We start from the raw sequence: 72,089 nt of genomic DNA, 5'->3' as shown, positions 1-72,089 counted from the left end.
CAGTCATCTGGCCGCAGCCATCCAGTGGCCCAGTCTCATAATTTTTGGGCAAAGGCCCTTAGTAGCATCTCCTCTGACCACCATGCCATTCGAAACCTCTGCATGACCTTTCTGTAGGCAGCCCAATTCGATCTAGGATGCCTGCTTTTATGATATAATCAGCTGTGTTTGCCTCACTCAATGCCATATATGCGGTTTGGTCTTCTCCCAAGAGGTGGGGAGCCAAGCAGAGGGCCAAAGCCTCTTCTCCCAGCCAGCTCCTGATGCTACCCTCTCAAATGTTAATCAAAAGGCACCAGGGTCATCCATCAGGCTGATTTTGCACTGTTCTATGCCCACTACCCAGTTATCATCCCCTCCCAGGGGACTTACCAGCTTCTCCATGGGCTTTTTGCTGTCCCTGTTCCTAGCCTGTACTAAATTTCTGGATTCTGTTCTGCCTGCCAGGATAACAGGATCTGTTTCCTCTTGTCACTGGGTCTGCTGAAACTCTTGGAGGGTTTTCTTTAATTCCCGCTGCTCCACTATCCAGCACATGAGTTCCTCTGTGCTGCCCAGCCCACTGGACCTTCTTGTCAGTGCCACTCTCCGGTCTTTCTCCTACACTTGGACACGTCCCCACTTTGTCACAGAGCAGGGTTCTCTCACGCTGCATTCCTCTCTGCAAACAGTCCTCATGCACACACGTTCAACACCAAGTGCTCTATTTACAGCATGCTACGCAAGTCCGTGTCCACCCACAACATAAGGCTTTTACCTTCTCTGTGGGCACAGGATGAGAGAGCTCTCACCTGCCTGAGATTTTGGGCTTCTCCTTCCTTCCTCCCTCCCTCTTCCTGTGTCTCTTTTAACTGACCTCAGCTGATGAGCTGAATTACCTTGTTAATAGGTTAATCATCCAGTCCTTAACCAAATATCTACTCAGTTTGGCCCATGTGGGGATGCTTGTCAAGTGCACTGAAGAATGAATCCATTCACACTCTGTCAGACCTCCGCAGTCCTATCTATCCACTGGGATCTGGAAAGCACAGCATATCACACATTATTCTCCAGATTTGGTCCAGAAACAATACTTTTCTTCTCCCATCCCACTGTCCCACAACGAGGAAGAAAACCCACTGGTCCCAAACCACCCTTTCTATGTGGACAGGAAATCCCATTATCTTATTCTTATTTCCCAGTGTGGATGTAAGCAGGAAGCAGACAATGGATCTTACACTTTACCAATCCTCCAGTCTGTTCACTCACCCCAACCCATGGAATTGGGGAATTAGACCCATCATGTATTTTGTAATTATTTATAGGTCAGACTTTGAAGATGTTATTTAGAATGCAAGTAGAGAGAGAGAGAGAGAGAGAGAATGGGACTGTGGAAAAGGCACTGGGCTTGGACGCGGAGCTCTGTCTTCAGCTCTGCCACAGACTCCCTGTATAATCTTGGACAAGTCACCTACTCTCTGTGCTTTAATCCCCCGACTATAAATCGGGGATAATAGCACTTTTGTACAGTGCATTGCAGGATGGGGCCATGATCTTGGCTGGGAGCTCTAGATGCTACCATAATACAACCCCCACCCCAAAACAATATTTATCCCTCTTTGACAGTCTCCACACTAAATAATTATTTTTAAGACTTGTTTGCAGTACAAGTGACAAAGTGATTACATGCTCTGAAAAAGTGATTGTGGAAATAGCACGTCCTTACCCATCAGATTTGCTCCCTGTTTGTATTTCAGCCACATCTGCCGGCTTTATTGACAAAAACACTTTTTTCCTGCTTTTTATACCTGGCAGGGACAACACAGGTATGGTAAAAGTGAGCTGGAATCTGTTCCTTTGGTGCATCCAGAGAATTGTTTACCAAGTTCCAATCAGTTACATTGCTGAAGATCCATTGAAGGAGGACACATTTGCTGGTGCTCTTGAGGGAAGGAGAACTCCAGCCAAGAAAGAGTCAAAGGAGGATGAAGGGGACAGCCTGTATTCAGGAATAGACAAGGGCTCAGCGTTAATGTTCAGTGTACAGAGAAAGTTGTGGTCTCCCTCTAGAATGGAGCCACAGAAAGACTTGGGGTTGCCAGTGTAGGCACAAGAGGGCCCAAATGACCTCAGGGTCATGGTCTCTCTCTCTCTTGCTTCTTTTTCTTATTCTCTCTCTTTCATTGCATCAGTCCTCTTCCCACAATACCATTCTCTACATTAGGCTTCCTCCTCTCTCTGTAAAGCTCCTTTCGTCTCCTTATTCCCTAGTATGAGCTTTTCACTGCTCCCCTTCCCTAGATCACCCCCATATGGAAACCTTCATTGCAGTCTCTGATGGTTTTAGGAATCTGTCAATCTACAATTTATGAATTCTGTCTGAGATTATGAGCTCTCTGTATGTTTAAGCCTTTATGGTTATCTGCACTAGGTTCTTGCCTCATACTCCCTGTGCCAAGGACACAGGGGAGCGGCGCCTGCATTTGTGTCTATGAATAGGTTAGTTGTTGAAGACTATCAGCACCTGAATAGATCTGGCCAGGGGAGAACAAAGGAGTAACTGCCTCCTAGATAAAACCAGTTTTCTCCAACTCCTGTACACGGGGCTCGGGTTTAAAGGAATGGAATTTCCCCAGGAAAGGGAACAAAGAGATGAAGTGTTAGGGCATGTTGGTGGGAGAAGACAAGGTTACTCATCTTGTGCAATAACTAAGGTGGAGCACCCACAGGGACAGCACTCAGAGAAGAAGTTCAATTTCAGATTTTGCCCCAGGTCCCCAAAAAATCCTGTGGGCACTAACAAAGTTGCTTAAGCAACTGGGGAGTCTGAGAGAGCTGGCATTAGACTCGGGGCTAGGCAGTTTGACTATGGGGGTTTCAGCTCTCAGAAGGGGGTGCCAGAAAGAAAAACTGCACCTCAAGACCATGCCTAGAAACCCAGAGTCAGAGGCTGTACCTGGCCTCTGTGCAGACTCAATAAGCCAAAAGCACATGCGGCCAGTGTGTGGAATCCAAACACAGCAGCTTGACTAGGGTTTTGATACAGCCATTCCTGTTGGTTCTCACTGCTGCCTGTTTCCATAGACTGCTGAGAGCTATTGTCTGGAGCTGTCATCTCTGCTCTGCACAGATACGGAGTATGGTACCCAACACAATGAGGCCTCAATATTGACTGAGGCTTCAGGGCATGACAGCAATACAAATTATAAATAATAATAATGATTACCCATGCTGCGTGCATCGTTGATGGGCTAGCATCCCTTCAGTAACCTCTGCTTTTGTCTACTCACGTCTTCTACTAACCCTTTTTTATCTGTGGAAAGCAGATAAGGTTGTTAACATTCAGTCAGAGCCCAGAGGTGTGAGGCTGAGGCGAAGAGAAAGAAATCACGATGGCTCGGCTGTGGTGGGCCAGAGCTGACAATGACACTGAAATCAAAAAGAAAAGGAGTACTTGTGGCACCTTAGAGACTAACCAATTTAGTCTCTAAGGTGCCACAAGTACTCCTTTTCTATTTGCGAATACAGACTAACAAGGCTGCTACTCTGAAAACTGAAATCAAAGGGCAGCTGCTGTTTTCGCTCTCTCATCCTCAGAAGCACCCAAACTAACAGTTTTATCTCTTAATTAGCCACTGGTTTTTTTGTTGCATTGGGGTGAATAAACCCAGAAAAAGTGTTTTTTTTACTGGAGCTGGAATTAGCAGGCACCTTAATCTCTCAGTACTCCCCATGCTCTGTGAACAGCACCAGACACTTTCAGAGTTTTCTCTTAGTGTTCAATTCCTTGAGTAATGTTGGACCAGGCCAGCCAAGCCAAGAAGGCTTCTCACCCCATCTCATCATATCAGCTGATGCTGGTGGGACTGGACTCCCTGGCCATGCCATGACATAATCTCCAGGAGACAGGAATCTTCTGATTCTGGATTTTCTCCATCTTGCATGAGTCTGGGCTTCCTTCCCCTTCCAAATTTGCCTCATTCTCTGGGGCATCCTGCAGAGTTTGTATGTGGATCTCGTTGGTGTGTGCACTTCCAGGTCCAGTGCGGTCTATATTTTTCCAAGGAGCACCAGCCTGCTCTTGTATGCTGTGCATCCACAAGACTCTGTATAGTAGGCTATCCCATTTTTTTCAGTCCCCTCCAGTATGCTGTATGTCCTGAGATAGACAATGAAGGAGCTAACGGACTCCAGTACATTACAGAAAAGCTTAGATGGTGGCTAATGATGGAACACTTTGGTGCTGTTGATGAGCAAGGCAAGTCGATGTTGCTGATCATTTTGTTAGACTAGAAATGGAGATCACTTGCTTTTATGTACCTGAGATCAGGAAGTACATGGGGTGTAAGATTTCCCCTTATTCCTTTGTGTGAGCTACATCCACTTTACTGTCCATGTACAAGAGGGAGAGGGCTTTGTAGGGCACAAATGGACAAAGAGGAGGAGAGATGGGTGGGGGAGCCTTGGCTATGCCCTTCAGTGCACTCTCCAACAGAGCTGAGCTGGTGCAGAAAAGGAAATAATCTGCTACTTGGATAGGCCAGAAGGATCTTACTTCTCTCCTGGAGCAAGGAGAGAAGCAGGGAGAGAACTGTGTATTTCTGACTTGGAATCCCTTCTCTCGACTCTTCCTGAGTGGCGCAGCTATGCAATATCCCTTACTAGAAGGTAAGTGACAAGCTGGCCGGGAGTGAGCATTTAACAGGTTTTTGAGTGGCAAGTAGAGAAGTTCTGGAAATGATGTGTTGTCTCTGGAGAGGACCCTGACAGCGAAGAGCACAGTACTTTGGTATGTACAGCAGGTAAGCAGCATGAGCCCTTGGAAAGCTCTCTTCACAGGTGGCACATGAGAACTAACAGCAACACTCGGGCCAGATGCTTCAGTGCAGCTCGCAGGAGACTTTATGCTTGGCTTCAGAGGCTTCATGTGCTTATGGTTTTCTGGGTGGGAGACAGAATGCTCAGCACTCTGCAGGATCAAACTTTTCTTCCCCTATTGAAATGGCACCTAATTTCTCTGGGAGGATTCAAGGTCTACCTGAGTAAACCAATTTTGTGTTACTCCTAAGAACTGCATTAAGATTTTGTACTAAGATATTTCTCCATTGATTAGAGTCAGACATGAGCCAAAACTCCAGGTTGGAACCCTGAATCCTGACACAGGTTTGGATCAGAGTTTGTAGTTTGAACCTCTCTCTAAAATGAGTCCAACCCAATCATCAGGTCCAAACTCACTAGTATCTGGGAAAGTTCAAATTCGCATCTGGAATTTGAACCCCTAGGTTCAGGAATGTTTGCCTCTGATGTTCTGTTTTGGCCCATTACACAGATATGAAGTATGGCTCTGGAATTTGGACTTGGGGTTTTGGTTCCGGTCAATATCTAGTCTAAATTCCCTCAAGGTCAGACAGAATAAATATTTGAATGCGAGTTCACCTGGGCAATTCCCTTGACAGTGGCATGGAAATTAATTGAACTGTTTATCCTATAAATGAGTTGATGTGGCCATTAGACAGAAATATCTCAGTGAATGACCTTGTGAAAGGACTGTGGAATAACACACAATAATTCTGGCACCAGCTTTGCCCATGAAAAACTAGACTTCAACCCCCTTGTAGAGAAATATAATAATTTACCTACTTACTACTCTCCGTTTTTTATGGACATATATAAGCAGTTTCAGAATTCTAGTCAGTGCACACCCGAACAGAGGTGTCTGTTGATCCATTGCTGTCAATGGGAGTTCTGCTAGTGACTTCAGCAGATGCTGGGTCATGAACAACCTAGATAATTCCTCTGAAAAGAGTAAAACTAGGAATAAGGAACAGTCAATAATGCTACAAAATGGACTACTCAAAGATCAGACATGGGGGAGGGGATGGCTTTAAAAAAACATACAGTAGTGTAAATAAGGAAAGTGACCACATATGAACACAGCTCCTAATGCTGATAAAGAGAAAAGGAGTGCTAGGGAAAATTGGCCATGACTGATTGAGAAAGGGGTTGAAATCAGTATTGTTTTAAAATGTGTATTTCTGGAAAACAAAATGATTAAATATTGTATATTCATGTATTATTATTCATTTATTATTATTATTATTATTTTATTTTATTTATTATGTGTGCCCAAAAATGTGTCTAAGATGGTGCATTTTAAGAAAAGAAGATGCAAAATGATTACAATCATTAATATAAAAAAGGATAATTTTCTTCTTTAAGTGTCTCCTTCATATTCCCGCCCGTGGGTCTGGCATCTCCTGGCAATGAGGTGTAGTTTACTCTATGCGAAGAGGTATCATATCCCCCAAGTGTGAATGCACAGAGGCAACTTTCAAAGATCTATAGTTACCAGCAAGGAGCTTTTCTTTCCTCTTCCTTGAGGGTCTCCCTACTGTCTCACTTATACTATACACATAAAAGGAGGTGTCTAAATTAGCTGTTACCACTCAAGAAAGAGATCTTGGAGTCATTGTGGATAGTTCTCTGAAAACATCCACTCAATGTGCAGCGGCAGCCAAAAAAACTAACAGAATGTTGGGAATCATTAAGAAACGGGTAAATAATAAGACAGAAAATATCATACTGCCTCTGTATAAATCCATGGTACGCCCACATCTTGAATACTGCATGCAGAGGTGGTTGGCCCATCTCAAAAAAATATATTGGAATTGGAAAAGGTTCAGAAAAGGGCAGCAAAAATGATTAGGGGTATGGAACAGCTTTTGTATGAGGAGAGATTAATAAGACTGGGACTTTTCAGCTTGGAAAAGAGATGACTAAGAGGGGATATGATAGATGTCTATAAAATCATGACTGGTGTGAAGAAAGTAAATAAGGAAGTGTTATTTACTCCTTCTCATAACACAAGAACTAGGGGCCACCACATGAAATTAATAGGCAGCAGGTTTAAAAGAAAGGATGTATTTCTTCACATAATTCACAGTCAACCTGTGGAACTCTGCCAGAGGATGTTGCGAAGGCCAAGACTATAACAGGGTTCTAAAAAGAAGTAGATAAGTTCATGGAGGATAGGTCCATCAGTGGCAATTAGCCAGGATGGGCAGGGATGGTGTCCCTAGCCTCTGTTTGCCAGAAGCTGGGAATGGGTGACAGGGGATGGATCACTTGATGATTCCCTGTTCTGTTCATTCCCTCTGGGGCACCTGGCACTGGTCACTGTCGGAAGACAGGATACTGAGCTAAATGGACTTTGATCTGACCCAGTATGGCCATTCTGATGTTCTTTTGTGGGGTATGGCACCCCATAGCATTGAGTCACCCTCAGTCCATTGTCAGAAGGCACCAATTCCACAAGTGTAAATATTTAGAGGCGACATATTTAAAGAACAAAATTACTGGTCAGTAACCGCTCTTTGCTTTACGTTAGTCCTGCTATCCACTGAGCTGGAAAGAGCTTAGGTACTCAACTGATTTGAAAAACTGTTTTGGAAATCTCCATGGAATGGCTAACAACCCTAAATATCACCAAGGGTACTGAGCTGTGATGTCCCCCAGGCCAAAGGCTTGTCCATCATTAAGTGTTTTTCGTCCCCACCAGTTAAGAAATGGCATGGATCACCATTCATATTGCACTCCCCATCAGTACCTCGCCCAAGCCGGGGAAGCTAATGATCCAGCCAGTGGACCAAATTTGGTGATGAATCCTGGTCACGTGCCACCTGAGGTATGTTGTGCATATGCTAAGAAGAAACCAGCCATTGGATAGGGGCCAGACAGGATCTGTCTGAAGACCTGTATTTAGTCAGAGACAGGAAGTGTATACTGTGGTCTAATATCATCAACACATCCATACAATTCACCAGTTGTCTTGACATATTCTCCTCCAACAGTACATCACTGGTGTAGAGTGCTGAGCTAATCTAAGGGCTTCTTTACACGGCAAGTTAATAAACAGCAAGCCAAGTTGTGAATCTACAGTGCACCAGCTTTCTGTGCAGTAACATGTGGTGTGGACACTACTACAGGACACTGAAACTCCCAGGGCTTGCTGTAACTTGCCATGTAATGTCAACTTTGTTGGTCTAATCTGTGACTTTCCTTATTTTCATTATTTACAAAGCATTATGTAATTATGGATGTAGGGTGTGTGTAAATAAGGATAGATAAGTGTGTGAGCACACACACAGATGTTGCATTCTCATTTCTGTTCCAGCAGCCATGTAACCTGGGGAATTCTTTGGAAGTCTGAAAGGAAACTAACAGAAATGTTCATCTTTATGGGGCAGATCAATTGTAGTGAATGAGTCTGGGAGAAGTCCGGTAGAGTACACAAAAGCAATTCTGGCACCATAATTAGCTGGGTGGGCATGAACTAGAGCCCTGTGCAGGACTATTTTTTTAATCCTGTTCCCATCTCACCATGCAATATCCACTCCTACCTGCTCCCATATAGTTTCTTGCATTTTTATCCCACTCCTACCTGAAAAAACTTAGATCCCACAAATCCCACAAGAGAGACAGATTCCCCCATGCTAAAAACACCAAAACAAAACAAAAATGAAAATGGTTGGTTTATATATATATATAAATGGAGTTAATACATAAATTTTTACAACTAAAAAAACCAAATCTTACTTAAGCCATATAAAAAAAATACTTCAACTCCTGTTAATAGACATCAAATCTCTTTCTATCCCTCACTTAAATTAAGCATTAAAATCTTTATTAAAAAAAAAAAGAAAAACTTGCTTTACATTGCTGAAATTCTATTGATGACAAACAAGAGATTTTGTGTTTTCCTGCAAATTACTGCAGTCTGGTTTTTTGCCCACTCAATCTCACCTGCAACAAAGTACATTTTACCTGCTCCTGCTATTATGACAGTGGGTCCAGCAGGACCTGCGGGATCCCTGTCCTGCTGCAGGCTCCAGCATGAACAATCCTGTCCAGAAAAACACAAACATATTCCATTTCTTCTCCTTCTGCCAAGCAGCCTCAGATATACAGCCACTCTCAAGTTGTGACAGAGCTATTTGCAGAATCTACCTTACTTAATTAGCGACAACAGAACCAAGCAATTATTCAACAGAATTTTCTGTGGCCTTTGGTGTCTCTCCTATATATATATATATAATCACATTGTTTGTATTCTTTACAGCATCTGATTAAGCTGTAAACGTAAATACAATAGACAGAAAACAAACTTGTAATTATAGAGAACCACCCACCTCTATAAAGGGAAATTCACAGCTCATATTACAGACATATTTTGCAGTAACTATAGTTTTATATTATGAAGGAAACAAATGAAAGGCAAAACAAAGGACAGAGAGGAAAAAAGGACAGATCTGGAAAAGAAACACCAGAGTAAAGAGGACAAAGAAATGGAAAATATGGGCTAGATCCTCAGATATACCAGAGGCTGGAAAAGATCAGCGAACCTGTACTAAAGGAGATGGGCTGAAACCCTGTGGAATCTAGGATGACCTCTAAGAAAGTTAAAATTTAAGTGGGATCCAAGGGTGAATTATTTTCTTGCTCACTCTCTGACTAAGGAACTTGAAGAGAGACCACATCTCCCAGAGGGAATGAACCACCCCATTGTAAGATGGTGCTCTTAGGAGCCAGTCATCTAGGTGCATTTAAACCTGCAGGCCCTGACGACACAAGTGAGCTGTAACCTGTAACCAAGGCCAACCACTTGGCCAATGTCCTGGGATATGTTGCTGGGCTGGAGGGAAGCACCTTAGTGACTGCAAGGTCTATCAGTTAAACCCTCAAATTATTAACTCCATAATCGCAATTGCAGCTAATCAAATACTATGTCTTTCAGGTAGAAATCATAGAATATCAGGGTTGGAAGGGACCTCAGGAAGTCATCTAGTCCAACCCCCTGCTCGAAGCAGGATCAATTCCCAATTTTTGCCCCAGATCCCTAAAAGGCCCCTTCAAGGATTGAGCTCACAACCCTGGGTTTAGCAGGCCAATGCTCAAACTACTGAGCTATCCCTCCCCCCAGGAAATCATGTAGTCCAACCCCTCTGATACTGAGAGAGGTTAATAACCAAAAGAAAGAAAGCTTCTAGAGTGATGGGGGTGTGATTAAGTGTCTAAATGTGGATTGTAAGTACCCAAGTTAGCTACATTTTTCCTTTGTTTTAAAATTAGTTCTGCAGGGTTTATCTCCCCTCGTCTTGTGTATTTTTACATTACTGTGCTATTTTGTATAATCTGAAACAAAGTTATTTACTAAATGGGAGTAACGGACTAACAAGATTTTAGTAAGGTTACAAGTCCTCCATCAGCAGAGATTGTGACAGATTGCTTTAGTGCAATGCCACCGAACTGTGATAAGATCATTTACTGAACTATTGCTGCATAAATGTCATGACGAGACACAAGATAAATATTCAAGTTAAAAATTGTTATATCAGCTGCCAGCTCACCTGGGCAGTTCCCAAAGATATTGCAAAAAAAAAAAAAGAAATGTTTATCCTCCCTATACCGTCCTTCAATGCAACAGGGGAGTTCTGCAATCTCCGACTGGCGTTTTGCCAGTGTCACTCATGAATTGCTGCAAGTTGTGTTTGGCATGGTATCTGCTAGCAGCTCCTGAGAGGGGCCACTTGGTGCCAACAATGGAGGGCCAGGGCCCATCACGTTTTGCTGTCTGTGAGTCCGTATGTAGATACCAGTTGCTGAGAGCAGAACCCCAACTTTAGTCCAGTATCATAGGTGTATGCAGTGACGTAGTGCTACATTTCATAGTGTAGAAGCCCTGCAGTAGTGATCTCAAGTTGATAATTTTGTCTGGCAGGAGATAGATTTTGGAGACTATCTTGTGTGTGAAGTCACCATAAGATAAAGCACCCATGCTCAAAATCTAGCTAACATTTTATCAGCATATTTTATCTTATTGAAAATCTGTGCAACAGCAATTATGAGACTTCTCACACTAGTAATAAATACACATTGTATCAACAGAAATCATGCATAACTCAGCTTTTACATGCCAAACTTTAAACTAAGCAGCAAGGCACAGCCAAAATGCATAGATAGTTAGGCAAAAAGCCCACTGGCAGAACGTGAAAATAAAGTTCTTAAAACATTAATGTTCTCTGCAAACTTCAAAGAAGGGCAAGCTTCACGGTTATGCTCCAGCTACATTTGGGCCACTCCATACACACAGTTTAAGTGGCTGATCAGACCAGGGTGACAATGGTTTTTCCACCAGCCGCCACTTATCCCCACAGCCCCCACAGATATCCCAACAGCCCTGGTATACTTCTGTCACTGCAGCCCGCAATGCCCCGCACTGACCCCCAGCATTCTGGCCCCCACCCAACAACCCCCAAATCCTTATTCCCCCCAGCACCACCCTCACTCACCCCCAATGGCTCACCCTGCAGCCCCCCCACAATAAGCCCCACAGCTCACCAACAGCCTCTCACTGGTGTCCCCTCATCTCAGTGCTCTGTTCCTGTCCTGGGCTAGGGCTGCTCCTCCCGATCTCAGCCATCCAGCTCTGCTCGCTCTCATTGGCCGTGCCGCACTCCCATGGCAAAGGCCACATTTGAGTGGTGTTGCAATGGTGTGCAGCAGATCACAATGCTACTTGCTCACATTTGGCTCAGCCACCCCCTTCTCATGAATAGGCAGGCTATCTGTCCAGTGTTAAGCTGGGCAGTGCTGTTTTTATGTCGTTTGTTCCCTGACCAGTACTCATATAAAACCCGACATGGTTTTGTCTGGTGTCACACACTGAAGATGCCATTTTGAAAAGCGTGCTGCTCCGCCCTCACCAGTGTGACCTTGCACGCACTGTGTGTGCAAGGTCACACTCATGGGGACAGGGCAGCGTGTGCTTCAAAGTGCATCCTCTGTGCTACATGATCTTGCACACACTGTGCATGCAAGTTCATACTGGCAGGGGTGGGGTGGGGTGCTTGAATGGCACCCTCCGTGTGGCGTGACCTCACACATACCATGCATGTGGGGTCATGCTGGCGGAGGCAGGGTCCTGCAGGCATGATTGGGCCCATGCTATTCTTGGAAGTACTGGAACATCCATTATTCTGGGGATGTCTCAATGGCCACCCTAAGTCATGATAGAGGGGGTGGCTGGGCCAAATTGACGTCTCAAACCTGTGTGCCAGGTGAAGTGCTGGGGCACTGCTCCATTCTGGATTTCAGGTGCCAGAGTGGTGCTTCAGACCATTCCAGCTACACCACACCTCTGGGAATATGTTCGTGACCCACACAGAGCCCCAAATTTGGCTCTCTTGTGTCCCTCTCTTCTCAGATTTGCAAAAGAGTGGGACATGCTTTCTCTGATGGTTCAGGCTGGCACACCACTCAGCTGGGGACAACTGTTAGGACAATGAGACTAATCCCCTTGATACTCTTGGGGTGCTGGATAGGACTCTGAGCAGAACTGTGCCAGAACAGTGCCCTGATAAGCCAGCGTCTCTCATTCCCCCACTGATCTGAGGCACATGACCTTTGAAACCATCACAGCTTTATGCAGACTGACTCACATAAACAGTACCTATGCCTTTGGAAGTTTTCAAACAGGGGTGGATGAGAGCAAGATGCAATGATAGGATAATTATTGGGATTGTTATTCCGTAAGGATGTGTCTTTCCATTTACTGGGACCCTAAAATAGGCTTGTCCTAACCCTAAGCATCATGTCACTGAAGAACTGCAAGAACTCTAATTCATATCCTGTGAGCACCTCTGGAAGGTCAGGACCTGGACACAGCTGTCAGTTTACACGTTGCTTTGACAAAGTTTGTTGCAGCTGCCACAGCTATGGTAGGACATTTTGTATAATGGAGACAAGTTGTAACAACCTGAGCCTTCACACAGCCATGCTAAAATCAAAGTCCTGGGATTTATTGGTCCCCATTTGTACAAACCACACTTTGCTAATTGGGGGTAATAATTTATTGCCCTATTGATATGTCACCTGCTTTCATCTGGGAAGAATCTAGCCCTATATGGGCAGAGATGATACCAGATCAACTTTATGGTATTTCTTATAACTCTGACAAGATTATCTATGGAGATATTTTTCTGTGGGTTACAGATAGGCCCAGGCCAGTGTTCCAGATCAGAACCCCAAATTCGGACTTGAGATCTAAACTCAAACCCTTAAACAAGGCCCATCCCACTACATACAAGTACCTATCCTCATCCTTTCTCAACTTAGCAGGCTTTGGAACCCATGCCTAGCGAGTGTCATTCAGTTGAGGGTGAGTCCCTCCATAGGGGTATACCAGGTACAGTTCTGCTGCCCTCTGTTCACACAACAAGGATAACAACCTTTTATTACTCCTGCCCCAGTAACAAGGAGACTGGGGATCCAACACCAGCCACAAGTGATCATTTGGGCAAGCAATCCCATCATGCTGAGCACCTAGGCAGAGTGGGTGTGTCCATGTAAACCAGATCAGCTTCTGAAGTCTTTTTCCATAGCTCACCACTAGATGTCAGGGGAGAGCTCATTCAGACTCTGCTTACACATATATAAACAGGCTCAGGCTCATAGGCTCAGTCTCCAACAAAAGCTTTTGAAAAATCCCCTACAACTTTAGTGGTGCAAACAGAATCAAGCTGAATGACAAGTTGGTGTGCAGACCTTTCACTCGGTAGGTTGGTTTCTTTTTGAAAAATTATGTTATTTATATCTTTTGTAATCATGAGTTCCCGACCGGAAGATGTTTCAGTTAAAGCCAATCGTCTCTTGAGATAAAAAATGCAAACACTGGGGAGGGAGACTTAATACAGAGACCTGTTTCTGGGACTCTTCCTTCCACCCAAGTGCAATCAGCCCATGAAGATGTTGAAGACAATGGAAAAACGGTGAGCTTTGGATCATGTCCTAAGCTCCCTGGCTGCTGATAGCAGGGAGCAGCTCATATAGATTAGCAGCCATCCAAATATAGTTTGATTATATTATAACATGATTGTTCTAATTACTTGATGCAGAAAGCTTTCGGTTATCATGGTATCTGAAACAGGGGAGTAGGCTACTTGTTTTAATAGCACTTGCTCAGCCCCAATGGTTGAGGTTTTGCAGATCTCAGTGAATTTGGAAGAACAACAGTTTTGGACCAGTTCATCTTACATCATGAGATATGGCTGAAATAGGATAAAATATCCAGATTTTCTGGCAGTGTTGTGGCGATTGTATAGGTTGTTTTCTCCAAGCAACAGAATATCCTCCTACTAACAGCTAAGGACAGGTAGATGTAGGGTTGGTGGCTGGGAGGTCTACTTTGTTCCAATCATTTTGTGAATGATTGAGCCAAATCCTCCCCTCACATAGAATAACCTTGGGGGAAATGATCCTGAAACTCTGCATATTTCAAATGGCAGAAATCTCCTGTATTTTTTCTTTGGGAACAGGGATTTGCAGCCACAGAGATAGGGGAGAAGTGTGGTTTTCTAACCAGCCAGATGGAGAAATATGGTTACGTCTATGTAGGCAATCAACCTCTTCCTGCCCCTGTTGTAGGAGTGTGAATCAGTCAGAAATGATGGTGCCATTGACTTCCTCCTGAACTCTGTGCTTTAACCCCCTTCTTTGACGGCTCAAGGAGCAGCACTAACTTCCCTGTTAGTTTCCACTTTTTGAGGCAAGGTGGTGGCCATATAGGACAGCTGTTTCCTGGCTAAAGCCTCTCACTCCTCTTCTTGGAGACCATGTTTACACCAAGCTTAAATTCTATTTATATTTGTTCTCCAGGTACAGAAGAGCCTTTAGCTTTAACTCGTTCCCATGCTGCTGCTGATGCTGCTGTTCCAGCTTTCTATGCTGGGGAACAGTGAGGTGGTGACATCTTTTGAAAACACATGCCCTCAGTTTTTCTTCCGGGAAACCCCCCCAAATGATGCCATCAAACCTGCCAATCCAGCCCAGATTTGCCAACTTTACAAGAATCAGTATCGCTTTGCTACTTTGTACGACAGGGACCACCGCATTCCAATATACTCTGCGTATGTGTACCAACCTGGTTATGGTAAGCGACCTAATAGCTGGATGGTAGAACCCCAGGTAAGATGCTCTCCTGACTGCCTCTCCATTACAATAGGGTACAATCTTGGACATAAAAAATTGAAATATTGAATAAATCCCAATATATGTACAGACACACACACCTCACCACAGCTGGGCATTCCCTGCCCCATGCTGTAGTGCAGGGTCACATCATTGTGACAAAGATGTGCAGTCACAGAAGGACACTGGGAGCTAGAATTCCTGAGTCCTATTCCTCACTTCTACTGACTTGCTGTGCAACCTAGGGCAGGTTACACCTTGTCCGGGCCCTGCCATCACCCGGTTTAGAATGGAGATATTAATGCTTATCTACTTCATAAGGTTATTGTGAGAGTTAATTGACCTTTGTCAAGTGCTTTGGACTCTTCAGGGAACAGGTGCTGTGGTCATGCAAAGCATTTTTATGATTTACTTTTATTGGAACTCAAGAAAACAGTGGTCAAAAATGTACTTAGTTATTGTACTAATGCAATCTCCACGCTGAAATGGAATTATATACTAACCTGGGTGTTTCTGGCTCACAAGGACAGGGTTGAGTCAACTGGCAAATTTGTGGCTTCCCTAGGGGCATTTTTGCAGAGACCTTGGGAGTTGTCAACTCCCTGTAGAGCACTGAGGTGGGATCATCTATTGCTCATCTCAGAATTCCCTCCCATTTTTTTGCATTTTTCTATGAATGAGTTGCCCCAAACTGAACGCAGACTTCTGTGCTCCTCCAGGTCAGGCTAGCTCTGAGCCACATTACTGTGGGCACCATCCAACCCTCAGGAAGAAAGGAAGTTACTCCAAGTGGGGCTCCTCTTTCACACTAGTCATAACTGTGAATGAGGCTGCTAGTGAACTTCCTTCCAGTTCACACACTGGCCACAGGGTACCGAGAAGCAAGAACACAGAGCCCTAGGGAGATCTCTTGTCTAGTGCTACCAATTCCTTTAGACCTCCAAAGGCACCTGCCCTGAGACACTGGCTCTGTTTCTGCTGCACACATGACTGACCCCTTTATTTGTTTTTTGACTTTCAAGCTGATGGGTTCAAATTACCAAAAGGAAATGGCAACTGAATGGATCCTCTTAAATGATATTGGTGTTGACCAGGGACTGCTTAATGAGAGCCAGGCTGTCCTTCGAGATTACAAGAATCTGACTAATTTCAACAGGGGCCACTTGAACCCCAATGGGCACCAACCTGACCCTGACTATAAGGCTGCTACCTTCACCCTGACCAACATTGTGCCACAGTTTATGAACCTCAATAGTGGGAAATGGAACAACTACGAACAAGAAGTAATGATGAGTAGGACTGAAGGGTGTGCTACCACATATGTCGTTGTGGGAGTGGTCCCTGGCAACAATTACATAGCTGGAGGCAGAGTCAATAAGCCCAGCCACATGTGGTCTGCTGCCTGCTGTGAGATTGATAACAATCACAGGAAGTCCTGGGCAGTCATTGCTCTAAATGATCAGAATGCAGTCGAGCTGCTCACTCTGGGTGAGTTAGAGGAGAAGCTGGTTGAACTGTACAGAAAGGAGGAGATCCTTCTGTTTGACAGTGACTGTCCCCGACAATAAACTCCTGACCCCACTCGCACACCTCTCCATATCCCCCTGGAGAAAGGGGTTGGGAGCCTTCACCAATAGCTGCAGTCTCATGACCATTCTACAAACCGCATTTAACCCATCTTGTTTGTTTATTAAATGCTTTTACAGACCTCTCTTCCCAAACGAGTCTAAACACTTCTCTACAATCTTCTCCTGTTATGAGAGGAAGCGGTCTGGAAAGGCTGGGGCCATTTTGTTCCTGTCCCATGTTACAAGTCATGGGTGGCAGGCTCTTCAGTTGGAAATGTCTATGAGAGATCTCACAGAGATTCCTCTTTATGGTGCTCTCAGGCAAGTGGGCTTTGCGCATGCCCCTGGGGCAAAGCATGAAGGAAGGGTCTGTCTCCCGGTCTGCATTCTTGCCACCCCTGAAGGCAGTGCTATGGGGGAAATGTAATACAGCCTGGGGGAAATGTAATACTCCCCAGCCCACCCACTCCTCCCCCTCACCAAACCAGGGTCCACCCCTTTTCCTAGCATTGGCTTGGACACGCTCAGGCTAGAGCTGGCTGTATTTTTTCAGTGAATAGTCTGCGACTACTTATGCTCAAATAAATTGGTTAGTCTCTAAGGTGCCACAAGTACTCCTTTTCTTTTTGCAAATACAGACTAACACGGCTGTTACTGTGAAGTCTGCGACTGACAGTGAATAATCATTGGGCCAGGGAACCTGAGTGAGACTGATTCTATAGTCTAGTAATCAGAGCACTTACCTAGGATGTGGGAGTTCAAGACTTTGCTTCAATGACTACTCAATTATTTATCAAAAGTGTAATAGCTTCAACAGAGAGAAGCCTATACCAGCATAGCCTCATGTGCTCTTCTGTACTGTGGGAGACCCAAGTGCAATGCCCTTCTTCACATCAGTCAGAACTGAACCTGCATCTCTCCCATTCCGAGCGAGTACCCTGGGCAAAAGGACCTGCAGCTTCCCCCACCCTGCATTTTGAGGTCCGCCCTTGCTTTTGTCAAGATACCCAAAATCAAGATAAAAAATTTTGTTAGTCAGGTCAAAATAAGCCATTTTGTTTTGACCTGACTTGAAACTTTTTCAATTCTCCAAAAATTTTGAAGAAAAAAAGTCATTGTCACTTTGACTCTTTGTTTCGGAATTGGCAGCAAATCGAAAAATCCATTATTCACCCATCTCCAACGGTGGCAGGTGTAGGTGAGGCAGGGCTGGTGGTGCTGTAACAGCTCATGCCTTCTGCTTATAGACTGTTTATAGTCCTCTCTATCCTCCGCTGCTGCATCTGCATCAGCCACAACCTGCTTCTAGGCTTAGCTCTCAGCTTTCCAGGATCATTACTTTCTCAGGCTGCCCACTGCCTGGCTCTCCCTCCGCAGCTAGTTCCCAGATTGCTGTCTCTGGCCTGCAGCTCACACAGTCCTTTGGCTTTTTCCCTCTGTTCTCCACACCCAGATGGTAGTTCTTTTCTCTGGCCATTGGGCATTGCAGATGGCTAGATGCTGAACTGAGTCCCTGCCCCTTCCAGAATGACCTGCAGCTCTGTTCTTTCCCTCTAGCTCATGCAGGGCCGGGGAGTGGTGTCTGGTAAAGAGGAAGCAGGTTCGTTGCAAGTCCATAATCACTCCATGTAAAAGAAGAATGGAGTTAGAAGCAGCCCAGGTGATGACATGACAGGTTAAAAAAAAACCTAAGTGGAGATGGAAATGGGAGAGATCACTCAACACAGAAAACACCCAGGTTCAGTTAAGGCTCCCAGATGGATGAATGCGGAGGAGAAAGGTGCGAGGCCCAGATTCTCAAACATATTTAGGGGTCTGTCATGGGCAGTGGATGAAGCTTCCCTTGGGGGATGCTCGCTCCCTGTCCTGTCTCTTCTGCCCATGGCCCACCCACACTGCATCCCTCCTCTGCCCCAGGCCCCGCCCCTGCTCTGCCCCCCTGCCGCTGCTTGCCGCATCCCTCCTCTCCTCCACACCCCGCTTCCCCTGAAGCCCCCACCATTTGTGCTCGCCACATCCCTCTCCTCCACCCCCCACCCCTGCAAGGTCCCCACCACCCGCAGCGTTCCTCCTCTCCTCCCCACCACGAAGCCCTCACTGCCCGCCACTCACTGTGTCCCTCCTCTTCTGCATCCCTCCCCCGCGAGGCCCCCACCATCCCAGGGACGCGGTGAGCAGCGGGTGGAGGGAGCCACCTGGGGGAGGGGAGTGGAAGAGAGGAGGGACTCAGCCAGTCTGCGGCGGGCGGTGGGGACCTCAGGGAAGGGGCGGAGCAGGGACAGGAAGAGGCGGAGCACAGGCGGGGCCACCACAGCTCAGGCAGCTGACAGCAGGTGATTGGCAGCTGCGCCAAGGGAGGCTTACCGTCCCCTGGCCTATTATCCCCACCACCTATGGTGTCTATCTCCCATTGATTTCAGTGGGAGTTAGGATCTAAATACCTTTGAGTATCTGGGCCTGAGTGGTGGCCAAAGTGGTTAAAGGGAATAGGAAGGTTGCTTCTCTAGGGAGGAAAAAAAGGCACTGAAGAGAAAACAGATACATCAGTAAATGGGGTGGGGGTTGAAATCAATGAAATTTGAAATGTTTCTTTCCAAAATACAGTTCGAATAAATGTTGTTTATAATGGGTGGTGGCATTCAGAAGCCTGAACAGAACCACACAAGACCAAAATAAATGGAGGACACTGGCGGATGCCCTGTGCAGTGAGTTACATGAGGAGCAATTGCAACATCACTGCAATAAGGAGATAGTAACCGTTAATTTCCAAATAGGATGCCAGTCAAATAATTTCCAAATAGGATGCCATGTCATGATGCATACAGAACACTGCCAACTGATAGCTAGGTAAATAAATGCAGAATACAGCAGACTATGGAAAACCAGGCTTGTCTTACTGTTAGCTTTTATGTCCCACACCTTTTCTCTTTCACCCACCTGCCTGATCTCATGATAAACCCAGATTGTAAACTCTCTAGGGTGAGACTGTATTTTTACTTGATGGTTGTCCAATGCCTAGCACCAGCAGGCCCTGATCCTCGGTTGTCTCTGTGCTGTTGTAATACAAAGAATAATAATGATAATAGTTTCTTTAATTAGTCCTGCTGCTCACTCAGGTGGAAGGAGTCTGATGCTCACAGGGCTGAACTACTGAACTGCTTTTTAAAAGCTATACAAACTACTTAGAAAACCCCACTGAACGGTAACTACCCCTGGAGGAATGCACACTAGGGTACTGAACTGTAGCATCTCCCAGGCCAAGGCCTGTTCCTTGTTGCTCACCACCACAAATTTAAAAAGTTATCAAAGGCCAAGCACTGAAACCTGGACTAAAGAACAGATGAAACCCAGTGATACTGTTTCAGAGAAATGGGGACATCCAAGGGCATCAGCAATAGGAGATGAATGGTTTCACCAGCCACCTCTCTGGTTACTCATGGGCCTTTCCCGTCACACACTCTGTTCTTCCATCCACCTTCTAGAGTGCTCAGAAACCTGCCCCCTCACCTTTGAGAGGCTAGAAACCACAGTCACACTCACAATCCCCCCTCTTCTCTTTACAATGGAAACACCCTCCCTCTTTTTCCAGTGCCACTTGGAATCCCCCACCTATTGGGCTAGTAACCTCTCCTTCCACCGCCTGACACACTCCTCAGAGCCTCAGCCCTGGGAAAGTTCAGACACTCCTCTGATTATACCTAGAAATGCCCTACTCCCTTTGGTAACGGCATGAAATGCCTGCGACTCCAAAGGAGTGAATGAACCAGTTGTGCCCAGCTCAGGGCATGAACCCCAGCAGTTGCCAGGAGACGTCACATTCCACTGATGCAGGCAGCCCAGCGGCGGGATGCCCCAGTCACAGAGTGCCCTGTGACTGGGCTAATCCCAGTCGATAAAGTGATGCAGCCCTAATGTCCAGTGCGGTGGTGACCCAAATGCCTCTTCGGGGAGCCATGTACGAAGTACCCTGTGTTGCTCAGCGTGGAGTCTGAAAACTCCTGCAGGGAAAGAGCTCCTCCTGCCAAGCGTACACTGGGAACTGCGTTGGAGAAGGAAGGTAATTCCTAGGGGTGTTTCTAAGCCTCCAGTGGGTGACAGGCTGGGCTGGGCAATGGTAGGCAGAGGGCTGTTGCTATTTATTTATACTGAAGGAAAAAATGTTTTAAAAGACTGGGCGCCATGAAGTTATGCCTGTATCTAACCACGTGGTCTCAGTGTGGGTCTACATTGCAGTGGGAGGGGTGGTGGCAGGGAGGGTGGGCTAGCTTGAATTTATCTGGCTCAGCTAAAAATAGCAATGTAGAGGTGGTGGCACCGACTGCAGTACAGGCTAGACAAGTTTGCCCAGAGCCCTGGGACGGACGGATGTTGCTAGCCCACTCTGCCACCCCTTCGCTGCTATTTTTAGCTGCACTAGCTAGATTAAAGGTATGCCTACGCAAGCTGCAATCACACTGCGGATTGCAGCTTAGACATACCCTCCGTCCTGATACCCTCCCCCATTCCCTCCCCCCCCCCATTGTTGGTTTCCCTCACTCATTGTGTCTTGTCTTTACGGAGGTCGTCAGCTCTCTGGGACAGGGACTGTTATGTCTGTAAAGCGCTATCACCATGGGACCCTGGTTCTGTTTGGGGCCCTTGGGTGCTAACATAATACAAACCATAGGTAATAACAATGTCAGCCAACCTGCTCCATCTCTGTTCACACTGGAAGCCTCATTACAATGTCTTTTGTGCTCACTCTCATGCTGTGAAACAGAGGCAACACCTTCCAGATACAGCCCACAAATAGATCTTTACCTAATCCACTTACTCCTTCACAGATGCCTGCCTCCTCTGTTTGTGTGTGTGGACAAGTAAGAGGTTGTCATTGAGAGGGTTGGTCTTGGGGAGGAGGGGTACGGGAGTTGGAGTCAGATAGAAGTCAGATCTCCTATTTATTTGGTCCCTATCTAAAATGTCTCCAAAGTATTTAAAACTATATGTTTCTGTTCTATTCCTGGTTCTGCCATAGACTTCCAATGTGAGCTAGAGCAAGCCATTTCATCTCTCTGTGCCTCAGTTTCCCATCTATAAAATAGGGATAGCAATTCTTCCTTACTTCAAGGGGCTGCCATGGGGATAAATCTGTGAATGTCTCTGAGGTGCTCAGATACTGCTGTCACGAGTACTGCAGAAAAGCCTGTAACTGGAACAGGAAAATGTTACTCATTGCAGTGTGTACTTCTCCATTGCCTTCACTGATGGTGACACATGGGTTAGTTGGGAGCCCAGGAGAAGCCTGTCTCCAACCCCAGCAGACCCCGTCCAAACCAGAAAGTCCTTCCTCTCAGGAGAAGCAACCTGAGCCACCGGAGACTCCAGGAGGGCATTACCCAACCTTCTGCAAACTGGACAAGGGCCTCCTTCCCCTTGGGGAAGAAAAAGAGACTTTAGGAGTGGGGCAAGACCCAGCACACCCCATACTAGAAACCCTCCCGACTCTGCAGGGATGCAGCGGGAGCCAGCAAAACTTTCCGGGGAGGTTGTAGGAAAGCTGACAAAGGTTCTGTCCGTTGCCCAGCACACCCTGCAACTGACCAGATAGCCCTTCCCAGTCTGCAGTGCAAGTGGTTGGGGCAGTCAAGGGACTCTGAGGAGGGGCCGGAGAAGCAATGAGGGAGTGAATCATTTTGCTTGTACATTGTAACCCTTTCAGCCAGTGCTTTTCTGGTTTGCCCATTGTGATTGTAAGCTCTTGGGTGCAGTGACCTGTCCTATCCTGTGTCTGTGTGGTACGAAGATCACATATGGATGCCTTATTATCGTGATTTTACTGTGTTAATATTTAATCATACCCTTGAAATGATTAGATGCACCAGTGCTTATGGGTACTATATCAAGCAACATCACAGAGTATCTTATATTTAGTCTCTATGTTCTAATTCATTCATTCAAAGTAGATCAGAGAAGGGGAAAAGGGAGCTTTCTTCTCAGCTACCCCAAAGGTTAACCTGGCTAACCTGTGCTAAGTTGCATTACATACATTGTGAAAGCCTAAAGAAACTCTGCCACTTTCTACCCTCTCAGGCCTTTGTCTTTTCTCTTCTGAAAGTCTTGATACCTGGGCAATTCTTAATTAGTAATAATTCATAATTATTCATAATTTAGGTGCTTTCTTTGCTACAAGGGTCTCTGCTCCTCTGCCTGCCATTTGCCTCTTTGGATTTCCCCCAACTTCAGTTGCAGGTAGACATGTTCTGAGTCTGATTTTTCATTTTATTTGATGCTTTGCTGCACCCACACCTGGGCTGAAATTGCACATAGCAGGTACTGAGCGTACATTGCATTGTGTTCTCTGCAGATATTACTGAAACCTTTCTCCACTTACGTCAGAAGAGCTGAGACAAATGCTCAGAGTGCTTTAGAAAGACACAGTTCTATAAGCAGTTTTGTAAAAGCATTTAATAAATGAAGCAGGATAGACTGAACAAAGCATGTGTAGTAAAAGTGCAGCTAACAGGAAAGTCCTGTTCCTGTTGGGAAGAAAGGTTCCCAACCCCCGCTCTTCCCGGGAATATGGGAAGGTAGGTGTATGTGGTCAGGAGTCTAAACTCAGGGGCCATCACTGTCAAACAGAGACATTGTTGTTTGCAGTGTTGAGGTAGCCGTGTTGGGCCCAGCATATTAGAGAGACAAGGTGGGTGAGGTAAGAAAAGACATTTAAACAGAGAGGTGTCATACTGACTGTCCAGCACAATGAGCTTCTCTGATTGCTGACCCAGAGTGCCGTGCTGTGCTGTTCAGCAAAAACTGCCCCAAAGTTCACAGGTGTATTGTTACTACAACAAGCTGCAAACCAGATACGACTGGGCCTATTCACTCTGTCGCCAGATATTGTTGCCAGGTCCCCCACAAGGAATATGCTGTAACAGTCTGCAGCATTATTCTTCATTATTTCTTCCTTGTATTATTTTCCATTTTCCATTGTTGGGTTGCTGATTCTGTGGCAATGTTGGTCAGGGTGAAAGCAGCAATCTTACTACCCAGGTCGACTTGGCAGTGACTGAGGTTCAAGTGTTCTGTGTCATAAATACCGAGATTCTTGCAGGACAGTCTGGCTTTCATTAAGTGACTTTCTCTGGACATGCACGTTATTTAAGAATCCCCGTTCTATTTGCATTTCATTGCACAGGATTTCAGACCCACAAGCTTGAAAGTTGGAGCAACATAAATGTTTAGTTACATTACATATAGGGGAGAAATGGAACATATGACCCAGGGCACCAGCCTGTTGGGATCTAATGGTAGGATTTGACATGCTGTAGGAGTGCAAGTCCCAGTGGTTTTCAATAGGATTTATACTTCCAAGTCACATGGTTGCTTTTGAAAATCTGACCCTAAAGGAACTAACAACCCACCTCCCTCATTTTGAACACACTGTAATCTTGAGGTATTGGAAAGATGCTAGCAAAACAGGGAAGCTTGAAATATATGTTTTCTCTCTTACCTACTCAGCCAAGCATCTGACACACAATGAAATCTCTTGCTTAACAAATTAAAAAATAAGTCATTGATGATAGTTCTTTGAATTTCTGCAGGACCTTCCATCTGAGGTTCTTGCAGCACTTGACAGAGCTTAAAGAGTTAAATGGAGTACCATGGTCAAGACTCAACACATTAAGACTATGTCTACGCTACACACCACTGCTAGCAGCATGGAGGGTATGTGTAGCCACATGCTGCAGGCCGTAGCCATAGTGCGCGTTGTAGCTACATATGCCAGTGAAAGGCTCGTGGAGGGTGAAGGCAGCAAAGAAAAGCTTCAGCAGCTCTCCACTGAAGAAAGGACCCTTTACCTGCTGCTTCCCCTACCAGAGCCTTTCCCCACTGCTGGAATCTTTTCCTACCATGGGGAAAGGCTCCGGCAGTTGGGAGGCAGCAGGGCTTGACACTGGTAAAAATATCAGTGTAGATGGGGAGGCCTGGCTTGGGTGAGTAGAGAGCTGTGTAGGGAAAGTACATGGATACCCATTAACTGGGTCTTTACTCTGCTCACCTAAGCTGGGCCTCACCATCTACACTGCTATTTATACCCACGTATGGCCTCTACACACTGCCAAAAAAGAAGTGTGCCCTGCAGATGTACCCTGAGAGAAGAGGTGGGATAAATTAAAGGGCCTTGAAGGTAAGGACTAGATGTTTGATGTGGTGGAGAAGGGAAGTCAATGGAGGGACTGTACAAAGGGAGTGACATGATCAAAATGATGAGCTAGGAAGATGATTTCGGCAGCAGCCTCTTGAATGGACCTGAAGGTAGTAAGGTAACTGAAGCCGAGACCAGGCAGGAGGAAATTACAGTAGACTAGACGCAAGTTTCTTTGGGATTGGACAAGAGCTTCAGCCAGGGGCGGCTCTACCAATTTTGCCGCCCCCAAGCAGTCGCCGCTGAATTGCCACTGCTGCAACAGTGGCGGAGCTGCTGCCCAAAAGCCACCGCGGCGGGAAGAGTGGCAGAGCGGCCGCCGAATTGCCGGTGTGGGACACGGACGGCCGCTCCATTCTGAATGCTGCCCCAGGCACCTGCCTGGAAAGCTGTGCCCGGAGCCGGCCCTGGCTTCAGCAGTTTGGACAGAGAGAAAAGGCCAGATCTTGGAGCTAGGCCCTGGATGTGAGTGTCCAAGAGAGGGAAGAATAAAAAATTATGCCCAGATTATTCTGACTCTGTGTTGAGAGATAGGGCATGATGGTGCCTGAGTGTTTCCACAGAACTTGGATTTGGGTATTTATTGAGAATTTCCCCTTCAAGTGCCACAGTGATCCCTAAAGGAAAAACAGTTCAGTGAACTTGTTTTCTCAGATCTATGGTGACCTGAGAACTGGCAAAGTAACGAACAAACGATTTTTTGTCTTGTAAGAATTGTTTTGGCATTTGAAAAGAAATACCGATAGTGTTACAGTGAATTCGCCTTGTCACATTTTTGAGAAATTGCAGAAAAGCAACTCTTTCTATATCCATATTGGACTGGAGTCCAAGCCCTTCCAAAGAGATATGCTAAGATTGTCTTAGTTCAATAAATGGTTACACTCAATTAGCAAAGTATTGTGTGTATAAATAACACCTGTTTGGATTAATCTTGGAGTTCTGAGGCCTAATTCTGATGCACTGTAACTTAGTGGATAGGGCCTTGGACTGGGACTCCGGAGGTCTGGGTTCTATTCCTGACTCTGCCACTAGCCTGCAGGGTCATGTTGGGCAAGTCACTTCCCTTCTCTGTGCCTCAGTTTCTTCATCTGTAAAATGGAGCTAATGATACTACTCTCCCTTGGAAAGTGCTTTGAGATTAATGGATAAAAAGTGCTGTGGGAAGTTATTATTCAGCTCTTATACCAATATAAATCAGAAGTCACTTTACTGAAGGTAATGGAATTACACTAGGGCAGGGGTTCTCAAACTTCATTGCACTGTGACTCCCTTCTGACAACAAAAAGTACTACACGACCCCAGGAGCAGGGACCAAAGCTTGAGTCCACCCGAGCCCTGCCACCTCTGGCAGGGGGGAGGAGAGGCAACACCCAAGCCCCGGGGTGCGGGGGCCAAAGCCAAAGTCCAAGGGCTTCAGCCCCAGGTAGGGAGGCCTGTAAACTGAGCCCTGCCACCCACGGCTGAAGCTCTCTGACTTTGGCCTCAGGCAGTGGGGCTCGGTCTTTGGCCCCAGGTGGTGCGGCTGGGACGTCACCTTCAGCCCCAGGCCACAGCAAGTCTAACACCAGCCCTGGCGACCCCATTAAAAAGGGGCCATGACCCATAGTTTGAGAACCCCTGCACTAGGGTAAGAGTGATTTAAATGGGAGGAGCATCAAACTCTTGGTTTTGACACATGACTAGTGATGTAGAAAGTCATATTGTTACACAGCACAAGAGTGGGATGTAAATAATATCCCTTCATGCTGAGGGGAATGACTACTACTCATGTTGAAGGAATGATGCGATGTGGAGCTACGTTGGGATTCTGTGTCAGAGATGGAAAGAGGACTTGGTGGTAGCATCCTTATGGGAAAGCTCTTGAAGATCAGGCAACTGATATGACTTTGGCTTAGGACAAGTGTATGTTAGATTGCTTTAAAGGGGAACTCTGCAAGTTGGGTGGGGAAAAGTGGTTTGGCTTCCCACTTCCTGTATGAAGGCAGTATAAGGGACTTAAATACCTTCTGCGCAGGTATGAATGTCTCAGCTCTTTCTTCTTAGTCAAGCTAGGCAATACCCCTTTGGGTTTCTTCTCTGCAGAACAGACTAGTGGGGAAAATACTCAGGGACAGAGAACTATAGCAAAAGATTTTTCAGGAAAAGATAGGAATGGGTGCTGCACTACTTTAAAATGTACAATACTATCTGGGTAAACTCAATCAAGTGGCTGATTACCTGTCCTCGGCTTTACAGTACTTGACAAACCCACAGAAAGGGGGGTTAGCCAGGAAAAGGCTAATAATGCATTGACTGGTCTCTTTCTCTTGTCAATCCCAAATCATTGTTAGAGGCACTGCCCAAGGATGTGTGTTACAAGAAGTTCTTAGATATGTTCATCAGGGTTGGCCAAAAACTGTTCCAGATTATTTGGGGGCTTATTTTCATGTGAGACATGAATTGTCACCATGGGTTGATCATGGTCTACTTTGGGGCTCCCAGGTGATAGTACCAAAGGCCATGCAGGGAGAAGTGCTGGCCCACTGCCCACAAAGGGCCCCTTGGGGTAGTATGTATGAAGCAGAGGTTTTGCACAGTGGTATGGTGGCCAGGAACTGATTAAAGAGTTGGTCAGAAATTGTGAACCATATTTACTTAGTGGTAAATTCTATAAGCCAACCAGTCTACCCATGATTCCTACCCTGCCACTCCCTGGGTCGTGGCAGTCAATCAGTCCTCATCCTCACAGGAAACCTGCACAACACCTTCAAAAGTCAAACTTGGGAGCTTACCTGGGAAACCCCTTTTCTGGCCTTCACACTCAGCGAGACACCAAAAATCATGGACTCTGGTTTTATGTCTCATTACAAGAACCTATACCCTACTAACTCTCTTTTGTCCTATGACTGCAGAGATGTTAATTGCCCACTTCATTCTGAATAGTCTCTTGCAACATGTATTAACTCAGGCAGACTGGTTTTCTCTCACTGATTCCTTGGGCACAGTCCATCTGTCTTTTGTCTTACACTTAGCACAATATAAAATTTTTGAAGTAGGGACTTTTTTTTGTTTTGCCGGGGAAGGGCATGTGTTTGTACTGTGCTGAGCAAAATGGAGCCCTGATCCATGGCTGTGGCTCCTATTTACTACCTCAGTATGGATAATAAATAATTATTATTATCATTGATTTGTGAATTAACTATGGGAACAAACCACCAAGGGAAGTGGTGGATGCTTCGTTTCTCGATGTCTTCAAATCAAGACTGGCTGCCTTTCTGGAAGATGTATTTTATTCAAACATAAGTTGTTGACCTCAGTACAGGAGTTACTGGGTGAAATTCTATGGCTTGAGTTATAAAAGAGGTCAGATTAGATTATGTAATGGTCCCTTCTGGCCTTACGCAATATGAATCTATGAATGGCTGTCTTCCCACTATAACAGGGGTTCTCAAACTGGGGGTCGGAACTCCTCAAGGGGTCGTGAGGTTATTACATGGGGGGTTGAGAGTTGTCAACCTCCACCCCAAACCCCGCTTTGCCTCCAGCATTTATAATGGTGTTAAATATATAAAAAAATGTTTTTAATTGATAAGGGGGGTTGCACTCAGAGACTTGCTGTGTGAAAGGGGTCACCAGTAAAAAGGCTGAGAGCGACTGCACTATAAGATATTTGTTGGGCCTGTTGTTGCTACAAATCTGTCAAATATGTGATCTCTGTTTATATTTAAAAGTTTTAAATGTGGTTTTAAATGTGCCTGATATTGTTATGAGCACAGCCTGTATATCCCCTCCCACACCACACACGCTTGATTTGGGTGCTCATTCCAGTGAGAGAAAACAAGATCTTAAGTCTTCAGAATCTTGCATCAAAAGCAAGATCTACGGAAGTGACATAGAAGATGTCCTCAAATCACGTGGGACAATTATTATTTTATTTTGTTATTCATTCAGTGTTGAGAAAAATCATTTTGTCTAAGAAGAAGGAAAAACCCCAACAACCTCACACTACATTACCATAAATGACAATGGTCACTGTAAAATTAGCAATATTGTATGAAATACCAATATTAAGCATGGAAATGCTTGTGGCCTTTGTAGCCAAACATAGCAAATTGGGTCCTGATCCTGCCATGAGGTCCTTGTGGGTGGAATTCTGCATTGTGTACAGCCCTGTTGACTTCCGTTGGGCTCCATATGGACACAGAGGTCTGGCTATGCAGAGCTAATTGCAGGATCAGGGCCCTAGATGATCCCATCCCTGAAGAGCTTACATTCTCAAAGACAGACACAGAAGAGACTAGACTCACTGGACTGCTCAGAGAAAGTATAACTGGGTTCAAAATAGAATTAGATAATTTCATGGAAGATAGGTTAATCAATGGCTATTAGCCAAGATGGTCAGGGTTACAATCCTGGGGACAGGACAAGAGGGGATGGATCACTCAAAATAGCCCTGTTCTATTCATTCCCTCTGAAGTACCTGGCACTGGCCACTGTCAGAAGACAGGATACTGGGCTAGATGGACCACTGACCCACTATGACCATTCATCCATTGTGAGTTTTATTTGCAATCATTAAAGCACATCTTCTAATTATTAGTTAAATCAGCGAGGAATTGAACCTTAGCAAAGAGAAAAGGATAAATAAAAAATTCAACTATTGCCTGAAAGCATTTAATACTTCCACTCTACAATAAGGGAGACAAGGTGGGTAAGGTAATATTTGTTATTGGACCAACTTCTGTTGGTGAGACTAGCTTTCCAGCTACACAAAGCTTTTGTTGAGGTCTGCGAAAGATACTCAGGGGGTCACAGCTAAATACAAAGTTGAACAGATAGTTTAGCATAAGTAGTCAGAACATATTCTAAGAAACCATTCAAGGTGCAGTGGCCCATTAACACCTGTATAGTCATCAAACAAAAATGGGGGGGATTGTTGTAATAAGCCATAAAACCAGTGTTTTTATTAAGATCCTGATTTTTAGAGTCCAGCAAAGTTACGAATTTAAGCTCCCAAGCTCATCTTTCGAAAGAGTTGTGCAGGTTTCTTTTGAGGATGAAGACTGAGAGGTCAGATATAGAGTGATCACTTTGTGAAAAGTGTTCACCCCCAGGTGAACAGTTGTTTTTGTCTATTACCTTTTTCCTGTGTGAGTTCATTCAAGAGCGTAATGATTGTCTGGTTTCAGCCACATAGTTGTTATTGGAGCATTTAGTGCACAGGATGAGGTACACCATATGTTGGGATAGATACATGTAGGACCCAGGGATCTCAAAAGATGTGTCGTGTAGGGGGGAGCGTTGGTCATTGTAACAATGGAGATATGTTTGTCGGTTTTGCATCTGTTGTTCTGGCAGGATCTGGTGCTGCTTTGAATTGGGGTGTCCTGATATGTGGGGAACTTGCTTCTCATGATGAGCTTAGAGAAGTTGGTGTGGGAGGATGTTAAAAGGCCAGAAGAGGGGGGTTCAGGAAAGATTTATTTCAGGATGAGGTTCCTTGATGAGTTCTAGTGTGGGGTGGTATATGACAATTAGGGGTATGTGGTCAGAGGAGGTTTTATTTCCTCTGTGGAGAAGTAGACTCTGCTGACTCCACCTAAAAGAATTCTTTCATAAAAATGATGACACAATCACAATTACCTCATCCACACCGATGATTCCATGGCTCAGGAGATCAATTTGGTGACACGGGCCTGGCAGAGTTTTAAAATCTGCCCCTGCCATTTAGCGGGTGTGTCACGGAGTCCCTGGGCGGTGCTCTGGAACTGCTCCCTACGAAGTCAGGCAGGACTCTGGGGAAGTCTCCTTTCTGTGAGCAGACTGTCTTCAGGACACACAGCTCATATAACTTCCCCCTTCCTGGGTCTGACCTCAGAGCATTCAGCATCCTCTGCCCCTCCATGCGCTTCCTACAGCGAGTCCGCCCAGGTGGGGTTCTGGGGAAGCCAGAGGGTCCTGCCCCCGCAACTTCGCAGTCAGAGGTGACCCTCAGCCAGCCAGTAAAACAGAAGGTTTATTAGACGACAGGAACATCTAAACCAGAGCTTGTAGGTGCAGAGAACAGGACCCCTCAGCTGGGTCCATTTGCGGGGGGCGGGGGGGGGGGAATAGGCAGTGAGCCAGAAAACCACGTCTGCACTTCACTCCATGTCCCCAGCCAGCCCCAAACTGAAACTCTCTCCAGCCCCTCCTCCTCTGGGCTTTGTTCCTTTCCTGGGCCAGGAAGTCACCTGATTCCTTTGTTCTCCAACCCTTTAGCTCTCACCTTGCAGGGGGGAAGGCCCAGGCCATCAGTTGCCAGGAAACAGGGTGTCAGCCATTCTCTGTGTCCAGACCCCTGCACACACCTGCCCTCTAGGGCTCTGCAATGATCATACACCCTTAATCCACCACATAGATACTTAAGAACTGCCTAGGGGAAACTGAGGCACCCCCACACTATTCAGAGGAAACATTAAGAACAGTCCTGCTTCATCACAGGGTGTAAAGACACTGCTGCTGGTGGACATTGGAGCATGATCTGACTCATAAAATACACCACAGACCAGAGATATTTTGCATACTTTGCCTTGCGGCCAGTGCAGTCCACGCTATCTGGATATGGCAATGTGAAAATCACTTTGCTGGACAAGATAGATCTCTATGTGACATATCATCAATAAGACGTGGGAGTGGTCCCATTTGACATGATCCATTCTGGGGTCAACCTCCTCAGACTGGATCTATTCCGGACACTGAGCTTTGAAGTATTAGACGGGCAGAATACAGAAATCCACCTTGTGGAGAACAGTTGGTGAGACGTACTCCCCAAGGTCTCCTCTGGTCTTGGCTGTTGCCATGGGTGGCCATGGGTGGCTTCAATGGGCACCCCAATTATACAACCATGCCACAAACCTCAAAGAACGTATTACATCAGCTCCCACACTAGCATACTTTGCCTTATGAGCCCCTACTTTTGTCACGTGTGATGCCTCACCTGTGGCTCTTGGTGCTGTGCGCTCCCAGATCCAGCAGGGAGGGGGTGGAACACCCACTGGCAGTCACCTCCCAAGTGCTCTTCCCAGCTGAGCAGAAATAGTCGTCAGTGGAGCAGGAGGCCCTAGCATGCATGTGGACATGTGAAAGGTAGCATCATTATTTGTATGGCTTCACTTTCACTTTACACATCGACCACTGGGTGTTAACCACACTGTGAATGCCATCCAGGTAGACTCGCAGAATACAGAAATAGATGGGCTGATCACCTACATCAGTACAATTTCTCAGTACAATACTATCTGGGTATACTCAATCAAGTGGCTGATCACCTGTTCTCAGCTTTACTTGGCAAACTCACAGAAAAGGGGGTTATGAGCCAGGAAAAGGCTAATAATGCCTTGACTGGTCTCTCTCTTGTCACTTCCACATCATTGTTAGAGGCGCTGACCACGGATGTGGTGTTACAAGAAGTTCTCAGACATAAATCCGATGAAGTGAGCTGTAGCTCATGAAAGCTTATGCTCAAATAAATTGGTTAGTCTCTAAGGTGCCACTAGTACTCCTGTTCTTTTTGCGAATACAGACTAACACGCCTGCTACTCTGAAACATGTTTGTCAGGGTTGGCCAAAATCTGTTCCAGATTATCTGGGGGCTTATTTTCATGTGAGACAAGAATTGCCACCATGGGCTGATCATGGTCTACTTCGGGGCTCCCAGGTGATAGTACCAAAGGCCATGCAGGGAGAAGTGCTGGCCCACTGCCCACGAAGGGCCCCTTGGGGTGGTATGTGTGAAGCAAAGGTGTTGCGCAGTGGTATGGTGGCCAGGAATTGATAGTCACATTGAAGAGTTGGTCAGAAATTGTGAACCATGTTTACTTAGTGGTAAATTCTATAAGCCAACCAGTCCACCCATGATTCCTACCCTGCCACTCCCTGGGTCGTGGCAGTCAATCAGTCCTCATCCTCACAGGAAACCTGCATAACACCTTCAAAGGTCAAACCTGGGAGCTTACCCGGGAACCCCCTTTCCTGGCCTTCACATTCAGGCTACGGCTACACTACACAGCTTTTAGCATCCCGGCTGTGTCGCTATAGCTGTGCCACTAAAAGTTGCACCGTGTAGCTGCTGTTTGTCAGCTCTCGTGCCGACAAAACACTTCCACCCCCACGGAGCGGCGTTTGCGTGGTTGGCGGGAGACTGCTCCTGCCAACAAAGCGCTGTTCACACTGGTCCTTGTCGCCTGCAAAACTTTTGTCTTTCGGGGGTGGGGGGAAGGGGGAGCCGGGGAGGTCGAGGTTAACACCTCTGAAAGACAAAAGTTTTGTCGTTCAATTGCCAGTGTAGACCTAGCCTCAGCTAGACACCAAAAATCATGGACTCTGGTTTTATTTCTCATGACAACAACCTGTACCCTGCTAACCCTCTTTTGTCCTATGACTGCAGTTGTGTTAATTGCCCACTTCATTCTGAATGGTCTCTTGCAACATATGTTAACTCCTTATGCTTAACTGTCTGCTCCACCTTGTATTTAGCTGTGACGCTGATTACTGTTCCCAGATCTGAGGCAGAACTCACTGTGTAGCTCGAAAGCTTGTCTCTTTCAACCTTGAGAGGTACACTTTCAAGAAACAAAGAAGTAACAGGACTTGAGAGGGAACTCATGAGCCAGCCAGAAAGCAGAAGAGTGGACAAGCTTCAAGGCAGTTGGGGACATATAACAGTGCAGTTATTTCTTGGAGAACTCTCCATAACAGTGTGCACCTTAGGACAGATGAAGGATTAATTTTCTCCAATGAGTTTTTCGGAGCAGGACAGCCCACTGGACCAGCCGTGCAGAGCAGGACCAACTGCCAGCAGGCATATAGATGCCAGAACCATCTGCAATGTATAATGGAAATATTAGGGAGCTGCAAGGAATAAGTAGCAAAAGGGTCAGATAATTTAGGAACAAGGCAGTGTATTGTATCCCAATCTGCCAGGACTTGGAGCCCTTGCAGCAGCTGAAGGGTGTGAACAATCCACCCTATGACATAAATATATGACTTCTCCTTTTCCCACCCAAAATAATAGCATCTAAAGGTAAAATGTATGTACAAGTATTCTATAATGCACTGAGATTAGATAATTAGCTGTCCACCTCAACAAAGGTATTCATATAATGAGCTAGGTCTATCCCAATAGGATTCAGTGTCAACCATGTGAAGTATAACTATCAAGAATACTGAGCAAGAAAAAAAATTGAACGAATTAACAAACCAGTGGTGCAGAGTATAAAGCTGAGCCAGGATGCTGTAGTTTCTATTCTTGGAGTCACCCCAGGATTCTAGTAGTTTACAGTAGTATGAAATGAACAATTATGGGAAGGTAGATAAATATTCAAATGCACTTGCAGTTCATACGATCTCATGAATAAATGTACATGTCAGTTTGTATATTCCAAAGTCAAACTGAATTCTGCCCCTGCATACCAGGGTCCCAAGTACTCTGGCAGAATGAGCTGTCAAGTACTTCTTGATACACTGTACCACAGTGGTGCCCAAACTTTTCCTGTTGCATCCCCCTTACCAGTAACGGAATCTGTCCGCTTCCCCCATTCATTACTGCACAGTTGGCTGAGAAGAGCTGCTTGGACTGAAGGTGGAGCTGGGGGCTGAACTGGGGATGGGGGAGGAGCTGGGGCTACAGGCAGAGCTGGCCTGGGGGCAGAGAGGGAATGAGGGCGCAGCTGGGCTGGGGGCGGAGTGGAGCTGGGGCTGGAACTGGGCGCGGAGCCGGAGGCGGAGTGGGGTTGGAGCTGGGTTGGGGGCAGAGCAGGGGGTGGAGTAGAGCTGGGGCCGGAGCTGGAACTGGGCTTGGGTCAGAGTGGGGCTAGGTGGCACTCCCTCCCCGCCCACTGTGAGGGCTGGCCCAGGACTTGCTGCATGCCACCCCAAAATGTTCCTCTGCGCCCATGTAGGGCGGTGAGCCCCACAGTTTGGGGAGCACTGCTCCACAGACAAAGTCAACACCCTTCCTTCCTTTATGCTAAACAATGTACTAGCCTGCTCGGATGAATGGGATAGTCTGAAATATAAGGGTAGAGGGGATGGATGAAGATGGATGTATGTGCAAAGTGAAGCCTCTGGTTCACAGTGAGAGGAGGAAGAGGGTATGATGAGCTTTTCAGCTCACATGAAAAGAGTGATTGGGGGTGTACGGGGTTTTCCTCCCACAAAGTAGAACAGGGAGTGTGTGAGAAAGGTGTCATTTCTGGGCAATGCGTGGAAAATAAGATAAGCTGCAATCTCTTGACTGTAGCAGTTAAGAGGTGGGATGGGGAGAGTCAGATATGTGGCTTGTACAGGAGAAGTAAGTGACATGGTGAGGGAGGGGGTTGTGAGTTCAATCCTTGAGGGGGCCATTTAGGGATCAGGGCAAAAATTGTGGATTGGTCCTGCTTTGAGCAGGGGGTTGGACTAGATGACCTCCTGAGGTCCCTTCCAACCCTGATATTCTATGACTCTATTGGTGTCTCTGTCTAATAATGGCCATATTGTCTGGTTAGGCCTGTGGACCACATGTGCTGGCTCATAGTTTGTGAGAGTTTATAGCCCATATTGGAAATACACATGATATAAGAGAGGAAGATGAAGAGAATTTCTGGTAAGCAGTGTCAGGTTGGGCAGGGATAGAGGGGCAGATTGAAGGCTATTTCTGGAATATCCAATGTGACATTTTACACATGTTCCTTTTTAAAAAGAGATTATATAAACTATTAATATATTTGAATATGTATTTACTTGCCCTTAACTGGTGATTTCCATACTTTTAATTGTTTAGGTTTTTACCGCTAATGTTCTTCAAGATACATACATAGCAGCAACTTGAAATGAATGTGAAAGAAGTTCTTTGTCTGTTAATAACAATACAGCCCATATTCCGTATGCTATAGATCTTTTCCGAGCACTGAGAGCTCAGATAGCTTGGCTCTAGGCAGGAACCAGTCTGTCCCACTGCAATCCAGCTTGAGTGTTAAGGTGAAACATCTGCTACTTCCTTCACATATTGGATTTTAGTCTGTGAGCTTCCACCTCACTTTCCATTTCCACTCTTGCTGCTGTTATTAGAATGGACTTTGTCTTTTCAGTCTTTACTTCTTCTGTAAAACTCCTCCGTCTCCTGTAGCAATACAGTAAAATAACAGCCCTTGGTTAGAATCCAGCACCTCCCTGAAAGCTCCTTGGTAGAGGATAGAAGGGAGTGGATATTGAAGCCATCTGTTTGCAAACAAAACCTTGGAGCTCAGGTGCAACGTTCATTTAAAATATGCAATTATGATTTTAAAAATCGAAACAAATATTTTAAGCTTTAAACTGGAAATTGATCAGAAGTGGCCACGCAGCCCTGGGGCAAAGTTCCTTCCGTGTAAGAGCCTGCTTAGTAAACAGGCCCGGCTGCTGTTTCTGAATGGTTTGATGGTGCTCGCCCTATGTTAGGCACAAGGCAATAATGATGAAAAAGGCACCGAGAACTGCTGAGATCCTGCCTCGGAAAGGAAAGAGCACAGCCTGCTCGCCAAATACAGATGATAAGAAACACGACTGACAACAACTGATTCCATCATCTTATAAGCATCGTCATCCAAGACTGCCCCAGCAGTGGCCGGTACGACTGGCCCGGGGTTCCCTGAACTGCTCAGGTGGCCCCCGAGCCAGGTGCACCGGCCACTGCAGAAGTCATGGAGGTCACAGGAAGTCACGGAATCCATGACTTCTGTGACCTCTGTGACAAACTCGCAGCCTTACTGATGACTTATTACTGTTTAATTTATCAATTTGTTCTGAAACCTCCTCTATTGACACCTGAATCTGGGACAGTTCCTCAGATTTGTCACCTAAAAAGAATGGCTCAGGTGTGGGAATCTCCCTCACAGCCTCTGCAGTGAAAACATATGTAACATTCATTCAGCTTCTCCACAATGGCATTGCCTTCTTTGAGTGCCCCTTTAGCACCTCGATTGTCCAGTGGCCCCACCAGTTGTTTGGCAGGCTTCCTGTTTCTGATGCACTTAAAAATTTTTTTTTGCTGTTAGTTTCTGTATCTTTTGCTAGTTCCTCTTCAAATTCTTTTTTTGCCTGTCTAATTATACTTTTATACTTGACTTGCCAGAGTTTATGCTCCTTTCTATTTTCCTCAGTAGTATTTGACTTTCAAACCTTAAAGGAGGCCTTTTTGCCTCTAACCGCTTCTTTTACTCTGTTGTTTAGCCAGGGTGGCATTTTTTTGGTATTCTTACTGTTCTTTTTAATTTGGGGAATGCATTTAATTTGGGCTGTGCATTTAATTTCAGCCTCTATTATGGTGTTTTTAAAAAGTTTTCATGCAGCTTGCAAGTCATTTCACTCTTGTGACTTGTCCTTTTAATTTCCATTTAACTAGCTACATCATTTTTGTGTAGTTCCCATTTCTGAAGGCCAGGCCTGCTGTGGTGGGCTTCTTTAGTATTTGCCCCAATTTAATTATACTCTGGTTGCTATTACCAAGCGGTTCAGCTATATTTACCACTTGGAGCTGTGATCCACTTAGGACTAAATCAAGAATTGCCTCTCCCCTGTGGGTTCCAGGAATAGCTGCTCTAAGAAGCAGTCATTAATGGTGTCTAAAACTTTATTGCTGTATCTTGTCCTGAGGTGACATGTACCCAGTCAATATGGTGATAGCTGAAACCCAGTATTGAGTTTATGTTTTTATAGTTTTTCTAATCTCCCTGGGCATTTCACAGTTACCATCAACATCTTGGTCAGCAGGTCGGTAATATACTCCTATTGCTATACTCTTATTATTCAAGCATGGAATTTCTATCCATAGAGATTCTATGGTACAGTTTGATTCATTTAAGATTTTTACTATATTTGACTCTATACGTTCTTTCATACATAGAGCCCAGGAATGCTGGAACAATGTGTACAGTGGGGGTGCTGAGAGCCATTGAATCGAACTGTAAACCCTGTATATGATGGAAACCACGTCAAGCCAGGGGGTGCTGCCACATCCCCAGCACCCCTAGATCCAGCACCTGATAGTGCCACTCCCACACCAGCATGACCTATCCTGTCACTCCTATATATTTTGTGTCCTGGTATAATAGTGTCCTATTGATTGTCATCATTCCACCAAGTTTCTGTGATGCCTGTTATATCAATGTTGTGAAATCCATCTTAAATCCAATGTATTTGCACCAATCAGACCTCATTTACCTCTTAGCAATGTTGTCCACTCATTATTAGACAACTTATTCCCCTATTGACACCTCTGCCTCACAGACTCATTTCCAAGAGTCACAGAGTAAGCAGTTTTATGTGCCCATTTCAAGCTTAGAAATGTTAATCCTGATTTTTTTCATTGTGCCTTTATTTAATATAGTTAATCATTTATGTAATAAAAAGAATACATCAATGAATCCTGCCTATGCTGCGTATGGAGTGATGTGGCTAATAACTCCATGCATGCTAGGGATTGTTTAGATTCAATTATCTCATTCCTTCTATGCCAGGCTACTTACCATAGTTTCAGTACGATGATCCACCCCAAAAGGATGAAAATGATTGGGAAGACAGTAGAGACAGCAACTTTTGAGGAGACACAAAAAATCAAATCTGTTAGCAGATGATATTGTCTGAAACACTGCAGAGTGATTAGCATGGTTCGAAAGAAAATAGCAGTTTCCCCAAAGTTAATTTAGAGAAATAGATGTCAGGAAAGGGATAGGAACTCGCCTCCTTGCACTATAGAGAAAGAGAGAGCTAGCTGTATCCCAGCACCACGACAGCGCTGTTTACTCAGCCCTCCTGCAGAGCTCCGACAGAAGGGCCAGAGAGATCCATATTAAGAGCATTCACCACTGCAGTTATGGCGAAGCCATTGTAAAATAGCCTTGGGATACAAATGCCTCTATCATGGGAAATATTTGTGATGCTATTTACTCTGTTCATTTAATTTCATTCCATCACTCCCACTTATTACTTGTCGTGGGTAGTACCCATAGTAGCACCCAGAGGTCCCAGTTAAGACCAGAACCCATACATACACATAGTGAGAGACAGTTCCTGTCCCAAACACCTTACAATCTAGTTGCTTGGCTGACACAGTTTCGGTTTGATTTGTATAGTTTTAGGGGTACTGGCTTCATGGGTGAGAGCTGCACCTTTCTCTGTGATCCTTATAGAGCCAAGTTCACTGTCAGTTCTCAGCAAATTGATTTTCAATGGGACTCGGGCACCTAACTCCTTTAGGTGCTAAAGTTTCCACCCGAAGTGACTTAAATGCTTATGCCCCCTTTTACCACCCTGAACAATGTATGTCCTTCTTTGGGGTTTACATCTGTCACAGAATAGTAGGTGATTATTGTGTGGTGCAAAATGTTCCTTAGTTCTGATTGTGCTGGGTCCCTTAAGGGAAGTCAAAAATTTAAAGGGGGAAAGTGACTGTCCTAAAGGAGGGAGAAATACCACCAATGAATGAGCTGAGCCTGGTGTACCTGTGACAGGCAACATCACCGATGGGACATGGGACAGCTCTGATGTAGCTAAAAAGAGAGAAATTCCTGTTGTTTAGTGTGCCGGGTCCCTTAAGGGGAGTCACAAATTTAAAGGGGAAAAGTGACTGTCCTAAAGCAGGGAGAAATATCATCCATGGATGAGCTGAACCTGGTGTACCTGTGCAGACATGAAGCATCACTGGTGGGACATGGGATGGTTCTGATGTATCTAAAAAGAGAGAAATTCCTGTTGTTTAATTATTGATGTATTGCTTCCAATGAGGGTTGGTCATTCATGCAAATCAGAGTCGTGCTGAGGTGGGCACTTGCATCTGAGAGCTCACTTTCATCACACAGAGATGTTATAATTGCCATGTTTGCTTTTTAAACAACCAATCAACACTTCCAGCCTGAGAGTGTGCCCAGTCTACTGCCTGTTATACATGGATGCGACGTAAACTGCAGCATCCAGTGAACTGAGATCGATCTCACCAAGAGGCTCAGTATTATTCCATGTCAGCTTGGAGAGGAAGGATGGTCCAGCCATTAGGCCTCCGACTTAGACATTAGGAAACCAAGATTCAATTCCCTGTTCTGCTACAGGCTTCTTATGTGACATGAGGCAAATGACTTAGGCCTAGATTCATAACGGTACTTAGACTCCTAATTTCCACAGAAATCAATTATAGATCTGGGCCTTAACCTCTGTGTGCCTCAGTTCCCCATTTGTAAAATAGAGGCCATAGTACTGCCCTGCTTCATAGGGGTGTTGTGGGAATAAATACATGACAGACTGTGAGGTGCTCGGATACTATGGTAAGGGGGACTGTATAAAGACCGTATATAGATCTGCCTACAGCCCACTGAAGTCCCTAAACCCCCAGTGCTACAAGAGGGGCTCAGATGAGACATCATTTTCTGAAGCTTTCACGTGCGTGACCTAGTGTCAGTGTGTTGTGGGATGGTGGATTTGCTCTGAGTAGTAGCAGTTAATGCTGCTGGATTGCGGGTTTGGAGACCTCATCTATGATAAGGAGACTTTTTCCCTTGTCTGGCAGTCGCGTGTCTGGAGAAACTGGGTCTGCACAAGGGTCAGGCACAACCTAGCCCCAAACTGATCTTTACTTTTGCTGGTAGCCATGTGCATAAGGTGAAAGAAACCCAACACTACACTGCAGCATGGCATTTCCTCTTCCCTTTCCCAGGGGTGGTTTCCACATCCCAGTCAGAAGCTCTGAGGAGTCCCCATATTTCCCTACACCTGAGGCACTGAGGCACAGCCAGCTGGAGATGGCTGGTACCTGCACAAAGGGGAATGAATCTGAGCTGGATCTAACACCTCATTCATCAAGGACTAGTCAGTGCCAGAGCACCCCATCCTACCTGTTATTGGAATTGGTTGTGTCATCTCTTCTCCACTCCTGCTGTCATTAGTGCACAGCAGACTTAGCCTTGTCCAGAAGATTTTCCCACTCTCTTCCTTACACGTGCTGATATCAGAGGTTGGGGGTCGAGCATCATAACCTCTCAGACACTTGTAATGCAGTTCCTGACCTACGGCATAATGTGTCATCGTAGGTGTGGCATGTTCCACAGGGCTGGGTATCCCACAATAACCTATGAAATCCAAAGGAGGCAGACAGTTAGCTAGGTGCTATTTTTATCCCATTGTGGCTATTATCACATCAGCGAGATTTGCAAAGGCACAACATGGGCCTACCTGGAGAAAACCAGCCTCTCCCAATTTTTTGGGGCAATATGAAAAATACTGCCATTTGATCACACAGTAACAACTGCTCCTAGCAAGTGGGATTTATAACCGCTCTGTCTGAATCAAAGATGACAAAATCTAATAGAAAACATTAAAGGGTGGGATTTTGAAAATACTCAACATTGGACTTTTTCTTCTCCCATGGAAGTCAATAGGAGAAATATGTTACAGTAATTAATGAGTGGTACCTGCTGTGTCAGATGGCACTATGGTGACTGGATTCTCAGGTGCACTGCTCTGTGGTTTTCTTTCTGACTGCTGTGAAGTAGCCATGGAGACCCCTATGGAGAAGATTAAGCTTAGTGTTTTTTTCTGTAAGAGAAGCTGATATTCTATAGAATCATAAATGGAAAAGCCCCATTTGATTGCGTAGGCCAACCCCTGCCAGTACAGGGTTGTTCCTTACAGCGCATAATCTGCTTCCACATAATTCAGAGTATTCCATATATGCCTTCTTAGACCTTCCTCTGAAGCATCTGGGTCTGGCCCCTCTCAGTTTACTGGACTAGATAGACCATTGGTCTGATCCAATCTGGCAATTCCTATGTTCTGGTGGGGTCTAGTTTAAAAAGTCGCAAGTGGCAGGGTTTCCACTATCTACATAGAGAGACTGTTCCACAGCCTAGTACACCATATTTCAATCCCAGGAAACTTTCCTTATATTTAACCTAAATATTCCCCATTCTTAGTTTGAAGGTAAACATAATTGTTTCCTTACTTGGTGTGTTCCTGTATTGGTTAATTGTGCATAACAGGATTAGATATAAAGAAAAAGCATGTGGCACCCAGGTGGCTTTGCTATACAAGCCTGTGATTTACCTTTCCAGAGATGACATCCCTAAATCCATTTCCCTTCTAAAGTACAACAAAACAGGACAAATTCAGCCCTGGTGTATCTCAGTTTAAATCAATGGAGGTGCCCCCATACTCCAGAAGAGCAGCATGTGGGTCAGCACATGTGATGGCCTCCACTGTCCATTCTTACTGATGTCTATGAGTGTACACAACAACAACCACAGACCACAATGGAGCATCCAACACGTTTCTGAAGCACAGGGCTCCTAGCAAAGAAGACTGGAACCATGGGTGTGCCCCAGGGGACACAGAGACAGATACACGTTTCCTCCACCAGAGCAGATTGAAATAGATTGCATCAGGTAAGAGGGAGTTTGCTCTTTGTTGAAGAAGAATGAGTCGGTGATGGGGGCAGGGTGTTGGAGGGAGTCATGACAAGGAAAACCCATTGTGGCCTCACTGACCCTGGTCCCATGGAACCAGCAAAATTAACATCCAAACCTCTGCTAAGTAGGTCAGGAGGCATGAAGGCTCTACTGTGGCCAGAAGAGACTAAACCAGAGCAGCAGCAGTGTGAGAAAGGTATAAGGAAATAGCAAGTCCTCCTCCCACTGGTCCAGCTGTATTGGGCAGCTAGTGAGGTTTGCGTTTGATTTGTATGGTTTTAGACGTAGTAGCTTCTTGGGGCAGGAACCACATCTTTCTCTGTGATCCTTTCAGGACTGAGTTTGCTGTCAGCCATCAGCAAATAATAAATTAATAGATTCCCACCATAAGGAAATTTTCCCTGATATGCTGCATGTTGATTCTAGAACTGGGACTGAGAACCAGAGCCACTCTGGAATTAGGATGGTTAACATTGTATAAACACCCAGATAAATAAAGAGCAGTTTGGATTCATATTCAGATCCAAATTTTCCCAAAGTTCAGAGCTGCGGTTTTGGTCTGGGCCCATCTCTGTTTTGTTCCTGACAGAAACTTTGTCCTCTGACAGGTACCATATGTCTTTCACTGTGTAAGCTGTGTGGTTCCACTCCTTCTATTCACTCAACTTGTAGGTTTCAGAGTAGCAACCATGTTAGTCTGTATCCGCAAAAAGAAAAGGAGGACTTGTGGCACCTTAGAGAGTAACAAATCTCCCCACTGTATTTTCCACTGAATGCATCCGATGAAGTGAGCTGTAGCTCTCGAAAGCTTATGCTCAAATAAATTTGTTAGTCTCTAAGGTGCCACAAGTCCTCCTTTTCTTTCAGCTTGCAGTATGACTCTAAATTGGTCAGTTTCACTTTCTGGTTAGAGTCTGTTTTACTTTCCTTTTCTTATGCACTAGCTCAACCCTGTGGTGTTTCCAGCTCTGCAGGAAATGTTTATTAAATAGAAATAATAAAAAGAACCCTTTTTTAAATTTCATTGTACACACTTCTATGTATATTAAGTTTTGTATTGTCAGTGGGAGTCAATATCTGGGTGGTGGGTTTGCCTGGGAGAAGTAACAATACAAAACATAATTCATTAGCACAGTGTTGTGTGGCCACTACAAAAGCTAAATCAATTGAAAATTGCCTGTGCATATAGGAGATGTGGTTAGACCTAGCAGGAAGGATGATAATTACTTACGTGTGCATACAGAAGTTTTTGTGGTCCAGTGAATGAGCCCAGTATCATTAATACAGACAATTAAATTACTCTCCCCGATTGTCCTTTTATAGCCATCTTCACACTTGTATCTCCCCTTGCTGCCCAGCATGACCCTGTCAATGATAATCTCAGCAAACTCAATGTAGTGTGGGGCGGGGCACTTCCCTGCAAAGAGAGAAAAGGTCCATTAGGGTAATAGTAAATGACTCGAGGGCTTTGAATAACTTTGATTTTAGACAGCCAGGGAGGAACGATGGCCATATGGTTAGGGCACTAGATTATTTCCATTACTACAAATGGGGGATCGCATGTTTGATTACCTCCCCCCGTCCTGTGCATTGTTCCTAGGTTCTGCCATCTCATAGTTGGTTTGGAAGCTGAAAGAATCACTGCAGAAGTAAACTAATGATGTGGGGCCTGATCCTGCTCTCAGTCACCCTGATATAAATCACAAGCTTCGCATAAGGTAATGGAATTATAAACAAGGAAAATAATTAAAAATGAGGGTGGAGGTGGAGTGTTAAAGGGCTTACCCCCCGTGACCAAGGGAAATGAAATCCCAGCCCAGATAGAAAGCGACCATGGGAAAATCCAGTCCAAGGTGCCAATAACACGGTGCTCTCCTTTAGAGAACTACATTTTCAGGGTACAGGAAATGATGATAAAACCCAGACTGGATGGAAAATGACACCCAGAATATCTGTTCCAGATCAGCGGGGGCTCCCTTTAATGGTCTCTCCACTTTCCACTGAGTGGCTGGTGCAGCTGCCTCTTAGGATGGGGCCCTAACCCACTAGATAGCTTCATTTGATCAGGTTCTACCAACTGTGGGTCGCAACCCAAAACCGTCAAATTTGCCAAAGGGTTGCAGGGCTCTCTGGCCTCAGCTCCCCGCTCAGGGCATTGTGATCTGGGGTATGGGGTTGCACCACTGCTTCGGTTTGGCTCAGTCCCCCACCCATCATGATGCCAAATTGAATAAATTGCATTGTGATCCCATGTGCCAGGTTGCAATGCCACTCACAAAAATTTGGCTCAGCTAGCTCCACATTAGGGTTTGGGACAAACTTGAGCAGTGCAACCCCAGAGCGGGGAGCCAACTCCAGCCAACCATGGGGGGACAGGAGCAGTTGGTGTCATGTTCTCTAGCGAGTACCAGACTCCCGATGTACCTTCTGCCCTACAACCAGGCAAATACCCTGCTGTCATACTAGCTATCCTGGCCTCCAGATAATCTCCACTGCATTCTCAGTCCCCTACTCCTTCCTCCAGACCCTCCACTTTGCCCCAGGACTCCAAATCTTCCCCACTCCTTTACCTTCCTCCCGACATTGGCCATGCAGGGGACTTATGTGTTTTTGGGGGAACTCTTGTGTCATAAATATAAAGGGAAGGGTAAACCCCTTTAAAATCCCTCCTGGCCAGAGGAAAACTCCTCTCACCTGTAAAGGGTTAAGAAGCTAAAGGTAACCTCGCTGGCACCTGACCAAAATGACCAATGAGGAGACAAGATACTTTCAAAAGCTGGGAGGAGGGAGAGAAACAAAGGGTCTCTGTCTGTCTATATGCTGCTTTTGTAAGGGATAGAACAGGAATGGAGTCTTAGAACTTTTAGTAAGTAATCTAGCTAGGTATGTGTTAGATTATGATTTCTTTAAATGGCTGAGAAAAGAATTGTGCTGAATAGAATAACTATTTCTGTCTGTGTATCTTTTTTGTAACTTAAGGTTTTGCCTAGAGGGATTCTCTATGTTTTGAATCTAATTACCCTGTAAGGTATCTACCATCCTGATTTTACAGAGGAGATTTCTTTACTTCTATTTACTCCTATTTCTATTAAAAGTCTTCTTGTAAGAAAACTGAATGCTTTTCATTGTTCTCAGATCCAAGGGTTTGGGTCTGTGGTCACCTATGCAAATTGGTGAGGCTTTTTATCCAACATTTCCCAGGAAAGGGGGGGTGCAAGTGTTGGGAGGATTGTTCATTGATCTTAAGATCCAAGGGTCTGGGTCTGTAGTCACCTAGGCAAATTGGTGAGGCTTTTTACCAAACCTTGTCCAGGAAGAGGGGTACAAGGTTTTGGGAAGTATTTTGGGGGGAAAGATGTTTCCAAACAGCTCTTCCCCAGTAACCAGTATTTGTTTGGTGGTAGTAGCGGCCAATCCAAGGACAAAGGGTGGAATATTTTGTACCTTGGGGAATTTTTGACCTAAGCTGGTAAAGATAAGCTTAGGAGGTTTTCATGCAGGTCCCCACATCTGTACCTTAGCGTTCAGAGTGGGGAAGGAACCTTGACATGGTGGCAGAGTGGTGGGATTAACCTGAAATCATTTTGAAATCCAGCTGAGATTTTTTTGAACTAGAAATACAGATTTTAAAAAGGAAATTTTTTTTCCTTTGGAAAGGAAGTCCAGAAAGCAGCTGAAACTGAAAGCAGCTTGTTTTTTCTCTGCTTTGTAGCCAAGCAGAGACAAAAGGGGATTATCTTTGTGAATTGCAGGTTTTCTTTGCCTGGAGGCAGGGTACTTAACTCCTGCAGGGAAATTCACAGTCTTCCAACCCAGAGTTTTTTTTTCCCCCTAAAAGTAAACGGGGGGGGGGGGGGGTGTTCTACCCATTTGCCTGGAGACAAAAGTGGCAGGGTTTTTTTTTTTAAGATTTTGATTTTTTACAAGGAGCACAAGTTTGAAAAGGATATTTTTTCCCCTTTAGGCTGCTGGTAAGCAGGTTTCCAAGTTGTTGGAGGTTTTTTGCTTTGATTTGGGGCCAGAGCAGAGACAAGGGAATTGTCTTTTTCTGTAGGCTGACAATCACTATCAGAGAATAGGTATTCTATTCCAGCACAGCAAAATTTTACAGCCAAGTTTTGTTTGTTTATTTCTAAACCTCGGGTGTAAAGTTAGTTAAAAACAGAGAGGTTAGAATGACAAAATCCACGGCTCGACAAAAGCTGGAATTAGCCAGATTTCAGGCTGAGGAAAAACAAAGGGAACATGAAAGACAGATAGAACTCATGCAGCTGAAGAAGGAGGAGAAGGACAAAGAAAGGGAGGCAGCGAAAGAGGCAGAACAACACCAAGCGGCTGCTCACAGGAGAGCTATGGAGGCAAGGGCCAAAGAAATGGAGGCAATGGCCAAAGAACTGGAAGAGAAGGAAAAAGAGAGGAAGCATGTGGAGGAGATGGAGAAGATAAAGGCTCAGCAGAATATACCAACAAACCCTAGCAATCCTTCTCCAGGTACCACTCCCCATCCCAGAAAGTTCCCCACCTACAAGGCAGGCGATGATACTGAGGCCTTCCTAGAAAACTTCGAAAGGGCCTGCCTTGGGTACAACATCAATACATGGTAGAGCTGAGGCCGCAGCTCAGTGGACCCTTAGCTGAGGTGGCAGCTGAAATGCCTAAAGAACACATGAACAAGTATGAACTGTTTAAATCCAAGGCGAGAGTCAGAATGGAGATAACACCCGAGCATTCTCGTCGGAGGTTCAGAGCCCTAAGGTGGAAACCAGACGTGTCATTTACCCGACATGCCTACCACATTGTGAAACATTGGGATGCCTGGATATCAGGAGCAAGTGTTGAATCTCCAGTAAATTTGCCCTTCCTAATGCAAATGGAACAATTCTTAGAGGGTGTTCCTGAGGAAATAGAAAGATACATCCTAGATGGGAAGCCCAAAACTGTAATCGAGGCAGGAGAGATTGGAGCCAGATGGGTGGAGGTGGCCGAGAAGAAGAAAACTGGTTGCAGTGGGAGCGGAGACCAGAAGGGACAACCCCAGACCACACCCTATCACCGGGGGCCGCCCAAAGCCCCACATACCTCCCAAAGAACCCTCCAGACCCCTTATCGTCCCACCACCCCGTTCTTCAGCAACCCACCTCGCCCCAGTGACCTGTCAGCTGGACGATGTTTTAAATGTAACGAGCTGGGGCATGTAAAGGCCAACTGCCCCAAGAACCCCAACAGATTAAGGTTCATTGCACCGGGATCATACCAGAGGTCCACAGGCCCAGATAACCCCCAGATACCCTTGGAGCGGAGGGAAACTGTGAGTGTGGGCGGGAAGAAGGTCACCGCGTGGAGGGACACCGGAGCACAAGTATCAGCTATCCATGCTTCCTTAGTGGACCCCAATTTAATCAACCCAGAGATCCAAGTGATGATTCAACCCTTCAAGTCCAACTCTTTCAATTTGCCTACAGCCAAGTTGCCTGTCCAGTACCAGGGCTGGTCAGGAACGTGGACTTTTGCGGTCTATGATGATTGTCCCATCCCCATGCTGTTGGGGGAAGACTTGGCCAATCATGTGAAGCAGGCCAAGAGGGTGGGAATAGTCACCCGTAGCCAGGCTAAACAAGCCGTAAGGCCTAGCTCTGTTCCGGAAACTTCTATCAGGACCCGGTCAGAGGTGATGGACCCTGACCCCAGGCCAATGTCTGCAACAGCAGTAGTGGATCCAGTCCCAGAGACCCAGACGGAACCAATCCCAGAACCGGAACCAGCCGAACAACCAACACCAGACCCATTGCCAGCACTGAATCCAGTACTTGCAACCTCAACACCAGAGGGCCCCACCGAACCTGAACCGGCAGCAGCCGATAACCCTACACAAGAGGCTCAGCCGGAGCCTGAATCCCAACATAGTGCTCCAGCAGAAAGCAGTTCACAGTCAACGGAAACAGCCCCATCCCCTACATCACTCCCAGAGGGACCAAGCATAGGTCCACAATCCAATGAGGAACTGATGTCTCCAGCATCAAGGGAACAGTTCCAGACCGAACAGGAAGCAGATGAAAGCCTCCAGAGAGCTTGGACGGCGGCACGGAGCAACCCACCGCCTCTCAGCTCTTCTAATCGATCCAGGTTTGTTGTAGAAAGAGGACTTTTATACAAGAAAACTCTTTCTGGTGGACACCAGAAAGACTGGCATCCTCAGAGACAGTTGGCAGTTCCAACTAAATACCGGGCCAAGCTCTTGAGCTTAGCCCATGATCACCCTAGTGGCCATGCTGGGGTGAACAGGACCAAATACCGTTTGGGGGGGTCATTCCACTGGGAGGGAATGGGCAAGGATGTTTCTACCTATGTCTGGTCTTGTGAGGTATGCCAAAGAGTGGGGAAACCCCAAGACCAGGTCAAAGCCCCTCTCCAGCCACTCCCCATCATTGAAGTTCCATTTCAGCGAGTAGCTGTGGATATTCTGGGTCCTTTTCGGAAAAAGACACCAAGAGGAAAGCAGTACATACTGACTTTCATGGATTTTGCCACCCGATGACCGGAAGCAGTAGCTCTAAGTAACACCAGGGCTAAAAGTGTGTGCCAGGCACTAGCAGACATTTTTGCCAGGGTAGGTTGGCCCTCTGACATCCTCACAGATGCAGGGACTAATTTCCTGGCAGGAACTATGGAAAACCTTTGGGAAGCTCATGGGGTAAATCACTTGGTTGCCACTCCTTACCACCGTCAAACAAATGGCATGGTGGAGAAGTTTAATGGAACGTTGGGGGCCATGATACGTAAATTCGTAAATGAGCACTCCAATGATTGGGACCTAGTGTTGCAGCAGTTGCTCTTTGCCTACAGAGCTGTACCACATCCCAGTTTAGGGTTTTCCCCATTTGAACTTGTATATGGCCGTGAGGTTAAGGGGCCATTACAGTTGGTGAAGCAGCAATGGGAGGGATTTACACCTTCTCCAGGAACTAACATTCTGGACTGTGTAACCAACCTACAAAACACCCTCCGAACCTCTTTAGCCCTTGCTAGAGAAAACTTACCGGATGCTCAAAAAGAGCAAAAAGCCTGGTATGATAAACATGCCAGAGAGCGTTCCTTCAAAGTAGGAGAGCAGGTCATGGTCTTAAAGGCGCTCCAGGCCCATAAAATGGAAGCATCGTGGGAAGGGCCATTCACGGTCCAGGAGCGCCTGGGAGCTGTTAATTATCTCATAGCATTCCCCACCTCCAACCGAAAGCCTAAGGTGTACCATATTAATTCTCTAAAGCCCTTTTATTCCAGAGAATTAAAGGTTTGTCAGTTTACAGCCCAGGGAGGAGACGACGCTGAGTGGCCTGAAGGTGTCTACTATGAAGGGAAAAGTGCTGGTGGTGGGAAGAGGTGAACCTCTCCATGACCCTTGGGTGTATGCAACGACAGCAGATCAAGGAGCTGTGCACTAGCTACGCGCCAACGTTCTCAGCCACCCCAGGACTGACTGAACGGGCATACCACTCCATTGACACAGGTTATGCTCACCCAATTAGAGTCCAACCTTACTGGGTGTCTCCTCAAGCTAAAACTGCTATAGAATGGAAGATCCAGGATATGTTACAGATGGGTGTAATCCGCCCCTCTGGAAGTGCATGGGCATCTCCAGTGGTTTTAGTTCCCAAACCAGATGGGGAAATACGTTTTTGTGTGGACTACCGTAAGCTAAATGCTGTAACTCGCCCAGACAACTATCCAATGCCACGCACAGATGAACTATTAGAGAAACTGGGACGGGCCCAGTTCATCTCTACCTTGGACTTAACCAAGGGGTACTGGCAGGTACCGCTAGATGAATCTGCCAAGGAAAGGTCAGCCTTCATCACACATCTCGGGCTGTATGAATTTAATGTACTCCCTTTCGGGCTGCGAAATGCACCCGCCACCTTCCAAAGACTTGTAGATGGTCTCCTAGCGGGATTAGGAGAATATGCAGTCGCCTACCTTGATGATGTGGCCATATTTTCGGATTCCTGGGCAGACCACCTGGAACATCTACAAAAAGTCCTTGAGCGCATAAGGGAGGCAGGACTAACTGTTAAGGCTAAGAAGTGTCAAATAGGCCTAAACAGAGTGACTTACCTTGGACACCAGGTGGGTCAAGGAACTATCAGCCCCCTACAGGCCAAAGTGGATGCTATCCAAAAGTGGCCTGTCCCAAAGTCAAAGAAACAGGTTCAATCCTTCTTAGGCTTGGCCAGTTATTACAGACGATTTGTACCGCAATACAGCCAAATCACCGCCCCACTGACAGACCTAACCAAAAAGAAACAGCCAAATGCTGTTCAGTGGACCGAAAAATGTCAGAAGGCCTTTAACAAGCTTAAAGCGACACTCATGTCTGACCCTGTACTAAGGGCCCCAGACTTTGACAAACCGTTCCTAGTAACCAGAGATGCGTCCGAGCGTGGTGTGGGAGCAGTTTTAATGCGGGAAAGGACCTGATCAAGAATTCCACCCTGTAGTGTTTCTCAGCAAAAAACTGTCTGAGAGGGAAAGCAACTGGTCAGTTGGTGAAAAAGAATGTTACGCCATTGTCTACGCTCTGGAAAAGCTATGCCCCTATGTTTGGGGACGGCGTTTCCACCTGCAAACCGACCATGCTGCACTGAAGTGGCTTCACACCATCAAAGAAACTAACAAAAAACTTCTTCGGTGGAGTTTAGCTCTCCAAGATTTTAATTTCGACATCCAACACATCTCAGGAGCTCCTAACAAAGTGGCTGATGCACTCTCCCGTGAAATTTTCCTAGAATCAACTGGTTAAAATTGTCCTTGAGATGTGGAAAATATTGTTAGTCTTTATGTACTTGGTAGTATATTTAGAGATGCATGTGTCTTATTAACTCTGTTTTTCCTAGAGCTCCAGGAAGAAATCCCAGCCAGTGTTTCACCCTAGCTGAGATTTTGGGGGGGTGTCATAAATATAAAGGGAAGGGTAAACCCCTTTAAAATCCCTCCTGGTCAGAGGAAAACTCCTCTCACCTGCAAAGGGTTAGGAAGCTAAAGGTAACCTCGCTGGCACCTGACCAAAATGACCAATGAGGAGACAAGATACTTTCAAAAGCTGGGAGGAGGGAGAGAAACAAAGGGTCTCTGTCTATATGCTGCTTTTGTAAGGGATAGAACAGGAATGGAGTCTTAGAACTTTTAGTAAGTAATCTAGCTAGGTATGCGTTAGATTATGATTTCTTTAAATGGCTGAGAAAAGAATTGTGCTGAATAGAATAACTATTTCTGTCTGTGTATCTTTTTTGTAACTTAAGGTTTTGCCTAGAGGGATTCTCTATGTTTTGAATCTAATTACTCTGTAAGGTATCTACTATCCTCATTTTACAGAGGGGATTTCTTTACTTCTATTTACTCCTATTTCTATTAAAAGTCTTCTTGTAAGAAAACTGAATGCTTTTTTCATTGTTCTCAGATCCAAGGGTTTGGGTCTGTGGTCACCTATGCAAATTGGTGAGGCTTTTTATCCAACATTTCCCAGGAAAGGGGGGGTGCAAGTGTTGGGAGGATTGTTCATTGTTCTTAAGATCCAAGGGTCTGGGTCTGTAGTCACCTAGGCAAATTGGTGAGGCTTTTTACCAAACCTTGTCCAGGAAGAGGGGTGCAAGGTTTTGGGAAGTATTTTGGGGGGAAAGATGTTTCCAAACAGCTCTTCCCCAGTAACCAGTATTTGTTTGGTGGTAGTAGCGGCCAATCCAAGGACAAAGGGTGGAATATTTTGTACCTTGGGGAATTTTTGACCTAAGCTGGTAAAGATAAGCTTAGGAGGTTTTCATGCAGGTCCCCACATCTGTACCCTAGCGTTCAGAGTGGGGAAGGAACCTTGACATCTTGGTTCACCGGTCCTCCCTCTGACCCCCATATCATCCCCCCACTGCACCCCACAACCCTCTGCCCTCCAATTCCTTCCCCGGCCCTCCAGAATCCCCAACTGCTTCCTCACTACATCCCCCAGGCTCCCCACTATCCCCACTTCACCTCCAGGCCCACAAATCCCCACCTGCCTCTTACCCTCTGCTCCCCATCAACAGTGGGAGGAGCTGTGTGTTTTGGAGACATCTCTCAGCTCACTGTCCCTCTCCCCAGTTGCTGGTGGCGGTACCCCAGATATCTCCCTGATGAACCCCTGCTGGGGGCAATCAAGTCTGGAGGGCATCTTGGGCATGATCTGGGTCATGACAAGCCATCAAGGTTTACAAATGGGCCCTGAGCCCCCGAAGGTTGAGAACCACTTGTCTAATCTATCTTAGTGTAGTACCAAAGCTCCAAAACAACTAAAATAGTCCATGGGTACCTGCTAATAGCAGATAATTAAGCTCTGGGATGTTTTTGCCAAGTGTTATAAGGAAGACGTATTGAAAACTCTGCTTTTGAGAAGAGTTCTCAAGTACTTGAGTGGGTCTTTGTTTACTGTGCTCTGAGAAGCCAGTCGTGCTCCCTCTTCCATAAATGCAGAGGGGCCCATGGCAGTGGAATCGGGACTGTTTGGCTGAGTAGAGGGTGCGGGAGAATTTGGGGTACCATGGAGAGAGTTTCAGAGTAACAGCCGTGTTAGTCTGTATTCGCAAAAAGAAAAGGAGTACTTGTGGCACCGTAGAGACTAACCAATTTATTTGAGCATAAGCTTTCTTGAGCTACAGCTCACTTCATCGGATGCATACTGTGGAAAGTGTAGAAGATCTTTTTATATACACACAAAGCATGAAAAAATACCTCCTCCCACCCCACTGTCCTGCTGGTAATAGCTTATCTAAAGTGATCACTCTCCTTACAATGTGTATGATAATCAAGTTGGGCCGGCCCAACTTTTGTGTGTATATAAAAAGATCTTCTACACTTTCCACAGTATGCATCCGATGAAGTGAGCTGTAGCTCACGAAAGCTTATGCTCAAATAAATTGGTTAGTCTCTAAGGTGCCACAAGTACTCCTTTTCTTCATGGAGAGAATGTGGACCTCTTGTGTGCTGCAGAGTTCTGCTCCTTGGTGGCTGATCACCCTCACTGTTAAAAACTGGTGCCTTATTTCTCATTTGAATTGGTCTGGCTTTAGCTTCCAGCCATTGTCTTTTGCTATGCCTTTCTGCACTAGATTCAACAGCCCTTTCATACCCAGTATATTCTCCCTGTGAAGGTACTTATACACCATAATTAATTCACCAATCGTCTCTGACAGAAATGGTTTACCAAGATCCAGACAGAGGATCAGGTCCAGTTGAGGCAGGAAAATCACCCTAATCTTCCCTTCGATTCAAGGACAGAATTCTAAGAAAGGGCTCCCAGGACACAGGGGTAGTCCCTTCCAACACACCCTTGAGTCAGTGTGGGATGACTTGCTTGCTGATTTTTTTTTCCTTCAGAGTCTGTGGCTGTCAAACCAGCACTAAATTAATGTAAAACATCTTTAAACTATAGGACAGAACTTTTCTATTCTGGATTTTTAATTTCTTCTTCAAGGGTGTTCTAGCGTTTGGGGGGATGAGAAACAACAGTTTCTTGTGACGACATAGATTGTAATCCATGATGCACAGTGAGAAGAGTTTACTATTCAAATATCATTTCAACGGCCAGTGGAGCAGGAGGGAGGTGTGGGGTAGGTGTAGAGAACCGTCATGTAACTCAAATCACACCTGAGCCCCAAAATAGGTCCATAAATGGCTGTTAATGCCTATCAAAGCTTTTGAACATTTTGGCCTTTTATTATTTTTACTTTAAAAAGTTCTCCATACAAAGTTTTACCTCCCAGGCTCCGATGGCTGCTGCCATTCACTCCATCAGTAAGATTATTAGCTTCCTACAGGAGGAGGAAGGGCTATTGGGAGCATCCTGATCCTGGGAGTTTTGTCATTGGCTTCAGTGGAGTCAGGATTTCACCCCTCGTCTTTAATCCATCAGAGAAGGAATCTGCCTGGCAATCACTGAGTCTCAGCACTGTTTACTCCCACTCCCCAGTAGTAAGGATGATGCTGTTGAATGAATTTCAGAGCCCAGTTAGGTGGGGTTGGTTCGACTCTCTCTCGTTTGCTCTGAGAAAGAAGCAATGCAGGAGACAGAAGGCTCCATGGTGGCTGGGAATGGCTAACAGGAGCAATATCTGTGTGATCTCATGCCCTGCCCCCTGCTGGCTGGGCTCAGATTACACCTCCCGATCCTGCCTAGCAGAAGCCCAGTGTGAAATTCAAGTAACATTACCTCAATACAGAGGAATATTCATGACCAGTTTCTTTTGTGGTGGCTCCCAAATATAAGGGTCAAAAACACTGTAAAAATTATTTAGAAATATTCTGGCCCATTTTTCCATTTCCTTAGATTCAGACATTATTTTTCAAAGTTCATATTCTGACACTTGTAAATACTGGTAGTTAAAAGGCAATTATTTATCAGGAACAATTTCTAATATTGCGTTTAAGTATTTTATTTTCTTAATGAAATTAAATAAACATATATTCTAAAGTTAAACTTGACCTCTGCATCAGTACTTGCATCCCTAATTGTATGGTGTAATGTTAAAAAAACAAGGATATTCCAGCACAAAGTCATTGTACCGGGTAATAGTTACAACCACCACTAAGCAAAACAATAAAAAACTAAGAGATTCACAGTTCTGTCCCCATGCACTGAACAGCAGCCAACCAACAACCGCTTATAGTGAGAAAGGTGCAAACCTAAAAATAATTAATCCAGAAAACAAGGACTGTTATGACAGCAGCAAATGACATCCAAATATAACTCTCAGTCACCTAGGATTAATTAAGAATGGGTCGTATTAATGCAAGTAGGGAGACAGGATCAGGCTTCGCTGTAGACCCAGTGTTAGATGAATGCAATTCCCAAATGAGGTGCTGGAATCATTTGCTCCGGGTCCCTGAATCTTGAGAAACTCAAAGATGGGATTCTGGACGTGGAGGGCTATCTTAGTAAGGGGTGCTGTGTTAGGAAGGGCAAGTGATTAATCCATTAGAGAGAACCTGCCAAGAAGAGGGGGTGATCTGTAGACGGAAGGTCTTCAGTCGATGTAGGAAAAGAAAGAAAAGACAAATGTGGTCAGTGGCTATTTATCTGTAATACTCATTGCAAGTTGCTATGATGAGACTTCCCTACTCACCACCTCCCCCATTTCCTGTGACAAGAAACAATAATGTAACCCCCTCAGAGGATTAGGGCTAAGAAAGGGCCTCAAACTCCAGACAGCCCTCCGTCTTTAATTCTTCTTGCCTTCTACCCCTGACTCCTAAGATGTCCTCTCTGAGTAGATAATCATGGCCTTGCTGACATTACTTCTAGCCATGGAAATCAGTGATTTCTAAACCCAGTGCTATGATGTAATTTTCCAGGTTCCTCTTCTTTACTTTCACTGTCACCTACTGTTGTCTCACTTTGTTCTTTTTTCTCCCCGCTCTGTACTCTCCTGCGTTAGTGAAAGCTGGGGGCGAGTGAGCACACAGGAGGAAAGGGAGGAAGAAGGCAAAGAGATCCATTGTGCACAAATGATCTGAACTGTTTTAATGTCTTCAGTCCACCTATATGTCTACATTGTTCAAGGATTTGCCTTGTATAAGCTAGCAGCAGATTGTGGCTTCTAGAGAAGCTGCTGTACCCGAAATAGTTAACCACATGCTTTACCACAGACTGTCAGGGTGATTAAAATTAAAGAGTTATCAGATGAGAGACATTTCGTGAACATGTACTCTCACTTTCCCTTAAAGCTAAAAGCACGGTTCCCTCGAGACTTCAAACACCTCTTTGAAGCAGCTGGTAGATCTGAATCTCACCAAACAGCATTCCAATCTACATCTCTTTAAGTTCTTAATAAAAACCCACAACATTTTACCTACTCATTGTAAAGGGCAACTGCTTGCTTATCTGGCAAGCTGGTGAGATGCCTGGGGTTCTGCTGAGCTGCTGTGCACCATACTGCACAAAAAATGACACTTGTAACTGATTGTGGACAACACCTCCACCCACTCTGCCGCTCAGACCCATAGTGTGGGTGTCACCTTCACCTTGGCCCTCTCTCTGGATCCTCACAGCGAGGCTGTGTCCAGATCTTTCCAAGTCTTCCTGTACAACATCTCTAAAAACCAAACTTTCTTCTCCATCCACACAGCTAAAACTCTCATCCAGACTCTCAGCATCTCACAGCATCCTTTTCTGTGGCCTTGCCATGCAATCTTGCCCCACCAATATCCATTCAGAATGCTGCTGCATGGATCATTTTCCTACTTCATCCCTTTGACCGTGTCACCCCTTTCTTTGCTTCCATTAACCATGTCGCCCTTCTCCATTGCATCAGACATAAACTACTTATCTTCGCTTTCATGGCCATGGGCAACAGGTATCATAGGCTGGGGGAGGCTGAGCCTCCCCAAACAGCCAGGTGTGGCCCCGCCCACACTCCGCCCCCAATCCCCCTCTTGCTTCCTGCTCTGCGGACGGCTCTTCCTCTGTGTCATGGCCCTAGCTGGGGCTGGTGCTGGAGCTGTGCTGCCTGCTCTCCTGGTGCACCAGGGGTGGGGAGGCTGGGGCCATGCTGCCCAGCACTCCGGGGCTTTGGGGACTGGGTCGGTGCTGCCTGGACTCCTGGCCCTCTGGGATTGGGGCCATGCTGCTACCCTCCTGGTGCTCCAGGGTTGGGGAGGCTGGGGCCATGCTGCCCGGCACTCCAGGGCTTGGGGGACTGGGTCCGCGCTGCCTGGCCTCCTGGCCCTCTGGGCTTGGGGCCGTGCTGCTCACCCTCCTGGCGCTCCGAGGCTGGGGGCACTCTGGGGCTGGGGGCGCTAGCCTGGGGCGGGAGCCAGATGGCAAAGTGGGGGGGGGATCTGGGCTCTGGCAGGGGGGCAGAAGGGATGGGGCTGGGGGGCTAGCTTCCCTGAGCCAGCGGTTCTCTCGCCGCCCATGTTCATGGCCTTTCGTGATTTATCCCCAAGCTACCTATCATCTCTGTAAGAACATAAGACAAGCCATACTAGGTCAGACCAAAGGTCCATTTAGCCCAGTATCTTGTCTTCTGACAGTGACCAATGCCACATGCTTCAGAAAGAATAAACGGAACAGAGCAGTTTTGAGTGATCCATCTCCTGTTGTCCACTGCTTGACCTAGCCTCCATGAATTTATCTAATTCTTTAAAAAACCCAATTATACCTTTGGCTTCCCAACATCCGATGGCAAAGAGTTCCACAGGCTGACTGTGCGTTGTGTGAAGAAGTACTTCCGTTGGTTGGTTTGACACCTGCTGCCTATTAATTTCATCAGGTGACCCCTAGTTCTTGTGTTATATGAAGGGGCGAATATAAACTTCTTTATTCACTTTCTCCGTATCACTCATGATTTTATAGACCTCTATCATGCCCTCCCCTTTGTCATCTTTGTTGCTGTTCTCTCTGTACCTTTTCCAGTTCTAATATATATTCTTTGCGATGGGGCTGCCAGAACTGCACACAGTATTCAAGATGTGGGCGTACCATGCATTTCTGGCATTATGATATTTTCTGTTTTATTATCTATCCCTTTCCTGATGGTTCCTAACTTTCCGTTAGCTTTTTTTGACTGCCACTGCATATTGAGTGGATGGTTTCAGAGAACTATCCATGATGAGTCCAAAACCTCTTTCTTGAGTGGAAAAAGCCAGTTTGGACCCCATCATTTTGTATGTACAATTGGGATTATGTTTTCCAATGTGCATTACTTTGCATTTATCAATACTGAACTTCATCTAACGTTTTGTTCCCCAATCACCCAGTTTTGTGAGATCGTTTTGTAAATTGCCACAGTCAGCTTCGGACTTAGTTAGCTTGAGTAATTTTGCATTGTCTGCAAATTTTGCCACTTCACTGTTCAGCTCCTATGTCAGATCATTTATGAATACATTGAACAACACTGCTCCCAGTAAACATCCCTACTGGACCCTACCATTTACCTCTCTCCACTGTTAAAACTAATTATTTATTCCTACCTTTTGTTTCCTATCTTTTAACATTAGAAGACTTTCCCTCTTATTTGCTGACTGCTTAGATTGCTTAAGAGCCTTTGGTGAAGAACCTTGTCAAAGGCTTTCTGAAAGTCTAAGTACACTATATCGACTGTATCACCCTTGTCCATATACTTGTTGACACCCTCAGAGAATACTAATATATTGGTGAGGCATGATTTTCTTTGACAAAAGATGTGTTACTCTTCCCCAACCTGTTCTGTTTATCCATGTATCTGATAATGCTGTTCTTTACTGTAGTTTCAATCAATTTGTCTGGTACCCTGTACTAAAGTTAGGCTTACCTGCCTGTAATGTCAGGATTACTTATGGAGCCTATTCTAAATATTGGTGTAACATTAGCTACCCTTCAGTCATCTAGTACAGAGGCTGATTTAAACAGTAGGTTACATACCACAGTTAGCAATTCTGCAATTTCATATTTGAGTTCCTTCAGAATTCTTGGGTGAATATTATCTGGTCCCTGTAATTTATTATTTTAATTTATCAATTTGTTCCAAAAATCTCCTCTATTGACACCTTAGTCTGGGACAGTTCCTCAGATTTGTGACCTAAAAAGAATGGCTCAGGTATGGAGAACTCCCTTACATCCTCAGCCATGAAGACCAATGCAAAGAATTCATTTAGTTTCTCCACAATGTTCTGGTCTTCCTACACTGCTCCTTTAACATCTTGATCATCCAGTGGCTCTACTGACTGTTTGACAGTTTCCTGTTTCTGATGTATTTAAAAATATTCTTGCTCTTAGTTTTTGTGTCTGAGGCTAGGTGCTCTTCAGACTCCTTCTTGGCCTGCCTTATACTTTTATACTTGACTTGCCAGAATTTATGCTTCTTCTTAGTTTCCTCACGAGAATTTGACTTCCAATTTTCACAGGATGCCTTTTTGCCTCTAACCACCTCTTTAACTTTTCTGCTTAGCCAGATTGGCATTTATTTTTGGTCCTCTTATTTTAATATTTTTAATTTGGGATATACATTTAGTTTGAGCCTCTGTTAAGGTGGTTTTAAAAAGTCTCCATGCAATCTGCACACATTTGCCCCTTGTGACTATTCTTTTTAATTTCCATTTAACTAGCTTCCTTACTTTTGTGTAATTCCCCTTTTTTAAGTTGAATGCTACCAATATGCAATAGAGGTGTTGATTCCTGCTTCTGCTCTGCCAATGATGCTAGTTTTTGTCACTCACTTGTTACATTTTAAACAAGCACCTTTGTGCTTTTTCCCATGCTGTCCATCACATTTAGGGGGAGAGCTACATAAACATCTGCAAAGCCATTTCATTGTCTTCTTTCAAATCCCTCCTTTGAAACTCTCCTTTGTATCCATCTGCCTGTCTGTCTGTTTATAGCTACCTGTTGTCTTATTTTCTTATAGTTAGATTACACGCTCTTGGGGCAAGGACTGTCTTTTTTTGTTCTGTGTTTGCACAGCCTCTAGTGCAATGCGGTCCATAATCGGGGCTCCTAGGGGCTAGGGTAGTACAAATAAATAATAATAATAATAATGATTGTCCACTCAATATTGCTCATCTTCCAATGGAACTGTGATTTGAATATTGGGCCTACAGGGCGCCCATTGGTTTGGCATGTGGGTGCATTACCGATTAAAACTAACTGCAATTTATAATTCTAATCAGACAAGTGAGGATCAGAATTCCATTGTGTGTCCCCCTTGGTAATCCTCCAGAGCCTATTTTGAGTAAAGGAAGTAAAATTCTCAGGGTTTCTCTGTTTTCTCTTTTATTCCTATGCCATGTGTGCTACATATGCCTTAGTTTTTAATGTTGACATTTCTTAGCTGGTTAGGACTTAATGTGAATAGTTCTGATTTGGTATTTTGTGAAAGTATACATATTTAATAACATGACAACATTTACTAAACATACTGAGTACAATATGGTTATTAATGCATTTTTCATTGTTCTTCTACAGTCTTTCTAACCTGCTATTCAAAACGCAAGACGGGTGAGGTAATATCTTTTATTGAACCAACTTCTGTAGGTGACAGAGAGAAGCTTGTCAGCCATACAGAGATCTTTTTAGCTCTCTGTGGCTCAAAAGCGTGTTTTTCTTACCAAAAGAAGTTGGCCAATAAAAAATATTACCTCACCTACCTTGTCTCTCTAATATCCAACACGACTACAACTATACTACATATAACATTCTATTCAGTCCATCAGCAGTTCTATTAGGACAGCATCTAGAATGGTTGGAATTTTTCTTGAGAAGAAATGCCTCAGGAAAGGCTCTTACTCTGGTCAGAACTAGGGAAATGGAACTATACCCAAAATGTTAAAAGAAGAAAAGTTATCTATACTTTGTCAAACCTCAAGTATTTTAATTCTAGGTTTGTGAGACTGTTCAGGTCATTTCTGGTTCACAATTTTAAGGACAGAAAGAACCATTAGATCATCTAGTATGACTTTCTGTATACCACAAGCCATAGAATTTAATCTCATTACTCCTGTATTGAGCCCATTGACTTGTATTTGACTAAAGCTTTTCTAGTTAATAATTAATCAACTCACTAATAATGCTCAAGCATCAAGTCTAAGGCATCACATGGAGTCACATAGCATGTTACTTCGAAGGTTATCAAGCATCTATGTACATTTTGGGGCATTTATACTGGAAATTATGGTTTCACAATATACAAAAGTTATGTTACAGCCCTTTGAAAAAAGTCACTGTTTCCTGACACACCACTACTGCCCTGTAAAGCTGTTATGTTATGGCTGGGGTTTCCTTGTTTGCTTTTGACAGCATTGTTCATATGTTCAGAACATACCTATACACAACGAATGCTGAAGGAAGGACTTTTGCTGTTGTTTAGAAGGATCTTTTAACTTTTTGGGTTGAGCAAGTTGGTCCACTGGACCTGACATACTCTCAAATTAGTAAGGAGCTCTTTGAAAAACTACTTGTTTCCTACACTATCTTTTGGCTAATGCTTACATATAAGGAATAGTAGAGGTGATTACCTCTTAATGATAATAATCTCTCCTTTTCTTAGGGCCTTTAATCCAAATGAATCCCAAAGTGGTTTACCAATGTTACTGATTTGTACAAATTACACATACATTTCTCCTATTACATAGTCATCTACCTAATCTATTTCTTTTCTCATTTCCTTGGGTGAACTGTACCAAAAGTTGAGCAGTGTAAAGCGACACTAACAACAAACTGGGACAGGAAGTGAAGATTAACTCAAGTTGGATTTAGAAGGGAAATTTAGGTATCCCGAATGTATTTAGCTATATTCAGATTTGGTTAGGACATTGAAGCTAACTCCTCTGCTCTAGCATAAGTGCTATGGGATTTTTAATGGTCATAACCACCATTTTATAGCTTATTCAAGAGATGTTAATGCCAGGAGCTCATTGTCTGCTACCAGCATGACGCTGTCTAAGAGGAAAGAATGACGTCTCAGTACCAACATCACTTCCTTTAGCATTTGGTTCCTTCCCAGAAGTTTCCCATCTAGGTATACTATTGAGTTGTCCCAAAATGTTTTAGTTGTTGAAATCTGATAAGATCATGGCTTTAGAATGTTTGCCAATTGCATGGCTACTTCATACCAATATTTGAGTTAGAGGACTGGTTTGATATAGGAATCCAGACAGAAAGTCAACTATTTTTGACCAAAATAGGTGAGAGGGGAAATCTGACAGGTATTTATAGTACTAGGTAGACACAACATAGCGAGTCAGATGCTGTGGTAATCTTAACTCAGAATTTGTTTTTTTTTTCTTCCGTGGATTTGTGACACTAGCTTTGACATGGTTTGATGCAGAATATAAAACTGTAATATACAGAATAGGACATTTTTTCCCTGAGTACACGGGTGGGGAACAGTAGCAGGCTGGCAGCTCTGAAGACTTACGCAGAAATTGTTGGAGAAAACAATACAGCAGACAGAGACACTCAGATAGTTCAGAAGTAAAGAAAACCTTTCCAAAGAGATAGCAAAAACTCACCCCTGTATCAAAATCCAGAGAGTCCCATAAGAAGCTATCTGAGGTGCTCATTTGATGCTGTTTCTGAAACTATATCATCTCTAGATGGTATCCAACAATTGAAATTGACCTGTGAAGAGGGAGAACTGATACCCATCTGCTGGACTGAAATGGTAACTACTGAGCTTTGAAAACTTTTCCCAACTATTTTTGATCTAAAAGTAAAAAATGGGTGTCTGTTCTGTCTTTGTAACTTTCCCCCCCTGAAGTTGTTTTGTTTTATTAATGTCACTTGTTATTTATACAGGTAAACAGAGATGGATCTGAGCTGTGAAGTTTGGGTCCAGTACTGAAGTTCTCTGAAGTTTGGGAGTGTTTGTATCTGAGGTGTTGGACCATGTGTGTTGTAATATATGTAGTACTTAACCAAATCTCATGAGAAGACAAGCTCCTTTCCTCAAGGAATTTACAATCTAACAAACACAAATAAAATAAAAATGAGAAAATCAGGCATAGGCATGGCGAACAGCACCAGAAAGGAGATCAGCACTGAAAGGCTAGGAGAAACCTACAGCTCCTTGCAGGATAGAAGAGACAGGTCTCAATTGTAATGACTATACAGGTGCGTCTTTATTCAGTTTCCTGGCCCTAGATAGGTCTGGCAGTTCACTCTGGCTCTCTAGCTCATGGACTAACTAAACATGACAAGCCTGATTCACCATTGCCTTATACCTTGTGTCATCATTTAAGTGGTACAAAGTGAGGGCCCTTTGGGTGCGAAATGCCACCACCAGCATACATGAGTGAAGGCATGTGGCTTGGTAGTATTTTACATGCACTTTACAGAGCTATACGTGACTCCAGAAAATCTGGCTCCGTTTGTGCTGCTTAGTATCACTACATATAGTGCCCCTAACTCCTGTCCTGTGCTAAGCAGCCATGCCAGGGACCGCTGACCAAAGGGCACATTTTTTAAAAGGTGTGTTAAGGAAGAAAAGGAGAGTACTCAATATACGGTCAAGAGGGAAATTGTTCCAAGCACCGAGAGCTGTGTGGAAAAGGCACAAAGCAAAAGACGGGAGAATTTATTTTCTATTCTGTCCTTTTTTGTTTCTTATACCCCTCTGATCATTGTGGTAAAACCAAAGAGCTTGTCCTTCTCCAGGGTAACTGTTGAGTACATTGCAGCAGCAGCATACTCATTTGGTATTGAATAGATCGTGTGAGCAGCACATTTATTGGGGCATTAGCATTTTCAGTTTTGAATAGACTTGACCACATATTTACTCAGATGTGGCCTTTGTAACATTGGCCTCATCTGTGTTCATGCCCACAGGTAAAGGTCACTCTGCTAAGTAGGAGATCTGGCTATGAAAAGTATGTGCATGCACATAGATTCAAACCCTATTCTTTGGCATTAACCTCCTCAATTTGGGGGTTTGGTTGGGTTTTGGCGGGGGTAGGGTGGTAATAGAACATCACCTGTGAGACGAATTGCTCTGGGTGACAAACATATGGCCAGAATATAGGGGTGGTTGGGGAATACATACTCCAACCTTGGATAATACTGAAAAAACCTATGAGTCACACTAGTTTGGTTTGAAATGGTAGGGAAAAAAGTCTAAGAACAGTGCCTTACTGAGTGATGTCCACCTCACAACAATAATCAGAGCCATTCGGTTTTTCACTGTCAGTCTCAGCAAGGAGATCAAGGATTGAATAGGCATTATCCATTATGTATTTATACCTTGTAATGCCCCTGCCATTTTACAAAATAGAGAGTAAAGCATCTTCCCTGACCTAGAGGGCTGAAGCTTTAAAAATGAGAAGATAAAGGAAAGCCATCAGTGCAGATAAGGAGATGAGGAGATCATTGGTGAAGAGAATAAGGTGGGACGGAGTGGGTTGTGAGGAAGGATTTGAACCAGGTGAGAGGAAATCTGGCAAACAGGAACGGGAAATTGTCCTAAAGTTCACAGCCAGGCCTGGGAGATCGAGGCAAAGGGCAGCAAGAGACAGAAAGCCAGTGTAGGAATTCAAGGAGCGGGGGCTATCAGTGCAGTGGAATAGGTTTTAGCAGAGTTTTGGACTGACTGGAGGGGAGAAACAAGGACACTAGAGAGGAGGTTACAGTTATCAAGGCGAGTGTGTCCAAAGTCATGGGCATGTGTTTTTAACAATGGAACTTTAGTGACAGACTGGATATGGAGTTAGAAGGAAAGAGATGAGTCAGAGATGATACCATAATGGTGAGCTTGGGAGATGGGAAAGCTGACGAAGTTACCGGTGGTGTCATGATAAGGGAAGTGGTAGAAGAGGATTACACTGGATAATAAGAAACTGGAGTACACTCAGGCCTTAATGGGGCAAGAGGAAATTTCTTCATCAAAGTGGAGATACTTTAGAGAGTCCCTGTCTGTAGCAACTTCTACCTTTCCTAGACCATCAGATCAGGGGGCTGGCAGTCTTTTAGTACAGAGCAAGGTATATTTTTATATTGGGCATTTACTGGATAAGGGCCGCTGCAACTGGGAGTCCAAGGGGTTGCTATAAAGTAGCTTTCTCTCAGGTCAGCCTACTGAGAACTTTGTGTATGTGCTTGATCATTTAACATTTTATGTAACATCCAGATACCATGGTGATGCGAATTGTGTACAAATACAATTACAGATACATACTTTGTGTATACATTTCTGAGAACTGGTACTCTACATTTTAAATTAAATTCTCACTTTTTTATTTTAGTCCTTACTGGGTATGAGCCACACATTGATACAGTATATTAAAATTCAAAGGAATCTTGACAAATGGGACCACTGGGCTATAGACAACAAAATGAAAGTCAACAGAGACAAATGTAAGGTGCTACATTTAGTGAAGAGAAACCGAATATACAAATATAGAATGAGGGATAACTGACTCAGCAGCAGTACTGCTGAGAAGGCTCTGGGAGTTGTGGTGGATCACAGCCTCAACATGAGTCAACAGTGTGATGCTGTGGCAAAAAAAGTAAATGCAATTTTGGGTTGCATTAACAGAGGCATAGCATGCAAGTCACAGGAGGTGACAGTATCGCTTTACTCAGCGCTGGTGAGGCCTCAGCTGGAGAACTGCGTCCAGTTTTGGTCCCCGTTATATAGAAAGGATGTAGAGAAACTGGAAAGAGTCCAGCGGAGGGCAACAAAAAGAATTAGGGGACTGGAACACATGACTTATGAGGAGAGGCTGAGGGAACTGGGATTATTTAGTCTGCAGAAGAGAAGAATGAGGGGGGATTTGATAGCTGCTTTCAACTACCTGAAAGGTGGTTTCAAAGAGGATGGCTCTAGACTGTTCTCAATGGTACCAGATGATAGAACAAGGAGTAATGGTCTCAAGTTGCAGTGGGGGAGATTTAGGTTGGATATTAGGAAAAACTTTTTCACTAGGAGGGTGGTGAAACACTGGAATGCGTTACCTGGGTGGTGGAATCTCCTTCCTTAGAAGTTTTTAAGGTCAGGCTTGACAAAGCCCTGGCTGGGATGATTTAATTGGGGATCGGTCCTGCTTTGAGCAGGGGGTTGGACTAGATGACCTCCTGAGGTCCCTTCCAACCCTGATATTCTATGATTCTATTCTATGATTCTATGAAAGGGTCCAGAGGCGAGCAACAAAGATGATCAAAGGGATGGAATGCAAGCCATACAAGCAAAGGCTGGAGGAACTGGGTATGTTTAGTTTGGAAAAAGGGAGATTAAGGAGGGACATGATCACAGTCTTCAAATACTTGAAAGGCTGCCATAAAAAAGATGGAGAAAAATTGTTCTCTCTTGCCATAGTGGTCAGGACAGGAGGCAACAGGTCCAAACTCCAGCAAAGCAGATTTAGATTAAATCTCAGGAGAAACTTCCTAATGGTAAGAACAGTAGGACAATGGAACAAACTGCCTAGGGAAGTCATGGAATCTTCTTCATTGGAGGTTTTCAAAAAGAAGCTGTACATCCATCTGTCTTGGATGGCTTAGACATAACAAATCCTGCATTTGGCAGGGGGTCAGACTAGATGACTGTTGCGATCCCTCCTAACCCTATGGTTGTATGATTCTATGATTCTTTATTAATTTAAGATGATTAGTTGTATTGCAAGCTCTTTGGGGCAGGAACTATCTTATTTGTCCTGTGTTTGTACAGAACCTAGCACAATGGAGTCCTGGTGTGTGTCTGGGGCATCTTAAGTGCTATCACAACACAAACAATAAATAATAAGAAGGTAAGAGACAGTATGCCCAATGAACCAGAAGACAGGAGACATGGGTGTAACTTAAATAAGTCAACGATCTCTCTCTGCCTCAGACTCTTCATCTATAAAATGAGGGAAATGATGCTTGCCCACATTTTGGAAAGCTCTTTGAGAGCCACAGATGAAAAGTGCTAGCTGAGAACTAAGTATTTTTATTTTCATTCCCCTTCCAGAAATTTTCATTTTTGACGGTGTATTTGCCCAGAAACCCTGTGCTATATGAACTGTGCAACAGAATTTATTTCATTACATTGATCTGCAATACTGAGAGAGCTGGAAAATCGAAGGATAAATGCGGTGCCACGGGCCAGGTAGGCGCAGTGATTACAAAGAGACATTGTCAAGTCTGGCCCATAATTTGGCCTACCCTCTTTTTAGTTCTATGCATTTGCAAGAGTCCTTACTGTCCTTGACATGTTCCCCATCAGAAAGAAAACAACACACTAACACCTACAGTACTCCGAGACAACCCTACAATAAATAAACTGGAGGGGAAAAGATTTTGGTAAAGAATCATAGAATCATAGAATATCAGGGTTGGAAGGGACCTCAGGAGGTCATCTAATCCAACCCCCTGCTCAAAGCAGGACCAATCCCCAATTAAATCATCCCAGCCAGGGCTTTGTCAAGCCTGACCTTAAAAACTTCTAAGGAAGGAGATTCTACCACCTCCCTAGGTAACGCATTCCAGTGTTTCACCACTCTCCTAGTGAAAAAGTTTTTCCTAATATCCAACCTAAACCTCCCCCACTGCAACTTGAGACCATTACTCCTTGTTCTGTCATCTGCTACCACTGAGAATAGTCTAGAACCATCCTCTCTGGAACCACCTCTCAGGTAGTTGAAAGCAGCTATCAAATCCCCCCTCATTCTTCTCTTCTGCAGACTAAACAATCCCAGTTCCCTCAGCCTCTCCTCATAAGTCATGTGTTCCACACCCCTAATCATTTTTGTTGCCCTTCGCTGGACTCTCTCCAATTTATCCACATCCTTCTTGTAGTGTGGGGCCCATAACTGGACACAGTACTCCAGATGAGGCCTCACCAATGTCGAATAGAGGGGGACGATCACGTCCCTCGATCTGCTAGCTATGCCCCTACTTATACATCCCAAAATGACATTGGCCTTCTTGGCAACAAGGGCACACTGCTGACTCATATCCAGCTTCTCGTCCACTGTCACTGCTAGGTCCTCTTCCGCAGAACTGCTGCCTAGCCATTCGGTCCCTAGTCTGTAGCGGTGCATTGGGTTCTTCCGTCCTAAGTGCAGGACCCTGCACTTATCCTTATTGAACCTCATCAGATTTCTTTTGGCCCAATCCTCCAATTTGTCTAGGTCCCTCTGTATCCTATCCCTGCCCTCCAGCGTATCTACCACTCCTCCTAGTTTAGTATCATCCGCAAATTTGCTGAGAGTGCAATCCACACCATCCTCCAGATCATTTATGAAGATATTGAACAAAACCGGCCCCAGGACCGACCTCTGGGGCACTCCACTTGACACCGGCTGCCAACTAGACATGGAGCCATTGATCACTACCCGTTGAGCCCGACAATCTAGCCAACTTTCTACCCACCTTATAGTGAATTCATCCAGCCCATACTTCTTGAAATTGCTGACAAGAATACTCTGGGAGACCGTGTCAAAAGCTAGAGTTACGTTTCAGTTTCAAAGGGCATTATTATCAAGAGAATAACAAAATGAAGTTAAAAATTATGAAAGTATCGGGACAGGCATTCAAAGTAAGTACAGGAAGCGAAGGGAAGAGGGGGGTGTAATGCAGGAGAGATAACTATATGGAAATATCTTAAGTTAATTTTCTATATTTATAAATTCATCACAGAATTCAATTGCAGACTTCAGTATGAAATGCAAGTGTTACACACCCCTCAGTTTTTCCGTGATTCTAAGAAAGGCGTCTGATAAATTCAGATCTCAGACTGTACTCTCCCAGTGGGTACTCTCCCAAGGCACAGTAATACAAAGAACATGATACACAGGACTTGACTCATCCCAGAACTGATTCCATTTACGTATCTCCTGCTGAACATTTCACAGTGAGACTGTCACATGCATCATTTAAAATCATGTAAGGGAAGCTGGCATTTCATTTGACCATTAAAATGTCTCCATTTAATAAAAAGATGCAGATGTTTCAATGCATTATTCTCTGAAGATAAAATTGCCTGGAGATTAAACATTTTGTTTATGAGTAGACTGGGGCAACAGCCAGTTCAAGTTGTTCCGTTATATACAATACAATCTCCTCGCAAAATTACAATTGCTTTTCTAGTACAATTTCAGTATCCAGTGCTGGAAGTGAGCAATTAGCAATACAATCTTCAGTTCGTCTGAGTTTCCATGAAAGAATTTCTTTCTGAATTTCTTACCCATCTCTTACCTCTGAAGCTGGAAATCCTTGAGATGTTTAGAATAGAAATATCACAGGTACTGACTTTATAGACATCTTTGCATTCAAACATACTAATTCAGACTCAAACACTGGCACCAATTACTTACGTATTACATAATTTCTTAGTGTACATGAATACCCCAACAGGTAATACTAATATAAACCTGTAGTGTGAGGTGAATGGTTAATCTAATTTCTTCTAGAATGAATAGGAAGCATTTATTAAAGGGGTGAAAAAGCATAATTGGTATTAATCACATCTGTAGCAAACCTTGATTATGTATCTGCTACTGGCAAGTACACCAAAGTCACTTGCAAGTTATCTGAGGAGGCTATTGACATTTCAATTTCTATTTTTATATTTCCTAAAGTTTCATGCAAAATGGAAAAAAAAAATTCAAAGAGCTATTTGCACTAGAAGAGTGCTTAGGATTCCTTTGATCTGCCCACTGTTCCAGTGATGGGTTAGAAGAGTCATATGTTACTCAGACAAAACATGAATGTTCCCACTCTGGATTGTCTCCAGTTGATGGTTTGTGGGCACATTTCTCTTGCTTCCTTAGAATACTAAGCTCCTTTAATCTACTAACCTCTTGCCTTACCTTAAAGCAGTCAGCGTGTCAATAACCTACGCCAGAGCAACCAAGCAATAGTAAACCTGGTTTTACTTTCCAGAAAGCAGCAGTGATCTCTTACCATTTCCATGTCCAGTTGCCTCTCCGGATCTGAGCATGGCCCACAACAAAAGAAAAATGAGCTCCATGTAACCTGCTCACGTATTTTCGACACAACACTGACGAGGAGGAGGATTGTCAAAGGTTAAGGAGCTTTCACTCGGTGAATCAATGATCTGTCGATTGCACCATGACAGAGAAAGGGATAGCCATTTTGAGGGCACAGCTAGGACATTTCTCTCTGGTCAGCATATCATCCTTTTGCTGTCTAGATCTGTGCGAGAGAATGAAACTGATGATGTGTGATATAGTTTAGCTGTGGTGTGTAGGAAGTGGTTGATAAGTAGGTGGCTCTTATTTGCACCCTCAGCTTCATTTCAATTGTCGGTCAGAAAGGGTGGGGAAAAGCTTTAGCTGCCAGGTTTGGACACTTACCCCCTAAAATGGAAAAATGATGTCCCTTTTAGGGTGACCAGACAGCAAATGTGAAAAATTGGGATGGGGTAGGGGGTAATAGGAACCTATATCAGAAAAAGACCCAAAAATCGGGACTGTCCCTATAAAATCAGGACATCTGGTCACCCTAACTAACTTTGGATTTAACTACGGAGAGGAAAAGGAAACTCTGTTCACTAGGACAGGAACTGGATGGTACCTGGTTTTCTGGTGTGTGATAACTGAATTCACACTGTCAGTTACAAGGAGGAAAAGCACCCGCAGGACATGTCAGGTTGGCTTTGCAGTGGTGTTTTTCTGCTAGCAAGAAGAACACTTGGAAAACTGCAGTGCCAATTTTTTATGGCTCTTTTTTAATGTTATTTCAACATGTTATGGGTGAACTTCTAAAGTACTGGAGGGTCCATTTGAATTAACATCTGTTGATAGGGCTGGCAGGTTGGGAAGGAAGATATCTTGTTCCCATTCTTAGAATGCCTTCTGTTTTCATGGTAAACCATAGATGGAATATAACTCCTTCCAAATCAAGGCGCCATGTGGGAGACATTCTCTAACATACTCTCTTGAGAGAGGTTGGAGTTAATAAATAGGACACACTTTATATTAAAGTTCCACTTCTATATGGTTTCTAAAGGATTAATGTATCTTTTAATAACTAATTAATTGATTGTTATAGAGTCCAACAGGTCTCTAGATTGCTTAGAAACATCTATAACACCTTTTACTGATATGCTTATAACCAAATATTACTCATGTCTGTAACAGCTATTAATCATTAACCCTTTATAAGCCATTTACAAATGGAATCTCACTCTAAAGGATGACCAAGAAATGTCTGTGATTTTTTTAAAAATTTTATTTTAGTAGTCAGCTGTGGTGGCTATTGAAACAAAAAATTCCACATTAATATCTTCTGCTATGAAACCTAATTGCCAGAGACCTCCCATATCCATTCCAAAGTATAGTGCTTTTGCAGTGACTGCTGCTTCTGGTGAACTGCAGCTGAGCTCCCTCAGAGCTCCCTCATGTGGTAGGTGATGCCCCTTTTCACGCCAGCTCCTTCTCTAATGCACAGTGCAAAGCCTCATGGCGTGTCTTACTTTAATGGAGCATGGGAATGTGCCTACACTTGGCCAGGAAGTTACAGTCCAGGGTCAAATGCCTGTCATAGATAAAACTGTATATGACGTGACAAAGAGAACAATTAGCATCTTTAAAGTGCTGCTGGTAGAAAGGGACTATTCAGGGACCGCATCATGCTCCATATTCATCTTGACACTGAACTAGCACTGTGGGGACTTCCACCAACCATCTACCATTGATGCAATCCTTGATGAATAAGTGCAAGCCAGAGCACTTTGGAAATTCCCTAGTTAGTGGTGCTACGCATGCTTCTTTTTGCCAAGATCATGGAATAATAGTTCCAGCTCCTTGCACAATCACCAGGGGACTATGCTTCTGTGATTTCATGCACTTTATAACTTTCCTAGATATTCTTTTTTATCCTCAGAGCTGACCCCATGTGCTGCTTATGGAGCCATAAGAATCCCTCATTTTGTGCTTGCTTTAAATCTTCCTTCAGGGCCCCTTTTTCCAGATGAAGTCTGTGTGGGTCTCTCTTCAACACTGAGAGAGAGTGAGAAGGGGTGGGGGGATTTTTTTGCTTAAAAAAACACAACAAAACAAACCCTAAAATCCTACCAAAACAAGATACATCACTGTACATACACATACATTCTGCAAGAGAGGATCAGAGAACAATCACCATGTGACAGATGTTGTTCACACTACTGGAAGGTGATCACACAATACGAACATATGTCTTCCTATGAAAATATTTTCTGTGAGTTTGAAAGTTTACCCCAGTGCCGAAGTGTGTGTAATCTGAGCCAAGGCACTCGTGTTTGGTGTTAGTGGACAGATTTATTTTACTTCGTTGTACAGAGGAAAATCATAGCTTTGCCTCTCACAGAGATTGTTTCCTCAATTAAATAAGTAGTTTTGAACTCCAAAACTTTTACTCGCATTTCTTTTCTGACCAAACTCTTAGGTTACAGTAACTAAGTCATTTACCTCTCCAAGGAGGGAGATGAGTCTTTT

At 44.7% G+C, this 72,089-nt stretch overlaps 2 protein-coding genes across 2 annotated transcripts; one reads left to right on the top strand and one right to left on the bottom strand.

Moving 5' to 3' along the window:
• The first annotated feature begins 14,724 nt into the window (after positions 1–14,724).
• Positions 14,725–16,571, top strand: LOC140910862 (endonuclease domain-containing 1 protein-like). The gene is made up of 2 exons (XM_073342951.1): positions 14,725–15,000; positions 16,026–16,571. Exons 1-2 carry the CDS (start codon positions 14,725–14,727, stop codon positions 16,569–16,571), a joined length of 822 nt encoding a protein of 273 aa, XP_073199052.1.
• A 19,186-nt stretch (positions 16,572–35,757) lies between these two features.
• Positions 35,758–69,807, bottom strand: IL2RA (interleukin 2 receptor subunit alpha). The gene is made up of 8 exons (XM_073331977.1): positions 69,556–69,807; positions 43,420–43,605; positions 41,196–41,288; positions 40,620–40,853; positions 39,415–39,465; positions 39,237–39,284; positions 38,262–38,328; positions 35,758–35,878 (listed from the first exon to the last, which is right to left on the bottom strand). Exons 1-8 carry the CDS (start codon positions 69,620–69,622, stop codon positions 35,758–35,760), a joined length of 867 nt encoding a protein of 288 aa, XP_073188078.1. The 5' UTR covers positions 69,623–69,807.
• Between the last annotated feature and the right edge of the window lie 2,282 nt (positions 69,808–72,089).

This window comes from Lepidochelys kempii, chromosome 1, assembly GCF_965140265.1.
Source record: "Lepidochelys kempii isolate rLepKem1 chromosome 1, rLepKem1.hap2, whole genome shotgun sequence".
NCBI classification, from domain to species: Eukaryota; Metazoa; Chordata; order Testudines; family Cheloniidae; genus Lepidochelys; species Lepidochelys kempii.
The sequence above is the reverse complement of the archived record's forward strand: the minus strand, read 5'-3'. Positions and strand labels throughout refer to the sequence as shown.

Bases quoted from the DNA above. Each gene is read 5' to 3' on its own strand.
- LOC140910862 (XM_073342951.1), top strand. From the start codon at position 14,725: ATGCTGCTGCTGATGCTGCTGTTCCAGCTTTCTATGCTGGGGAACAGT. The intron at 15,001-16,025 runs GTAAGATGCTCT...TTGACTTTCAAG, and splicing joins GCTGGATGGTAGAACCCCAG to CTGATGGGTTCAAATTACCA.
- IL2RA (XM_073331977.1), bottom strand. From the start codon at position 69,622: ATGGAGCTCATTTTTCTTTTGTTGTGGGCCATGCTCAGATCCGGAGAG. The intron at 39,466-40,619 runs GTAGGATGGGGT...CTCTCTTTTTAG, and splicing joins ACAACCAATTCCAATAACAG to ATACATCAGAACCATCCCAT. The intron at 38,329-39,236 runs GTACACCAGGCT...TCTCCTCAAAAG, and splicing joins GGTGATGTTGCCTGTCACAG to TTGCTGTCTCTACTGTCTTC.